The sequence below is a fragment of the Carettochelys insculpta genome, chromosome 1, assembly GCF_033958435.1.
Source record: "Carettochelys insculpta isolate YL-2023 chromosome 1, ASM3395843v1, whole genome shotgun sequence".
In the NCBI taxonomy this organism is placed as follows: Eukaryota; Metazoa; Chordata; order Testudines; family Carettochelyidae; genus Carettochelys; species Carettochelys insculpta.
The window spans coordinates 126,962,567-127,034,089 of NC_134137.1; the positions used below are offsets into that span (position 1 = coordinate 126,962,567).

Genomic DNA, 71,523 nt, shown 5'->3' on the forward strand with positions numbered 1-71,523 from the left:
CACTAGCAAGTTTTGCTGGGAAAACCCCAGTTTTGTCAACAAAATTCGTGGAGCATGCACACACAAAGTGCATTTTGTAGACAGTATCTGGACAAAACACAGCACTTTTGCGGGCAGTGTTATGCCTCAAAGCTTTGAGACACAGGCCACTGTTGACAGAGTCTGTCAACAAAAAAGCTGTGTGGCTGCTCTGGTGGGTCATTTCTTGATAGACAGGGCATATACAACAACGGGCATCCCTGTCTGCTGTGTTTCCAGGTGCCTATTTTGTCAAGAGAGCAGCTGGGCAGTCTGGCTGCTTTGTCGACAGAGCTGAGTGCTCTTTCAATTGGCTTCTGTGTGTGTCTGTGCTCTGTCAACAGAAGTTTTGTTGTGAAAATTCTCCTGATGGTGACTTCTGTCAATAGAGCACTGTAGTGTAACTGTAGCCCCGATCTCTTCCCACAGTAACTTCTGTAGACAGATACTTCTTGTGTAGATGTAGCTCTTAACTGTTGTTTATAGACAGAGGAAACTATGTTGTTTTTGCAACATTCTGATCAATCACAAAAACCCATTCACACAAGAAACCCTTTTTAATCAATACAGAAAAAGAAAATCAACTTTGATTTCCAGGGTCTTCCATGAGAAACCTTACAACATGCACTTTTTCAGTTGCTTGTTAGAATGTATGTTACTTTCTGTATAGTTTTCTCTTTCCTGTGTTCACATGTGCAGATTCACATAAGAGGCCCTTGTCTTTCAAGAAGTGATGAAGTCATTGCTTGCTTTTCAGTTAAGCAAATCCACATATTCTTCTCTGAGTTTTACATCATCTTGCTGGACCTGAATCTGGAATTACACTGGCAAACTCTCAAGAAATTAAAAGAAAAAGATACCTAAAACAAACAATCAATCATGCAAAGTATCCCATTTTACTTCAGAAACTAATATTAAACAGAGCCATCACATGTAACTCCTCCCAACTTTATTGATTATTTTGGAAAATATGGCAATTTTCATTAAAACCAAGTTTCTGTAAATGTAGCTTTAAAATGTTTAATTTTAATAAAGGCGTACAGTGCAATGAAAGTATACTGGAGTGACATTTTAATTTCTTTTTGGACACTTCAGAGAGAAATTCACTCTGTAAATGAAGAATTCATTTATTTTTATTCACATTTCAAACATCTCTACCAAAGATCTATAAGCTTCAGCATCTAAAGCATTTCTTTAGCATTACTAGTACATTGTTATAATTGTATTTGTAAAGCCACCTAAATTTGCAGCATCTCATGATGTTCTAGGAACCTCCCAAAACATCCCAGTCCCTGAGCTGAAGAGTTTACAACCTCAGCCTCTGATCCTGCTATCTGTCAAGTCAGTGGAGCTCTACACAGATGGTAGAATCCAGAATTAGAACCAGTATGATATGTGATGTAGTTGGATAATATAAGAAGGAAAGGTTACAGAACGAAGACTGGGGGATCACCCGTTAGACAACATGACTACTTCACAGGATGACAGAGCAAAGGAGAGGTTTTTGTTTTGTTGCCATCCTTTTAAATGTTACACGGAGTAAGAAGCTGTATATTATTCCCTTGATATCTCTCATATTTACACAGAAAACAAACAAGAGCAGACCCAACAGACAAAGAAAGTATATTTAACAACCAGGCCTGTTAACAAGTTGGGAGAGGGAAAAGAGGGCATATCTTCCCAGGGTCTGGTGATTCAAAAGGGTACTGTAATGGTAGTTGGAGCTCTTGGCCCTTAAAATCGTCACCAGAGCATCGAGTGGCAGGTGGCTCCAGGTGGCTCTGAGGACTGCCTGGTGGAAGAGGGGCACAAAGTGATCCAGGCAGCACTGAGAAAGGGCTGCCACAAGCCCCGCCCTTTCTACTTGAGGCCCCACCCCTTCCAGGAGGACAGAGCCACCTCCCCACTTTGCCCAGGGGCCCAGCAAGTCTGTCAATGTTACCGCCTTGTTAATTTTCTATTTATACAGCATAGTTAAATTGCAAAGGCTTGTGTCTCAGTGGCATATGGTACCTCACATGTTTCCAGAATTTAGAGTTGGGTGCATGTGGCCTTTCTGTGTGCTTCTCTTTCCATTTGATAGTACCTTGCTTCTTGATGATATGCCTGAGTGATTCTTGCAAGCCTTCATAGTCCCCAACTGTCTCAATTTCAAGGAGGATCACCTTTATGTTGCTCTGAATGAGGGCACTGTATAATGCAATCTGATGGTCGTAAGCAAATTCCCCACAGTCAGTTAGCTGTGGTGTTAGAATTATTATCAGTCTCCTGCTCTTCTGTATTCTCATTTCAAATGCACTGGTTACATCTAATAATGTACAAAAAAAAATCAGAAACTTGTAAGATTTCTTTTACACATTCCACTGCATTCAGATCTTTCTGCTGATTATATATGTTCACTGAAAATAACCTTTGTCTCACTTTAACCTGAATTAGTCTTTCTGTAGGAGGAGAAACTGAAAAGCATACTTTAATTAAGGGCTTTATTTCAAAGGATCTCTTTATATGACACATGAATACACAGAGGATTCTTAACTACCGGTGCCACTATTTAGAGGACATTTCTAATTTTGGTGCTCTGCACAATTTTGAAAAGCAAAGGTCAAATTCAATGTTGATGGCTTACACCAGATCTGAGTTTGATCCATGGTTCTTACAATCAGAGCTTCATAAACTGTATCCAAGGGAGAACATGGCTATATGCATCTCTGAACAGCGTCAACAGCCTCTGACTTATTTCCTTTTGGGAATACAGACTTATAGTACAGTCACATTAACAGGCTCAAGCTCCTTTGCTTTTGACTCCTGGGAATGACAGAAGGATATTGCTGCATGGGATATGTTGCTCATATCATAGTCATTTCTGTGCAGAACTCTCTGCTATCTATGGGAAGTTTTGTTTAAAAACAAGTGGAACAATATGCCCAGTATGATGGGGAAAGAAAAAATGGTAAATGGTTCAATACACACACAAAGCCATTCTTTGCTCCTAACCTTTGTGTGCAGCTCCCTAGGTGTGTAATTTCAATGGAAGTTGCGTACAGAGTTCAAGAATACAGTGCAGCCTTTTGTGAACACGATCAGAGTCAGGCTGACAAAATGGACATAGACAAATCCATAGTAATGTCAGAAGCATGCTAGCTAGTCTATAAATGTGCAAACCCCAAGGAGACTTGCAATAGCTGTGACTGTTATTAACAAAAGCACAACTAAATGAGGGGTTATGCCAGTGCATATCCAAGAGCTGTAATTTCATTTAGAACATAGGAGCTGCGTCTACACGTGCACGCTACTTCGAAGTAGCGGCACCAACTTCGAAATAGCGCCCGTCACGTCTACACGCGTCGGGCGCTATTTCGAAGTTAACTTCGACGTTAGGCGGCGAGACGTCGAAGTCGCTAACCCCATGAGCGGATGGGAATAGCGCCCTACTTCGACGTTCAACGTCGAAGTAGGGACAGTGTAGACGATCTGCGTCCTGCAACGTCGAAATTGACGGGTCCTCCATGGCGCCCATCAGCTGGGGGGTTGAGAGACGCTCTCTCCAGCCCCGCAGCTCACTGGTGGCCGCGTGGAGCGGCCCCTTAAAGGGCCCCTCCCCCACCCTGACTGCAGGAGGCTGAGGGAATGTGCAGGCTGCAGGCTGCACACGCGGCGAGGAGCCTGCAGAGACCTCAGCCTCCGACAGCAGCCATGGCAGCCCAGCAGCCCCCCCAGCGCCCCCAGGGGACCCCCCCAAGGGCAGCCAGGGCAGCCAGCCCAGCCAGAGGGCCAAGCAGTCTGGAAAGCGGCAGCGGGGCCCCTCTTGGACGGAGGCCGAGATGCGGGACCTGCTGGGGCTCTGGAGCGAGGAGGAGGTGCTCCAGGTAATGGGGAGCAAGAGACGGAACGCGGATGCGTTCGCTCGGCTGGCCGACGGCCTGGCTGCCCGGGGTCACCCTGCCCGCACTCCTGACCATGTGCGCAGCAAGGTGAAGGAGCTGCGGCAGGGTTACGCCCGGGCCCGGGATGCGGCCAGCCGATCTGGGGCCGCCCCAGTCACTTGCCCCTTTTACAGGGAGCTCAGGGACATCCTGGGCTCCCGGCACACCTCCCCGCCTCCGGCCACCCTTGACACGTCGGCTGACGAGCCCCAGCAGGCCCTGCAGCCGGGCTCCGGCCCGGAGGTAAGCCCCGCACCCCGGGGGTCCCCCCCGGAGGCCATCCCCGGGACATCGCGGCAGGAGGAGGAGGAGGAGGAGGAGGGGGGCTCCTCCTCCACCGATTCCAGCCTGCAGATCCTCCTCCTGCCATCCCGGAGCAGCAGCAGGGCCTCCGACCCCCGGGGATCTCCGGACCATGGGAGCGGACCCACAAGTAGGTACCCCTCTCTGGTGGACACCCCGGGGCTGGAGGGGCGGGGGGAACAGAGATGTGTCCGGGGCCCCCCACACGCTCACATGGCCATGGCCCCAAGGACACCAGGGACAGGGCCCTCACAGCACTGCAGCCAGCAGCCCCTGCCCCCCGCCACCCTGCATGACAGTGCCATGCCCCATCCCCAGGCCAGGGGGGAGCAGAACCTCGAGGGGCCCCCGGGCGGAGGGGGTGGGACACCCCGCAGCAGCAGCATGCGATGGAGTGGGGGGAGTGCCAAAGGGAGACCCAGGCTACAGATGAGCCACCCGAGCCGAGGAGCTCCCAGGGCCAAAGGAGGATCCTGGCGCTACAGCTGGCAGGTGACACCTCTGCCCTGAACAAACAGGAGGGAGGAGCCGAGCTGGCTTGGAATTGGGGGGCGAGGGCGGGGGCCACAGGTAGAGGCTAGGGGAAGGGAGAGCTGGTAGGCAGCCAGCCAGAGGAGAGGGAAAGCTGCATCCCAGAGGGGCCCCCCCTTGGGGTCTTCTCCCCACGACGGGTTGGAAGGACTGTCTCTTCCGACAGCTGGTGCTGTCACTCCTGCCAGAAACTGGCCAGCTGTGGCCTAAGAAACCTCTCCTGCTCTCAGACCCTGCGGGCTGAAGTGAGAGTCGCTCCCACCAGGGGACGGGGTGCAGGGCAGGGGGACCCCTGAACCCCATCCATCACAGCAGCATCTCCCGGGGACAGGGATGGGGAACCTGCAGCACAGGGCGGGGGGGACAAAGGCCACGGCTCGGGGACCACACTAATGCCTGTCTCCATTCTTCTTTCCCCCCTCCTCTCCTGTGTCCTGCACCTGCACCTGCACCATCCGAAGGACCGGAAGAGAGCGCCGGCGAGGCGTCGGTCGTCCCGGAGACTGCTCCGGGACCCTCGCTCCAGGGAAGCCCCTCGGCCGAGGAACCACCGGCCCCGCGAAAGGCAAGACGGCGGACCCCGCGCCTACTACCGGCGGTGGCCACAGACCCCCAGCTGCTGGCCATCTTCCGCCGGCAGCTGGGGGTCTCGGAGCAGCACCTCCGGCTGCAGGAGCAGGCGCTGGCCTGGCACCGAGAGGCATGGGGGGCCCTTCTCCAGACCGTCAATCGGCTGATTGACTTCCTGGGCCCCCATGCCGCGCCGGCCGCGCCACCGCCCGCCATGCCCGCTCCTGCAGCCCCACCACCGGCTGCTCCAGCCGCCGCCGGCCCGTCCGCCGTCGCCCCACCACCTCCCCGCGAGGGCCACCACGCCGAGGGACCCCTGGAGCCACCCGAGACTCGCCGGCGCCGATATCTTCTGGTGGAGCCCGCTCCCACCCAGCCGCAGACCAGACTGCAGGCCCACCGGAGCTCCCGGCCGGGCACGCCCACTGGGGGCCTGTAGGGGGTGAGGGGCCCGGGACGTGGCCCCCCCCCCGATGGACAGACTTTGGGGACTGGGTGGGTGGGTGGTGTGGGTGCTGCCCCTGCTTGCCCCGTCCCCCCTGTAAATAGTTCTCCCCGTTCTCCTCCCTGCTTTTTGGTTTTCTTTTGTTGATGGCGCACCCTGCTTGGAGTTTATTGTTGTACATAGTTTTATTCGTGCCCATCTTGCTTTTGTTACATGTTTGTCCCTCCTTTTTGCTTTCCCTTTCACATGTCTATATTTTTCTATTTAAAAAAAAAAAAGGTTCAGCCAAAGAAAACATTTACGTTCACCCACAAGTTTGTGCTGTCGTTTCTCCTGGACAAGGGGGGGGGGGGGGCCGGTGGGGTGCTCCATGGTGGTGTGGGCGTTGAGGCAGGAGTGTGGGGGAGGAAGGGGCGGGCAGTCGGGGGCCTGGGCAGAGTTCACCCCGCGGCCTGGTCGTCGAAGTGGGCCCACAGGGCCTCCCGGACCCGGGTCCCCTCTGGGTCCACCTGCCGACTGGGGGCAGCAGGTGGCTGGACGTGTGCCCTGCCGGCCTCGGCAGCCCAGCCCTGAAGGAAGGTCTCCCCCTTGCTCTCGACAAGGTTGTGCAGGGCGCAGCAGGCACCCACAATCTGGGGGATGTTGTTGGGGCTGGCATCCAGGCGGGTGAGGAGACATCGCCATCGTCCCTTGAGGCGGCCGAAGGAGCGCTCCACCACCTGGCGCGCACGGTTCAGGCGCTCGTTGAAGCGCTCCTGGCTGGCAGAGAGGTGGCCCGTGTAGGGGCGCATGAGCCACGGCCGGAGGGGGTAGGCCGCATCCGCAATGATGCAGAAGGGCATGGTGGTGTCCCCCAGAGGGATCTCCCGCTGGGGGATGTAGGTCCCCGCCTCCAGCCGGCGGCACAGGCCCGAGTTGCGGAAAACCCGGGCGTCGTGGGTGCTGCCAGGCCAGCCCACGTAAATGTCCTGGAACCGTCCCCGGCTGTCCACCAAGGCCTGCAGGACGACTGAATGGTAGCCCTTCCGGTTCACGTATCGGCCTCCGCTGTGGTCCGGGGCGCGGATGGGGATGTGGGTCCCATCCAGAGCCCCGAAGCAGTTGGGGAAGCCCAGGGTGGCAAAGGCGGCGACAGTGGCACGTGGGTCCCCCAGCCTCACGAGCCTGTGCAGGAGCATGGAGTTGATGGCACGCACGACCTGCAGGGAAAGCACATGGGACAGCCCCAATGAGGGGTGAGCAGGGTGTGCATGGCCCTGCCCTGGCCCCCCTGGCCTGCCCTGGCCCCCCTGGCCTGCCCTGCTCTGCCCTGGCCCCCCTGGCCTGCCCTGCTCTGCCCTGGCCTGCCCTGGCCCCCCTGGCCCCCCTGGCCTGCCCTGGCCCCCCTGGCCTGCCCTGCTCTGCCCTGGCCCCCCTGGCCCCCCTGGCCTGCCCTGGCCCCGCTGCCCTGGCCTGGCCTCCCCCTGTGGGTTCTCTTACCTCCATGAGGACAGCCCCGACGGTGGCCTTTCCGACGCCAAACTGCTGCCCCACGGATCGGTAGCTGTCCGGAGTGGCCAGCTTCCAGACAGCGATGCCGACCCGTTTCTCCACAGGGAGGGCACGCCGCATGGCAGTGTCCCGGTGCCTGAGTGCGGGGCTGAGCCACTGGCACAGCTCCAGGAATGTCTGTCGGGTCATCCTGAAGTTGCGGACCCAGTGCTCGTCGTCCCACTCCCCAAGCACCAGGCGCTCCCACCAGTCGGTGCTGGTGGGGTGGCTCCACAGCCGCCGGCGTGTGAGGCGGGGGGTGGAACGGGGTGCTGCAGGGGGAGGGGCTGAGCCCTGCTGCCCCGGGGGCATCTCCTCCCCTGGGGCAGGAAGGTGCTCAGCTGCCCCCAACATGACAAGAGCCAGGGCAAGCCCTGCTCCTGCCAGGAGGGCTGGCTGGCCCTCTAGCTGCTGCTGCTGCTGCTGGGGGTCCATGACTGCGGCGCTCGGGGTCTGTGTGCCTATCTGGCTCATCAGACCGCGTGCTGTGCAGGCTGAGTGTCTGTGGGAGGGGCCCTTTAAGGGAGCGGCTAGCTGTTGCCCCGGAAGCGCTAGCCTGCCCTGTGACCCTGTGTGCAGCTGTGCCTGGCATCCCTATTTCGATGTGTGGTACTTTCACGTGTAGACGTTCCCTTGCTGCGCCTATTTCGATGTCGGGCTGCGCAACGTCGAAGTTGAACATCGACGTTGCCAGCCCTGGAGGACGTGTAGACGTTATTCATCGAAATAGCCTATTTCGATGTTGCTACATCGAAATAAGCTACTTCGATGTTGGCTGCACGTGTAGACGTAGCCAGGATTTGTCAAACCAGATTTCACCATTGAATCACAGAGTCCAGGATCTTGCTACTGCTGGAGAGCCATACTCAACGTTTCAGAGGAAGACAATGCCAGCTTTCACTGGCTGGGGTCATCCATGCGTGCTCTAAGCTGGCCAAATATGGATCTCCTGGTCCAGTCACAACTATGCTTCTCTTCCAGCATACTTCAATCTCTGCACAGATACTTTTTGCCCTGTTAAATAACCCCACTGCTGGGGGGGGTTTAATTAACATTAGCGATAACTCAACCCATCATCTTTACAGCAAACCTTTATTATCTTCTGCTTTACCACAGCAGGTTCTTCAGACACTCAGTCACCTCTTTTATTCTTTCTGGCCCTGCTTTGGAGTTCATCTATGTATGTAGGCTCCCCACAGCCACACCCAGCTGCCTTTCATCGCTGCAGCTCCTTAACTTATCCTCTGAGTTATGTGTCATCCCGCCTCTTGGCAAGCAAGAATTTGATTAATGACTATAATCAGACTGTACAGCCCTGCTCATGCAAGTTATCCATCAGGAAACAGCAGTGCATGTACAATTATGAGAAAGAGCAGAGGCTGAATCCTAAACTCTTAATTTGTGTTTTGTGCCCCCCTTGCAGTTCCTTGCAAAGATGCTCATGTTGGACTCAGCTGTTATTTTGCTACAAGTTCTGAATAAGAAACAAGGCATAGTTATACCGTCACATAAGCAGACTGAACCAGATTTTGCCTTTGTCTGCACTAGAGTTGGAGTTTACAGTTTGGCAGGTTGAGTTAGCATACCAAATGCAGAAGTATAGCCGTGGTGACATGGACACCAGGACAGATTAGCTGACCTAAATACATTCCAATATGAGACCTAAGTACGTACTCACAGTAGCTCATCTTGTTGCTGTGCACTTCTATTTTTAGCATGGTAGCTCAGTCAGAACTACAGTGGGCATGTCTATCCAAGTTCAAAATTAAAACCACTAGCTCCAGTGTAGACACACCTACAAGAGTCACAATCTACGTCATGACTCCCCATTTCTTCAGAAAGGTGGTAAATAATCTGTGCCACTCATCTGCAGATTACTGTCACACCAGCCAGTCCAAGGTTACCTCCTCTGGCCCTGCTCACATGCTCCTCACCCACCTGCGTGGAAGGAGAATCACAGCTCCACAGAGGCTACGCTCACACACTGCTGCCCAGGATGTGAGTAGTCCGCACAGGAATATAAAGGAACACCTTTCTGCCCCAGAGCCAGGATCACAGCATGCCTCCATCACAAGTCATTCTCTGCAAAGGAGCATTTTATTCTTACCTTCCCCAGGCAACATGTCTCGCCCATAAATGTACAGTTTATATCCATATTTATTCTCTAGAACGTCTGGCAAACTCTGGTGGACAAAATATTCCACAAAATTAGCTTCATTAGTGCAATTTTTGGGATAGATAACATACGCATCGTATATCTTCCCATCTGCAAGTTGAAACAAGGGGAAAGCACATGGCTGTTAGTGTGGATGAAAAAGCAGCTGTTTCAAGAGTTAGAAAAGAAAATGTAATATTTTAAATAGATTTAATTAGACCTTCTTGTTAAGTAGAAATTTGTAAAACAACATGTCATTATTCATCAACTAAAGAGAACGTGCAGCAATATCACTGGTGTTTTCTGATTCTGAGGTGTTAAATCATGTGTGGAAATTTTCAGAGTTAAAAACTGTCATGCTGAGTTCAGTGTCCAAACTGGTCATATGGTAAGAATTAAACAAACCAGTGCATGTCACATGAATCCAACATAATTTTCAGGCTCTGTTGCTTTGGTGGCATCAAGTATCAGAAGGGTAGCCGTGTTAGTCTGGATCTGTAGCAGCAACGAAGGGTCCTGTGGCACCTTATAGACTAACAGAAAAGTTTAGAGCGTGAGCTTTCGTGAGTTAACTCACTTCTTCAGATGCTGGTCCTGGAAATCTGCAAGGCCAGGTATAAATAGGCCAGAGCAAGGCTGGGGATAACGAGGTTAGCTCAGTCAGGAAGGCTGAGTTGTATTGTCATCAGTAGATCTGGAGGTGTGAACTCCAAGAGAGGGGAAGCTGCTTTTGTATTTAGCCAGCCATTCACAGTCTTTGTTTAATCCTGAGCTGAGGGTATTGAATTTGCAGATGAATTGTAGCTCAGCAATTTCTCTTTGGAGTCTGGTCTTGAAATTTCTTTGCTGCAGGATAGGTACTTTTAAATCTGCTACTGTGTGTCCTGGGAGATTGAAGTGCTCTCCTATGGGTTTTTGTATATTGCCATTTCTGATATCTGATTTGTGTGCATTTATTCTTTTACATAGAGACTGTCCAGTTTGTCCGATGTATATGGCAGAGGGGCATTGCTGGCACATGATGGCATAAATTACATTGGTAGATGTGCAGCTGAATGAACCCACGATGGTGTGGCTGATCCGGTTAGGTCCTGTAATGATGTTGCTGGTGTGTATATGTGGGCAGAGCTGGCAACGAGGTTTGTTGCATGGATGGGTCCCTGAGACAGAGTGACTGTGGTGCGGTGTATAGTTGCTTGTTAGGATTTGTTTTAGGTTGGCAGGTTGTCTGTGAGCAATGATAGGTCTGCCTCCCAAGGCCTGTGAAAGTGTGGGATCATTGTCCAGGATGAGTTGTAGATCCCTGATGATGCGTTGTAGAGGTTTTAGTTGAGGACTGTAGGTGATGGCTAGTGGTGTTCTGTTGGTTTCTCTCTTGGGCTTGTCCTGTAGCAGGAGGCTTCGTGGCATACGTCTGGCTCTGTTGATTTGTTTTCTCACTTCCTCAGGTGGGTATTGCAGTCTCAAGAATGCTTGGTGCAGATCCTGTGTGTGTTTGTCTCTGTCGGAGGGGTTGGAACAAATGCGGTTATATCTAAGTGCTTGGCTGTAAACGATGGATCGTGTGGTGTGTCTGGGATGGAAGCTGGAGGCATCAAGGTAGGCGTAGCGGTCAGTGGGTTTATGGTACAGGGTGGTACTGATATGTCCATTGTGTGTAAGCACGGTAGTGTCAAGGAAGTGGATCTCCTGTGTAGATTGGTCCAGGCTGAGCTTGATGTTGGGGTGGAAGTTGTTGAAGTCCCGGTGGAATTCCTCCAGAGTCTCCTTCCCATGGGTCCAGATGATGACGATGTCGTCAATGTAGCGTAAATAGAGCCGGGGTGTTAGTGGACGAGAGTTGAGGAAGCGTTGTTCTAGGTCAGGCATGAAAATATTGGCATATTGAGGGGCCATGCGAGTACCCATAGCTGTGCGGCTGATTTGAAGGTATATATTGTCACCGAATCTGAAATAGTTGTGTGTGAGTATAAAGTTGCAGAGCTCAGCCGCCAGATGTGCTGTAGCATCATCAGGGATACTGTTCCGGACAGCATTTATTCCATCTTTGTGTGGGATGTTGGTATACAGAGCCTCTACATCCATGGTTGCTAGGATAGTGTTTTCTGGTAGGTCACCAAAGTATTGCAGTCTTCTCAGGAAGTCAGTGGTGTCGCGGAGGTAGCTGGGGGTGTTGGTGACATAGGGTCTGAGGAGAGAGTCCACATAACCAGACAGTCTTTCAGTGAGAGTGCCAATACCAGAGATGATGGGGCGTCCAGGATTTCCAGGCTTGTGGATCTTGGGTAGTAAGTAGAATAACCCTGGAAGGGGCTCTAGAGGTGTGTTGGTGTAGATCTGTTCTTGTGCTTGTGTAGGGAGTGTCCTGAGCAGACGGTGTAGTTTTTTAGTGTATTGCTCGGTGGGGTCTGAGGAAAGTAGCCTGTAAAATCTGGTATTGCAGAGTTGTCTGGAAGCCTCCTTCTGGTAGTCAGACCTGTCCATGATGACAGTAGCTCCTCCTTTATCTGCCTCTTTGATTATAATGTCAGGGTTGCTTCTGAGGCTGTGGATGGCATTGTGTTCCGCACGACTGAGGTTGTGAGGCAAACGATGTTGTTTCTCCACAATTTCTGTCTGGGCGCGTCGGCGGAAGCATTCTATGTATAGTTCCAGACTGTTATTTCTGCTCTCGGGAGGAGTCCACGTGGAGTTATTCTGCTTGTGCTGCTGGGAGGTTGTCTGTGTAATGGTGTGTTGGTCAGTGTTGTGTTGAAAGTATTCTTTGAGTCTGAGACGGCGAAAGTAGGCTTCCAGATCACCACAGAACTGTATCATGTTTGTGCGTGTGGTGGGGCAAAAAGAGAGTCCCCGAGAAAGGGCAGACTCTTCTGCTGAGCTGAGTGTGTAGCTGGACAGATTGATGATATTGCTGGCTGAGTTAGTGGTACCACTGCTGTGGCTCTGTATGGCAGGCAGGAGTTTAGAAAGTTTGCAGTCCTTTTTCTTCTGTATAGTAGTGAAGTGTCTAGTGTAAATCTCTTGTCTTATTTTAGTAAAGTTCAGCAGCGTGGAAGTTTGTGTTGAAGGTTGGTTATTGATGAAAGACTCCAGATTGGAGAGCTCTTTTTTGATGTTCTCCTGTTTGTTGTACAGGACGCTGACCAGGTGGTTCGTCAGTTTCTTTGAGAGTGTGTGGCATAATCTCTCACTGTAGTCTGTGCAGTATGTAGATTGCAAAGGATTTTTCACCTTCAGTCCATTCGGTATGATGTCCATTCGTTTGCATTTGAAGAGAAAGATGATGTCTGTCTGAATTTGTGCAAGCTTCCTCGTGAGATTGATAGATTTCCATTCCATATGGCTAAATGCAGTGCCTTGCATGTTGTCAAGTATCAGAGGGGTAGCCGTGTTAGTCTGGATCTGTAGCAGCAACGAAGGGTCCTGTGGCACCTTATAGACTAACAGAAAAGTTTAGAGCGTGAGCTTTCGTGAGTTAACTCACTTCTTCAGATGCTGGTCCTGGAAATCTGCAAGGCCAGGTATAAATAGGCCAGAGCAAGGCTGGGGATAACGAGGTTAGCTCAGTCAGGCAGGCTGAGTTGTATCGTCATCAGTAGATCTGGAGGTGTGAACTCCAAGAGAAGGGAATCTGCTTTTGTATTTAGCCAGCCATTCACAGTCTTTGTTTAATCCTGAGCTGAGGGTATTGAATTTGCAGATGAATTGTAGCTCAGCAATTTCTCTTTGGAGTCCAGTCTTGAAATTTCTTTGCTGCAGGATAGCTACTTTTAAATCTGCTACTGTGTGTCCTGGGAGATTGAAGTGCTCTCCTATGGGTTTTTGTATATTGCCATTTCTGATGTCTGATTTGTGTGCATTTATTCTTTTACGTAGAGACTGTCCATCACATCACACATCAGTACCACCCTGTACCGTAAACCCACTGACCGCTACGCCTACCTTGATGCCTCCAGCTTCCATCCCAGACACACCACACGATCCATCATTTACAGCCAAGCACTTAGATATAACCGCATTTGTTCCAACCCCTCCGACAGAGACAAACACACACAGGATCTGCACCCTTTGATGGCATTGTAAGCCAGTAACATAACATAATAATATAAGACAATTAGGGTTGGTCCTGCTTTGGGCAGGGGGCTGGACTTGATGACCTCCTGAGGTCTCTTCCAGCCCTAGGATTCTATGAACATCCTGTGCCATGCTGAGACAAGACAGTACTTTTCTGTTTGTGGATACCTCATGTAGCTGTGTGATGGGATTATTCACTCACGTTATGATGTGGGAGTCACAGCCACCGCTTAGTTCAAATTCTCTATTATCTCTGTTATGGCTTTCATCTCCTTCAAACATACCTCCCTTCATCTGCACACCCAATCTAATCTTAACCCTGATTGTTTGTTAACACAATCTGACATCTACTTCCTCTCTTGGAGGGGGCTTTCCTCTTCTGATTTCCTCTTAAACTGGGACTTCCTCTGCTTTCTTTTTCCATCTTTGAGTATGTCACTGTGTTTAACTGTAAAAGTACTAATGAACACTGTAAAGTGCTTTGGGATACAATGGAAAGTGCCATGCAAAAGAAAAGTGAATTGTTTGAAGTAAAATAAAGTTAGTTAGAAGAGAAGGCACATGCAAAACATGAAGATTTTCCAGGATTCATTCTGTTCATAGTAGCAGGTTGGTTTTACAGGAATTTGTATTCCTTTTTGCTCTTGAGCAGCAGTGGCTATTTTGAACAGTTCTTTACTTACATTTCCTGTTAAATTAAAAAGTTACCTGCCTTTTATTTGTGCGTGTGTGTAGCTTTGATTTATAAAACATGTTTTTTCTAGTAGCAGGTACACATCAGATGCTTTGGAACCTTACAACAATTAAAATCGATAGCCTTCCATATCATGTCTGCAAATTTGCCCTATCCCTTCAGAGTACCATGCTACAAGCAAGGATCTTCTTTTTGTATACATTAATATCACTTACATGGAGCCCATGGGATTGAAGGCCTTGACTTGCAGACTAGCAGCCTATCTAGATCTAACTCACCTCAAGTTTAGTATTTGTACATCAAAATCTCCTCCTCCATACTAAATTTAGAAAACAGCCTTCATATTTTATAAAGGGCTTGGGTCTCCACTGTGTTGCCAGTTGGGTGGCCATTCACAGTTTTGCAAAGTGAGGGTAAAGTATTGCAAGATCAGAATGCTACCACTTGATACTCATGGTGCCTGGATATAAATGACCTCACATGGTATAGCAGAGTGGAAAATCAGGCCCAAAATGCCTGGTATGCAATAAACAGTTATGCAATTAAGCCATTGCAGAGATTCCACTTACTGTTCCCATCCATCCCCACTCCCCACACCCCACAAACCCTTTTGCATAATTCTTACTCACCGTCCTGGGTTTTGTAGGGTTTAAATATCTCCCGACACAGTAGGACAAGATCAATATGAAAAAACTGGTGCAGTATGACCAAGAGGGCTATTATAACTAACAAAATAAGAATCCCAATTACCAGATAAATGCTGTGCTGATATCCTGCCAAGAAAAAAAAAAGACAACATTAGTATTACAGAAGCTAGGATGTGGGACCCATCCTCAACCTATAACACTGTCCCCACTCCCCCAGATAGCATATTAAGAAGTAAAGGGATTAAAAGAGCCTTCACCTGTGACAGGTATCTGAGGTACCCAGAAGACCCCACCTTCAGGTTCATTCCCAGGGATTTTATCAAGGGGTGTCTGATGGGGGTGTTATAGTCAGTAAATGGGGAAAGGAGTGGATCCCCACACAAGCCTGCCTTCCATACAGCAGTTCAGGATTGGGACAGGTTTATAAGACCATATCTCCAAGGTATAAAGCAGCTATCATGCTAAGAAATCAAAGTAGTTGAAATACTGAAAACACATCTGGTGCTAACTTTTTTATGCTACAAACTCCTCTGCAGTTGCAATTTATTTCAATATATAACTTTGCAATACATGGCTTAAAAGCTTGATTCTTTAGAAAAGTGAATTGGACTCCTTGGTCTAGATCTTCAGTTGATGTATATGGGTGTAGCTCTAGAAACTTCAGTCTCCTGGATTTCAGTGATGTTACACCAGTTCACATCAATGACTCCTTATCTGTTAACATATCTGACTCAGAATATGAATAACTGAAAACATACAATGTTTCTTAGGTTTTATCTAGCAACTGTGGAAACTAGAGAAGGATCATCACTCGTGGGAGGATTAAAGACAATATGTACTACCATACAAAAGCTGATTAATAGATATGAGTTGTGTGAGATTAGTAAAAACGTCTGTTTGGAGAATTGCCCAAGGGACCATAAAGCATGTACACTTCTATGAATAATTTTCAAAATTCTATAACTTCAACCCTTCGAAGCAAATATCTAAACTTATCACTTTCATAAATCCATCACATGCATGAATGATTTTATTTTTACTTCCTGGTAGCCATTAAATGTTATTTTATGTGCGCAACCAAAACTGCAACCAATATACAAAGGAGGACAACTATATACAAGGGGAACAACTGTATACAAATGGGGGCCCAGCAGATGGCTCGGCCCATCAGTCTGGGGTGGGTGTAGAGGGGCGTGACCCCCGGCGGGTACGGGTCACAACCCCTCCTCGTCCGCGGTCCCCAGCTCAGCTGGCTGGGGGCCGAGAGGACCAGCAGGTATGGCCGGGATGCCTCCACCAGACAGTCTTCAGCCCCAGTGGGCTCCAGTCCTGGGGGGCTGGCAGGCAGCGCAGCAGGTGGGGTGGCAGGTGGCACAGCAGGTGGAGTGGCAGACGGTGAGGCAGGTGGGGCGGTGAGGGGGCATCGGGCAGAGCAGTGGGGAGGGCGGCATGGGGGGCAGCGGGGAATGGGAGCTGGGCAACAGCCTCCCAGATCAACCCGGCTATGTCCCAGAATACCCCCATGAATTCCTGCCACACTGCCCAGAGCCGGGTGAACTCCTCCCAGTTGCACCAGAGTCTCTCCTCGGCCACCTCCGTTTGCTGCCGAAGAGCCACCAGGAGCTGGGGGTCCATGGGGGCCATCCCCTGGGTCCGTCGGTGGTGTGACCGTCCCTCTGGCCTTGGAGGTGTCCCCAGGCGCTGGTGGTGGCTGACCTCCAGCGGGCTGGCGGGGACAACAGAGGGTGCCTGGCTGCCTGGGGCGTCGGATGGTGCAGCTGCAGAGAGGGAGAGGACGGCTGTTAGGACTGTGCCCTGCCATGTGGCCCGTTCCCCCCACCCTTGGGTGCTGGGTCTCCATCCCCGTCAGTGGGTGTGATGTCCCTGTTGGGTGTCCCCATTGCATTGTCCCCCCTGCCTCCAGGGTTAGGGCACAGTGCTGTCCATGGGTGTGGGTGCTGATGGGCGCTGATGGCCATGCCGCTATCTTGGGACCATGCTGTGGCTAGGCAGTTGTGGGTTGGGGTCCGCTGGGGTTGCGTGAGGCTCCCAGTTGTGTCTGGTGCCCCTGCCCCATGGCCCGGGGGTGTGTGCCGTGTGGGGTACATACCTGACCGTCCATTGCTGTAGTGGGGGGAACCCCAGTGGGCGGACGCCTTGCTGGTGCTCCTGGAGGGGAGGTCTATGAGGATCCCCCCCTCCTCGCTGCTGGACCCCTCCTCCATCATCCCAAGGGGGGGCTGCTCAGGCAGGCCCCGGGGTATGGGGCTGGCCTCCAGGCTGGACTTCAGCTCCAAGGCCTGCTGGGGCTTGTCAGCCGTGGTGTCAAGGGTGGCTGGGGGGGGAGGAGGTGTCCCGGGGGCCCAGGATGGCCCTGAGCTCCCTGTAATGGGGGCAAATGGCGGGGATGGCCCCAGACCAGCAGGGCTGAGTCCTGGGCCCAGGCATAACCCTGCCGCAGCTCCTTCACCTTGCTCCGGACGTGATCTGGAGTGCGGGCAGGGTGACCCCGGGCGGCCAGGCCCTCAGCCAGTCGGGCAAACGCTTCTGCATTCTGCCACTTGCTCCCCATGACGTGGGTCACCTCCTCTTCACCCCAGAGCCCCAGCAGGTCTCAGAGCTCGGCCTCCAACCAGGAGGGGCCCCACCTCTTTTTGGCTCCCCATTTGGCTGCCGGGGGTGCCTGGGTCCCCTTGGGGGGGGGAGCCCTGGGCGTGCTCTGGGGGCTGGCTGGATGCCATGGTGCTGGGTGGGATGTTTGGGGTTTGTAGAGGGTGTGCAGGGCCAGCACATGCATGTGCTGCTGCCTGCATGCTCTCAGCTCCTGCCACAGGAAATCCAGGTCTGTGGTGCTTTAAGGGCTACTGTGCGCAGGGACCATAGAGCCCCACAGGGGCTGGGCAGAGTGTCTCAACCCCTCAGCTGATTGCTGCCGTGGAGGATCCCGCTATTTCGAAGTAGTGGGACTTGGATCATCTACACACACCCTACTTCGACACGTCGAAGTAGGGTGCTATTCCCATCTTCGGATAGGAATAGCGATTTTGACTAACGTCGATTTCAATGTCAAAATAGCGCACAGCACGTGTAGATGCAATGCATGCTATTTCAAGATTGTGTCAGCTACTTCAAAGTAGTCGGCTAGTGTAGACGCACCCTCAATGTACAGGAAGATTTTCGAAGGCACGAAAGATGTTTAGAAGCACAGGTCTTCTTAAAATATATACCCCCTAAAACAACAACTGTAGTCAGAATTCAGCAATGTGAATCTAGTTCAAGTTTAACTTGATTTCAATCATGAGTTATTTACCCCTATAAGCACAGAATTAATCTTTGTAACTAAAATTGCCATTTCCTGTGTGGAACAGCAACATAGATACTGTATTAAAACATTTTTAACTTTAGGACATGCCAGAATTATCTGTCTAATCATAATTCAGTCCTTTTTTTGCTTAGGTGTTATAAAACAGTCTTTACGCACATGCTTACATCCTATGTTTTCCACATGATCACAGCCTCATTCTGTGCACTGGGCAGATGGTGCTCAGTCAATGAGCAACTATATTTTGTGTTTTCCTCAATGGTTAGTGTGTGGTCATGCGCCCCATTTGCTGCACCCTAGTCAAACCTGCTGTGGAGAAATTATTGGTTTATTCCTGAACTTTTCACTGGGGATCATCATTACTGTACCTGAGTGCATCACAAAACATTAATTAGTCCAACGCCTCTCTGTGATGAGGGAGTATTATTGCCCTTTTAGGCATGGAACTGAGGCAAGGGGACATTAATGTTACAAATATCTACTAATTTCAGGTGCCCAACTTCAGACACCTAGGATTGATTTTTCAGAGTACGTAGCATTATAAAGCAATTTATAGATTCAAAGCACTGCTCCCACTGATTTCCCTTGCAGCTGAGAGTGTTCAGTGCTTCTGCAAATCGGACGTCAAGGTCCAAACAAGTATCCAGAAAATAAGGAAGATAGTTCATGACTACTACCTGTGAAAAGTTTGGTTTCCTGACTTGACTTGGTTGCCGAATTAACTATGGCCAGGTCTACACTAGGCCTTAAAGTCAATGATAGATACACAATTCCAGCTATGGCTATTACGTATCTGGAATTGCCTTATCTGCATTTGACTTACCTGCCTATCCTCAAAGTGGGAAGCTGATGGGGGGAAACTCTCCTGGCAACCTCCCCTTACTCCTCCCTTACTCTTCTCTCCTTGTTCGAGCCATGCTTCTCCAACTACACAGCCATCCTTAGCAGTGTAGTACCTGCTGTCTCCCTGCTTCTGGAGCCCTTCTCCAACCCTGGAAAATACTCCAGAAGTGGGTGAGAGGCCCGGCAGCAGGGAAAAGCTCCACCAGTTCCTCACCACATGGCAGCCTCCAGGCAACAGGGAAAGTCTCTGACAGCATCCCACTGTTAGAGCCTTTGCTCCACGTCAGGAAAAAACTGTCTGGGGAAACACTCTGGAAAAAAGAGGCACCTCACTGGAGTGAAAGGCTCCTGTAGGGCAGAGCTGCTAAAAACTTTTACTGCTGCCTCCCCTCTACCAGAACCTTTCAGTGACACATGTAGCCACACACCAGAGGGTGGATATGGTGCGCTCTGCCGTGTGATGTGTACATTCCGTCAACAGAGATAAGTAATGTAGATGTTGCCTAAAAGGCCACCCAAAGTTCTCGAACTAAGACCATAATTAAAAGCTCTGCTTCCCAGGCAAAACGCCAACATTTCTATTATAACAGTCAAGCTCAAGCATTCAGGAGATGCAGAAATTTCCTGGGAGTGAGAGTCTGAGGATGTGTCTAGACTATGAGTTAAAATGAGATTAGATGATTTATCTCAACCTTAAGACATCACTGTCTTTACTGTCACTGTCATTATCTCAATCTAATCTGCCCTAATATCAATAACAAAATATCCATATTAAGTGATGGGTATAGCTCCAATCTTGATTTTAGAATCTCAAATGCAGGCTAGTGTGTAAGTGCCATGCCTGTAATTTGAATTCATCGGCCTCCAGAGGTGTCCTATATGTATCCCACAAAGCTAGGCAGTGACCTTCTTTGTATGTCCGCTTCCATCTCGGTGCAGAGGAAGAGAGTCACAATTTGATTTGATTTCTGCATTGAGCATTGTTGAAACTATAGAGGATGCACACAACGTAACAATTCCTTTGTCTATGACATTTCACCCCAGTGGTATCACTAGCATCGACACTTATTTTCATACTCTTAAGATTGTTACTTTTTTTGCTGAGATTTTATCCAAATAATTTTCATACAATACAATGTATGATCAAGGTTGGTTTTTTACAAATAATCTTTCTGGCTATATAATTTTTAATTCTGTGATACTTCAGTGATTTCATAATGCGCCTCACCACAGACTCTTCAGGACACTAAGTTCCTCCCCTCTCCTCCCCTCTCTGCACCACGTTGGACCTACGCAGTGCAAGGATCATTCTTGCATAATAATAATGGAAACTTCTTTATGTTTACATTTTCTTCTGCACCCCATACATCCCCTCCCTTCCATCCCCGAGAGGCACACCGCCTCCCAAACCACATGGCAGCTGAGCTGTGGGTGGGGATCGTACTTGCATAACAGTACTAGAAAATTCTTTCTGCTTACATTTTATCCTGTACCTCCACATCCCCTCCTTTCCCTCCCTGAGAGACTCCACCCAGTCTGGAACATTCCATCACATGGCTTCAACCCGAACCCATGAAAGGAGGTGCTGAACCTGCTGCCAGGCAGCTTGTGCATGGTGAGGATGCTTTAGATGACAGTGGGGAATTCTCTCTCAGTGGCTAACCTACTGGGGGGCTTGCAGCCAACTGGGGGAGAGCCAGTGATCTCTAAGTGATCCTTACCTCATTGTCTATAAAATATTGTGGGGGGCTTGCAGCCAGCCTGGGAAGTGATTGCCTAGGCAGTTACACTTCTGGGGTGCCCCCAGTGTTCTCCCGGTCATGGCGTTATCTTCCTCATTGGGAAAAGTACACGGGTTTGGGGCTTGCAGCCGTTCTGGGAAACAAATGTCTGGGTGGCTGCAGTACTGAATTAAATCATGCCAGATTACAGATTTTGCCAGATGAGAGAGTTCTGTGATGAGGGTGACATAAGAACCTGATTAGAACAGAACAGAAGGAAATCCTTTGATCCTACAAGAATGAGCAGCTCAAACTTCACTTTGTTTTAAAAGATAATGTGTTTCCTGTGTTCTGCACTAGCATCCATAGTTGTTGGGGTTTTTTTTTCCAAAAAGAGAGAAAAGGACTATTTGAACATCACTGATAACAAAAACTGAGAATCTAATCAGAGCTATGCCGCAGGCTGATCTGTGACTCAATTAGACCTTGATGACAGGGCTGATTATGGTGCACAGTAGGCTGCACAGGGCTGTTGAGCTTCTGCAGATGGGAAAGGGTTGCTGTGTCTAGATTCAAAGAAAGTTAATCTGGCCACAAGCAAAGGGCAATCGGGCAGCAATCCTCTCATGAATGCAGAAGTACATACCCTGTGTGCCACTCTGAATCTCCCATTCACGCTAAACATGCAACATGCCACACTTACCCTGAGCAGTAACAGAGAGGGAGTCGTGCGAGTCTATCTACTATCAAAACAAAAAAGCAGTCAAGTAGCACTTACCTTGAGCAGAATCTGATACTTCCAACTATGCGAAAATTGCAAGGCACTTTACACTTACTTGGCAACTTGAGCTTTAATGTCACTGTGTGCATTACATATCCCTTTTCATTATATGCTGTACATGTGAAATTTGAGAGAAGATCCTCTTCCTTCACTTCCTCAATATTTAAAATAGCCTCGCCATAATATCCATCAGGGCCCATAAAACTAGTAGAGATAGTTGTCACTGTTAGTTGTTAATGGATCAATTAATGGATTAATTGTTAACAATGTGCAAAACATTAAAATTATTTCACATGATGCTGTGCTTACAATTGACTGTCTTCACAAAACCTTGAAGGATCAATATCTTCAGCTTTGGTTTCATCAACATCCCATGTAACACCAGCTATATCTTGCTCCTCAAACCCTAGAAATGCTCTGCAGCTAATGGTCAGAGAAGAACCTGAACAAAAATCAGTGGGCTTTTGTCAATAAGCCTTGATGCAAGCAAAACTGCATAATAAGAGTTGCACTAACTTGCAACAAAATGATGGACAGTATAATTAAATCAACTTTAATTCACATTTATGCCAGTTTGTGTAAGCAAGGCCTAAAATAACATTAACAAATCTTACAGTTCATAGCATAAACACCTTATCTCCAAGAGAGAGGAATTCCAACACTCCTGCATATAGGGAATAAAAGATCACTATAGGAAAGAGTTTAAAATATTTTATTTCTTCAAGTAAATTCAGCACTTGCAAAGGGTCTACTTGACATCCTGGAAACAGGAGCAGAAGACAACTAAAACTAGAGGTCCATCCCCCTTAATCAAGGGAGCAGCTACAGGAACACTGACTCAGTAAATCCACAAAATAATAATAGTAATAATAATAATAATAATAATAACTGAGGTGGGGGGAGGAGGGAGCAGGAATAGAAGTATAGATCATAGGTTTAAAAGAAGGAGACACTGAGCAGAAAACCCAGACAGAACTTGCTGCTCTGTACCAAACCTGCTAACCTGACGATCCGGGAAAGTGAAATCCTTTAGCACAGAAGGCCATGCAATCTAACCTCACTTTCTGTCCAGTGCACCCATACCATGATTAGGAAGCAATCTGTCTAGTAGTGAGAGGAGAACTCAATGTAAATGATCTTTCTTTGGCCTGATAATGGCCCCACCAGTGCTAAATTAATGCCCGAATAACCCCCTTAATGGAAATAACATTCCATTACTATTGATGTCTAGTTACCACAAAGTGAAGAATTCTCTCGCTAAGGGCAAGTCTACACTACAGCAGAAGGTTGAATTAAGGTGCACAATTCCAGCTATGTTAATTATGTAGCTGGAGTCAAAGTGCCTTAATTTGGGCTTCTGCAACATCTCCACTGATAGGGCTACCATACTTGACCTTTCGAAAAAAAGAAAAGAAGGACACCACCGTGAAGGAGTATCTGTATCAGTATCTACCAACTCATGTCATATTAACTTACTAGATATACTGTAGGATTAATGCAACGAGAGTTGTTGTCCTCTTTTTTATATGGTAACTCTATAGCCCTAAAGGAGGTCAACAGGAGCATTTGCTCCAGTCAACTTCCCTTACTCCTAATGAGGGGCAGGAGTAGTGGTGCTGACACAGGTGCCTGGTAAGCTCGATTTAGCACATCCCTACTAGGTGTGCAAAGTTGAACTCTGGAAGATCAACCACGGTAGGGCCAATCTTCCCTGCAATGAAGAGGTTCTCTGTCATTCTCTTATCAGTCCCGAGCTAGGCAACCCACTGTGGATGTCATTTAAAAATTAAGAAATTGATACGTACCGAGCTCCACTTGTATCACAGAATCATATAACGGATTTTGAATTTTGGGAGGCACAAGTGAGGAGATTTTTTCTGAAATTAAGGCCAAAAGAAAGCCAGCATTAGACTGGTTTGCAACATTCTCATTATAGTTTGCAGCACTAATCTTTTAGCACTGCAGAAGCAGAAATGTCAGCTAACACCAGAGCAGTGCTCCATATGTTTACTAAAGTTATCTGACTTTACTCCAGTAACAAAGTCCTTTGGGGAATCTGCAAATTTGTATGACATGCAAAGGTTGCTTATTAACTTGTGTAGTATTTTACATCAATATTCATAAATAAGGGGAAAGAAAGAAGTATCTTTCTAAGCATGTTGCTTTTGCTACTTGGTAGAGAATCAGAATTGATTATGCACCTTCATATTTTCTCAGCTGCTTGCATCACTCTTCAGTAACATTTTTTGTTTTGTTTTTTTTTAAAAAGGATGGGCTGGGGAATTTGGACAGACATTCGAGCAAGGGGCTGCTGTCCACCATTTCAGACTGGTAGGTTCCTGTTAGCAGGAATGACACTTCTTCCTTGGGGTAGTTGGCAAGTCAGCACTCCAGTCATAATGATACAGACGTATTTATAGGCCCCTATTTTCCAGTTCACAGGCACAACCTGTGCACAGCTACATACTCCTGCCTCTAGCTTTCAGAGTGCAAGGCCAGAGATCATCTAGTCTGATGTCCTATATACCACAGGCTACCAATGGCAGCCCCACATCAAGAGCAATAACCACAATTAGACCAGCACATTAGGCTCTTAAACAGTGGTGTAGCTACAATGATGCATTTGTGCTAGGGACCATAACGTTATGGGGGGGCTTGAGTAGCAGAGATGCTATACTTTAGGCACCAGTGTATTTATACCACAGTCTACACATAGACAGACTAGGTAGTTGCCTACTAGCTGGTGGGGGTTCTGAGGGTAGGAAGCAGCTCTCAGCCAGGCTTCTTCTTGGTAGTCACCAGATAATGAGTAGGATGTCTTCCTATCACCCTCCTATTTGTGTGGGTGTTGATGGCTGACCACCCTGATGTTTTTGTTCTTTCATCGAGCTTTCTCCACTATCAGTCTTAGTGCCAATATCTTCTGTATGGTACTTCTATCTTTTCTGAACCCTGCTTGCTCATCTGCTGTATGTTCTTCTATCTGCGATCTTAATCTCTCAGTCAGTATCATCATCAGCACCTTACCTAGATGACTTGTGAGGGCAATCGTTCTGTAGTTCTTGCACGCCAACATATTAATAATACCGTAAGCCATAGCTCTGTATGATCCTTAGTGGCCACATATATTCAGGAAACAGCAAAGGGGGCAGAATGGAACCTTGTGGCACTCTAGTCAGGAAATCGGACAATACCTTGGATAGGATGATTAAAGTGAAGTTTGTCTTTTCTGAGCAAAGGGTTGGATTTGATGACTTCCTTCAAATCCTGATCTTCTATGATTTTGTGAACGAAGCCAACAAGTTCTCACTTCATGAAAGGAGCACAGCCAGAATAGCCCCAAAGTGCATCATCACATTCAACAGCCAATGTTATCAGACACTACAGCAGGAGATTTTCGTGCGGTCAGAAAGCACAGTTCAGGGCCAACTCAGTGTTGAAAGGCAGATGAATTAGTATGAGATGGAGCTCAGCCTTGCTCTGTATCACAACTTTCTCCACCCACAAAAGGCAGTTATAAGCAGCTGGTCATAAGTTTCATCACCAACGAGCAATGAACTAGTGAAGAACCTTTTCCTCTTTAATATATATACACACGAAATTCACTCTGTTATAGCAAGGCAGGTAGTGATCCTTATCTTATTAAGCAGCAATATGCTCATCTTACCTTCAACTATAAACCGTCTTGTGGCTGATACATTATATACATTTCCACTGTGCATGTAGGTAAAATGGCAAGTATAATGTCCTTCGTCAAGCTTTTTGGGAGATTTAATATAAATGTACTTCTTTCCCATTAAATAATTTTCACTTTGTCTTTGGAGAGGTTTGCAGTCCTAATAAAAATAGAACAGGTTAATCATTTGGCTGCACATAATTTGTCATAATCTGATTTTCACTGATGCAGTTTGTGTTTTTATTTACCTTATACCATTCGACAATAGTAGCATTCTCATAATTGTCAATTGTAGGGCAAACAATTCTTCCAGAAGTTAGTGTTCCAGTATCATTTGGATAACGTATCTGACTTGGGAAACAAATTCCTGGTTTGTATGGATACACCATCACACTTATGGCGGACTGCATTGTACACTTCTGAGTGGCCCCCATGCTTACAAAATAATGAAGAAGAAAAAAACAGATCAGTCACAGAGGACTGTGGCATATTTCTAGCGATTATCTGGAAATAACCTACAATTTCTACTACATGTTATTTTTGCTTTATACACATGCACATCGTACTATATTTCACTTGCTGTTAAAAATGGCCACATAAAAATAGCTGTTGGCGTATAAGAGTTTCAGGAATTCAGACAAAAACGAGAAGTCCTGTGGCACCTTAGACTAACGGATTTTTTTTGGAACATAAGCTTTTGTGGGCAAGGACCCGCTTCGTCAGAGATGGAGAGTGGAGATTCCAGAGGCAGTTCTAAATGTACAGGCTTATGAAAAGAAGGAAGTCCCAATCAAGAGGAAGGCCAGCTGACGAGGTCAATTCAGCCAGGGAGGATGTGCCCCACCTCCAGCAACTGATGTGGAGGTGTGAACATCGAGGGAGGAGCAAATGCTTTTGTAGTTGTCTATCTGTTCTCAATCTCTGTTCAATCCTTGATAGATTATGTCAAATTTGCAAATGAATTGTAGCTCTGCAATTTCTCTTTGGAGTCTGTATTTTAAGGTTTTTGTTGCAGGATGGCTGCTTTTAAATCTGCTACTGAGTGTCCAGAGAGACTGAAGTATTCTCCTACAGGTTTTTGTACGTTACAGTTCCTGATACCAGATTTGTGTCCATTTATTATTTTACATAGAGACTGTCCAGTTTGGCTAATGTATATGACAGAGAGGCATTGCTGGCACATGATGGCATATATTATAATAGCAGACGTGTGGGTGAATAAGCTCCTGATGGTGTGTTTGATGTGATTAGGTCCTGTGATGATGTCACTGGTGTAGATATGTGGGCAGAGCTGGCATCGAGGTTTGTTGCAGGGATTGGTTCCTGAGTTAGAGTTACTGTGGTGTGGTGTATAGTTGCTGGTGAGAATTTGTTTCAGGTTGGCATGCTGGCTGTAGGTGAGGACAGGCCTGCCTCCCAAGGTCTGTGAGAGGGAGGAATCATTGTCTAGGATGGGTTGTAGATCACTGATGCTGCTCTGGACAGGTTTTTGCTGGGGACTATAGGTGATGGCTAGTGATGTTCTATTAATTTCCTTGTTGGGCCTGCCTTGTAGCAGGTGGCTTCTGGGTACACATCTGGTTCTGTCAATCTGTATAGGACAGCCCATCAGAAGAAAAGTTGGCACTATCTTGGGGACTCTCTTTCTGCCCCACCATCCCCACAAACATGACACAATTCTGCGGGGATTGGAAGCCTACATTTAATGTCTCCAACTCAAGGAATACTTTTAACATGACACCCAACAGTGCATTGCTCTACCGAGACCCTCCCACCTACAGTACAAGAAGAAGAATTCTGCATGGACTCCTCCTGACAGTCAAAATGACAGCCCGGACCGATTTATAGAATGCTTCTGCTGACGTGCAGAGGCACAAATTGTGGAAAAGCAACATTGCTTGTCCCATAACCTTAGCCATGCAGAACGCAATGCCATCAACAACCTCAGAAACAATTCTGATATTATCATCAAAGATGCTGACAAAGGATGTGCTGTTGTCATCATGAATAGGATGGACTACCAAATGGAGCTGCCAGGCAATTCTCCAATGCCACATTCTACAAGCCACTGTCCTCTGATCCCACTGAGGAGTACACAAAGAAACTACGCTGTCTTCTGAAGACCCTCCCTACAAAAGCTCAGGAACAAATCTACACAGACACACCCCTAGGCTGCGTCTACACGTGCACGCTACTTCGAAGTAGCGGCAGTAACTTCGAAATAGCGCCCGTCACGTCTACACGTGTTGGGCGCTATTTCGAAGTTGAAATCGACGTTAGGCGGCGAGACGTCGAAGTCGCTAACCCCATGAGCGGATGGGAATAGCGCCCTACTTCGACGTTCAACATCGAAGTAGGGACGTGTAGACGATCCGCGTCCCGCAACATCGAAATAGCGGGGTCCTCCATGGCGGCCATCAGCTGGGGGGTTGAGAGATACTCTCTCTCCAGCCCTTGCGGGGCTCTGTGGTCACCGTGGGCAGCAGCCCTTAGCCCAGGGCTTCTGGCTGCTGCTGCTGCAGCTGGGGGTCCGTGCTGCATATACAGGGTCTGCAACTAGTTGTTGGCTCTGTGTATCTTGCACTGTTTAATGAAAGTGTGTCTGGGAGGGGCCCTTTAAGGGAGCGGCTTGCTGTTGAGTCCGCCCCGTGACCCTGTCTGCAGCTGTGCCTGGCTCCCTTATTTCGATGTGTGCTACTTTGGCGTGTAGACGTTCCCTCGCTGTGCCTATTTCGATGTTGGGCTGAGCAACGTCGAAGTTGAACATCGACATTGCCAGCCCTGGAGGACGTGTAGACGTTATTCATCGAAATAGCCTATTTCGATGTCGCAACATCGAAATAAGCTATTTCGAAGTTGGGTGCACGTGTAGACGTAGCCCTAGAGTCCCAACCAGGTTTATTCTATCCACTACCCAAGATTAACCTGTAAATCCCAGATGCCCCATCATCTCAGGCATTGGCACTCTCACTACAGGACTGTCTGGATATATGGACTCTCTGCACAGACCCTACGCTAACAGCACTCCCCATTATCTTTGAGACACCACCGACTTCCTGAGGAAGCTACAATACATTGGTGACCTTCCTGAAAACACCATCCTGGACACCATGGATGTAGAGGCCCTTTACACTAATATCCCACATGAGGATAGCAAGTCTTGTGGATATGGGAGAAGCAGTGGATGTGGTATACCTACACTTTAGTAAGGCATTTGACATGGTCTCACATGATCTTGTTATCAATAAACTAGGCAAATAAAACTTAGATGAAGCTAATATAATGTGGGTGCGTTACTAGCTGGATAGCTGTTCTCAGAGAGTAGTTTTTAATGGTTTTTAGTCATACTGGAGGAGTTTAACAAGTGAGGTTCTGCAGGGGTCTGTTTTGGGACTAGTTCTATTCAGTATCTTCATCAACAATTTAGATATTGGCATAGAGAGTACACTTATTAAGTCTGCAGATGATACCAAGTTGAGAGGGATTGCAACTGCTTTGGAGGATAGGGTCAGAATTCAAAATGATCTGGACAAACTGGAGAAATGCTCTGAGATAAACAGGATGAAGTTTAATAAGGACAAATGCAAAGTACTCCACTTAGGAAAGACAGTCAGCTTCCTACATACAAAATGGGAAGCAACGGTCTAAGAAGGAGTACTGTGGAAAGGGATTTAGGGGTCGTAGTGAATTGCAAGCTGAATAAGTCAACTTTGTGCTACTGCTACTACTTAGCCCTTGTACTCTGCATGGAACATAGGTCGTCTACAAGCCTTCTCTACTTCACTCTGTGTTGAGACAAAACTTCTAACTGGCTCCAGGAATACCCTAGATTTTGTCCTTCACTCTCAGTAGACCTTCTCCATGTTGTCCAAGGTCTTCCTTTCTTGTGTTTTTCTTGTGGGTTTCATGTGACAGATTGACTGACTATGCTGGATGATGGTTTTTTAAGAATGTGGCCTAGCCATCCCCACTTTCTTCTCTTGATTTCAATATCAATTGTTCTTGTCCTGCTCTGTTCCAAAGCTCCTCATTTGTGACAAAATCTTGCCATTTGATGTGAAAGATATACCTAAGCTATCTGTTTATGAATGTCTGTAGCTTGTGATCTGAAGGATTTTTAATATGCCAGGTCTCACATCCATATGAGAGCAAACTCTTCAAATTAGTATATAAGATCCTCAGTTTCATCTTCACAGATATTACTTGTGAACTCCACATGGGAAGGAGAGTCTTGAATGCAGCTGTTTCTTTCCCTATCCTGGCACTGATACTCTTATCTGTTCCTGCTGTTGCAAAAAAGGCAAATATGATTCTGGGATGCATTAACAGGAGTGTTGAGAGCAAGACACGGGAAGTCATTCTTCTGCTCTACTCACTGCTTATTAGGCCTCAGTTGGAGTACTGTGTCCAGTTCTGGGCACCACATTTCGAGAAAGATGTGGAGAAATTGGAGAAGGTCCAGAGAAGAGCAACAAGAACAATAAAAGGTCTAGATATGGGCTAGGAGGAAAGACTGAAAGAATTGAGCTTGTTTAGTTTCGAAAAGAGGAGACTTAGAGAGGACATGATAGCGGTTTTCAAGTACCTCAAAGAGGGTTACAAGGATGAGAGAGAAAAATTGTTCCCCTTGGCCTCCAAGGACAGGACAAGGAGCTTAAACTGCAGCAAGAGAATTTTAGGTTGGATATTAGGAAAAACTTCTGAACTGTCAAGGTGGTTAAACAATGGAATAAGTTGCCTAGGAAGGTTGTGAGATCTCCATCTCTGAAGATATTTAAGAGCAGGTTAGATAGACATCTATTGGGGATGTTCTAGATGGTGCTTGGTCCTGCTGAGAGGGCAAGGAACTGGACTCAATGACCTCTTGAGGTCCTTTCCAGTCTAGTGTTCTACGATTATACGAAGATGGACTTCAAACTGTTAGAAACAGTATCCCTGATGATGCTAAGGCACAACTGGTAAGAGAGCTTAGCGTCTTTGTCCTCACCTACACCTACACCTATTTCAGATTTGAGGACAATCTATACCTTCAAATCAGTGGCACTGCTATGGGCACCTGCATAGCCCCACAGTATGCCAACATTTTTATGGCTGACCTGGAACAACGCTTCCTCAGTTCTCGTTCCCTAGCTCCCCTCCTCTACTTGCACTAGATTGACAACATCTTCATCATCTGGATCCATGGGAAGGAGGTTTTTGAGAAGTTCCACTGTGAATTCAACAGTTTCCACCCCACCATCAACCTCAGCCTGGACCAGTCCACACAAGAGATTCACTTCCTGGACACTACTGTGCAGATAAGGGATGGTCACATAAACACCACCCTATGCCAGAAACCCACAGACCAGTATGCTTTTCTACATTCCTCCAGTTTCCATCCAGGGCACGCCACAGAATCTATTGTCCACAGCCAAGCACTAAGGTACAGCCGCATTTGCTCCAATCTCTCAGACAAACACCTACAAGATCTTTACCAACATTTCCTAAAACTACAATACCCACCTAAGGAAGTGAAGAAACTTTGACAGAGCCAGATGTGTACCCAGAAGCCACCTACTACAAGACAGGGGCAACAAGGAAATTAATAGAGCACCACTGGCCATCACCTATAGCCCTCAGCTAAAACCTCTCCAGCGCAACATCAGTGATCTGCAACCCATCCTTGACAATGATTCCTCCCTCTCACAGGCCTTGGGAGGCAGGCCACTCCTCACCTACAGACAGCCTGCCAACCTGAAACAAATTCCTACCAGCAACTATAGACCATAACACAGTAACTCTAACTCAGGAACCAATCCCTGCAACAAACCTCAGTGCTAACTCTGCCCACATATCTACACCAGTGACATCATCATGGGACCTAACCACATCAAACACACCATCAGGGGCTTATTCACCTGCACATCTACTAATATAATATTTGCCAACATGTGGCAGCAATGCCCCTTTGCCATATATATATTAGCCAAACTGGACAGTCTCTATGTAAATAATAAATGGACACAAATCAGATATCAGGAACTGTAACATACAAAAACCTGTAGGAGAACACTTCAGTCTTGCTGGATGCTCCATAGCAGATTTAAAAGTAGCCATCCTGCAACAAAAACCTTAAAAAACAGACTCCAAAGAGAAACTGCAGAGCTACAATTCATTTGCAAATCTGACACCATCAATCAAGGATATAACAAAGACTGGGAGTGGCTGGCCAACTACAAAAGCAGTTTCTCCTCTCTTGAGCTGTGTCTACACGGGAACATATCTTCGAAATAGCCATATTTCGAAGATTACTAATGAGGCGCTGAATTGAATATTCAGTGCCTCATTAGCATTAGGACATTCCCGGCCGCAGCGCTTCGAAAGCACCACTTTTGAAAGTGCACAGCTCGGCGTGGCTACATGGGGGTCCTTTTTGAAAGGACCACGCACCTTTCGAAATCCCCTCGGAAGATCAGTGATCGAGATAAGGGGATTTTGAAAGGCGTGGGGTCCTTTTGAAAAGGACCCCCGTCTAGCCGCGCCAAGCCGTGCGCTTTCAAAAGTGGCACTTTCGAAACGCTGCAGCCGGAAGCGTCCTAATGCTAATAAGGCACTGAATATTCAATTCAGCGCCTCATTAGTAATCTTTGAAATACAGCTATTTCGAAGATTTGTGCCCGTGTAGACACAGCCTTGGTGTTCACACCTCCACATCAGTTGCTGGAAGTGGGCCACATCCTCACTGGCTGAACTGACCTCATCAACGCTGGCCTTCTCCTTGATTTAGAACTGCCTCTGGAATCTCCACTACATACATCTGATGAAATTGGTCTTTGCCCACAAAAGCTTACATGCCAAAAAAATCTGTTAGTCTAAGGTGACACAGGACTTCCAATTGTTTTTGCAAATACAGACTAACACAGCTACCCCTCTGTAAGGAATCCAGACATATATAATGAAAATAAGTAAAAAATCGGGCTATGAATATAAGTATGCAAAACTCAGAGATACTTTTGATAAAATGCCCCTTGTAACCTATCATACTTAATGTTTTCGTGTGATGGACCTGCATATCCTTTTTTTGTGCATATATGATTCTTGTATGTGAAGTTAGCAATTATGAGGGTATGTCTGTTTATCGTTTTAAATGTGCTAATGACAGCCATCACTGGTGCCCCAACCCGATCGACTGGGTGATCAACCCTAATGATGATCAGCGTAATGACTGGTGAACAGCCTTATTTGACCTATAAATCTAAAAGGTGGTTGGTGATTGAAGGACATGTGACCATGCCACCTGGTATTGAAAGCCCTTTTAATCCATTATTTTTCCATAAGTGGGGAAGGCAGCACAAAGGTTTCCTGCCCTATGTGGTAGCCTATTTAAGCAATGGGAATCTACCAGTTTTTGTCTTCGGCTTGTCTTGGAAATTTCTTGACACACGCTAGGGAGGGAAAGACCTTTACACAGAATTAGAGACCCAAGTCAGGATAAAATCATTTCTGACTTGAAACTTTCACCTGATGTAAAAACAGCTTTTTAGTGTAAGAACTTACATGTAATTAGATTCTTAGTGGAATGGAACTAGCTATGCATTTTTCACTTTGATCTGTATATTTTTACTTATCACATGAATCCTATTGATTTGCCTAATAAAAATTCTTCTGATTATAATCCAGTCCATTGTAAATAATTATTATGTGTAGGGCTATCAGTGTGTATATCTCCGTTTCAATGATAAAAAAGGACTTACCCGATGAGCCTTCTCTTTGTAAATCTTATGCACAGAAAGCGATGGATTTATTTGGAGGGTTGATCCCTTTTGGGGATTGGTTTCCTGGCTGCTGTGCCCTAGAACTGCTTCTTCCCCCAAATTAAGTAAATCAGTGTCTGCGCTGATCTGCAGGGGGCCAGTAATCCCAGTTCTGTTCCTTAACTGGGAGAGACCAGAGGGATCTGGCCCAACAGTACAGAACAGTGGGAAATCCCAGAGACCAAGAAGGCTGGTGTCCGTACCATGATCAGCACACTGTGGAACATCCCAAGGGGTCTTCTGTGACTGCTCCCCATCACAATACACATAGTAATAATAAGTATACATTTCATTAAAACAGACAACTATACTCATTAATAGCCTTAAAACTTGCATTTTTCAGCATTTTGCTTACTAGCATAATACACAAGTGTAGTTTCCTGAGTCCTCTTTTGTTGTTGGCAGAAACCAAAGAAATCGCCCAGAGGAATGTATTCGTCCTCCTTCTTCTGCAGGAATGAGTTGGTTAGTTTGTGTGTGATACCATTTGATGGTCCTATTTGGACGGTCCCTATTAGGACATTTTACAACCAAAGCCTCAGCTTCCATTGCATCAACTGGAAAAGGAGAAAATAAAAAGTTCCAGAAGCTTTTAAAAACACCAAGGAGGAGGAGAAAGGTTGTGTGTGGGTTTAGAAGGATTAGATATTTCTCAGTAAGTAAGTGTCACTCAGTTTTGATCTTGCCACGTACACAAACCAGCAAAAAAATATTTCCTTTGATAACATCTGAAAAATGATGCTTAAGAGTTTGATTTAAAATATTTACTTTTTATATGTTGATATCTGATGTCGACAGTTTGTACTTTAACAGTAACAAAGCTTTAAGTTTCTCAAACACAACATCCGCTGTCATTAACTAATTATTATGACACCCCTCCTCATAGAATTAGAAGGGACCTTCAGAGATCAGCACATTCAGGTCCTACTGAGGAAGTAGGGGATTATGACTATTGCTGCCAGATTTTCCTCTTTAAATCTATTTGTCCCAGATTCTTAAATTGCTCCTCCAAGGATCGAGCTCACAACCCGAGGCTGAGTAGGCCAATACTCAAACCACCGAGCTATCCCTCCTCACAACTGTGAAAAATTGAATTGAAGATTCATAAAGATTGAGAAAATGCTTAAACATAAACACTGGAATCAATGAAAATCATTTAAGAACAATCAAATTCAACCAAGCCTAGTTATAAAGGGAACTAGGGAGCTGATCTAAACCCATTGAAGTCAAGGCAGTTTATTTTGGTGCACCTTTAAGCAGAATTTAGCTTTTAAATCAATTAAATTCATCTGTAAATTGGTATGTGTTTATAAACCCACAAATGAGGAAAAAATAATCAGAAAAGGGTTTAATAGAGCTTCTTTCATATTCACACTGTCCAAAACAACATGCAGTTCAGTGAGACAGACAGAGGAGATACATAAGATCTAAATCAGAGGTTCTCAAACTGTGGTGTGTGAGCACCATGCAGGTGGACTGCAGACAGTTACTGCCAAAGGTTCCAAGCCTGGGCGGTTTCCTGTCTGAAAAAGAACTGGTTCATGACAAAAATAAAGAAAAACTGACGTTGAAAAATATCTTGTTGCTCTTAAACAACAGTTAGGAGATTACTGTCCAGCAGAAATTGAACCAAACCACTAGATACATAATCTTTACAGAACTGAAATCAGTGAGCTGCCCTTTGATTTGTCCATTTAGGCACCGGAGTGCTTGTTGACATTGTCTTGAGACAAAACATTAAAGTCAGAATTTCAAAGACATTCGCTAATTGAGTTTTGGATTCAAAGAACTGGAGAGTACCCAGAACTTGCAGACACAGCAGTGTGCTTTTGGAATGCATTGGCTACTACGTACGTGTAAAAGACAGGATTTTCACCACTTACTGCCATAAGGTCCAAATACAAAAGCAGGATGAATGCTGAACCTGGCCTAAGGTTAAAGCTGACAAACATTATACTTGACTTCCCTGAACAGTGTTCACAAAAAAGGCACATCCATTGCATTAGAAAGGCAACACTACTGATATTCAAATATGAGTTAAGTGCTTCTACTTGTACAACAAAAATTAATTATTGCATTTTCTATGCAGCATTTTTATTCAAAGCATTTTACAATAGTTACCTCACAGTACAAACAACATTTGGAAAGATCAGTAAGTGAAATCCTCAGCAATTTTCAAGTGGTCCATGAAAAAAAGTTAAAGAACCCCAGCCTAAGTAATTTTACACTAGCAGACAGTGGCTGTAGAGACAAACCAACAGCCCTTGCTGGAGGGGTCATACTGAAGCAGAAGAGCCTACAGGAGGTCCTCCTTATAAGCTGCTTCACTAGAAGTCATTTTGTATATAAGTAATTCAGGAATTCATTATAAGTTGCACTGATCTGCACTTACATCGTTTAGGGGCTGAGGGACCAAAAGCTGGGCACATAGCGGAGCTTTGTGGTGGCCAGTTGGCAGGCACTGTAGTGCAGGGGCCCTGGAAGTGAGCCCACAAGTCATGGGGGAGCGGTGGGGAGCCAGGTGGAGTCAGCAGGGAGCCAGCAGGTAGCCTGATGGGGAACTGTGGGGAGCTGGCAGGGACAGGCAGGGAGCCGGCCAGGAAGGCAGGGAGCCGGCATCGAGCTGCCGGGACAGGCCAGGAGCCGGCAGGAGACCAGCCAGGGACAGTGTGGAGCCAGCTTATCTTTTCCTATTTATTTAATTGTTTATCTTATTGTAATTTATTTATTCTATCCTATCTATTTCTGTAGTTTTTTGTGGGTTATAGGTACATTATGTGTACCACACGTGTATAAATTGTATGTGTTGGGAATGTATCTCAAGCTAATTACATTATTCCTTAGGGATATTAATTCCCCTTTATAAGTTGTTTCACCATAAGTTGCATTACATAGGAGCATAACCTGGACATATAACAAGGACCCCCATACTAACAGAGAGGTGGGTCTAGCTTAGCCAAGCTTGGCAGTCATGCCTGCCCTTAACCAACATCTCTTAAAACAACATGCACTAAAACCATCTTTAATTAGGAGAGGAAATGTTGGCTTGGGCTCTAGAGCAGCAAAGCAGTTAAACATACATTTGGCTTTAGTGAAATTTAAACATGTGCCTAGGTAATTTCGCTGAGCTGGGGCTTAGAATACCAGGACCCCTCTGCAAAGCTACCAGAAGCGGAAAAGCGAAGCTTAGTTTAATATCTCAGAGATGGAAAATGGTTGAAGTATTTTAACAACCTTATCTTACACTATCCGGGACTAATTTTAAGCTGATTAGCGGCTTGAGCTAAGCCAGCTAGTTTTATATAAAATGTCCATTATTTGGAGACATTCAAGCTACTTCTGTAAAGCAGACAAGTACGTATTTGTAACATGAGACTCACATGATTCCAATGTCACAGAAACTGAGAAGAGATTAGATAACAGGATCAAGTGCAGAAGGCCCATCATGTCTCTAAATCGAGAAATAAAAAGAAAAGAGTGGATACTTCTGCGTATCCTCCTACTTCTTCTGCAGTCTCTCTGGAGTACTGACAAAGATGAGCATCAATAAAGAGATAACAGCATAGCGAGATAACAAACTGCGTCATATAGCCTGCTGCCTGCTTACCATGCTGTTTTTTCAGTTTGATTTATAGCATTTGCCCCATAAGCAAATATAATAGATTAAGCTGATGCAGCTGTTATAGTGTTAGTTGCTCACAACAGCATTCCTAGCCTCTGTTGGACAGCAGCTGGGACTGGACAATGAGGGATGGGTCACTGGATGATTGCATGTTCTGTTCGTTCCCTCTGAGACACCTGGTACCATCAAATGAAGGAGACTAGGCTAGACAGCCCATTGGTCTAACCCAGTATGGACCTTTTTATAGTTATGAAAAACTCTTTTTGTTGATACTTCCCAAGCTCAGGCTCTGCTAACAGGTGAATTTGTTCCAAAAAAATGTTGAGCAAAACCCATTTAAACAATTCTTGGCTTCTCCAAGCGGGAAAAATATCTTTGTATTTCAGCGAAGGCCAAGATTGCCACGAATCCCTTGTGCGGATGCATAATAGCAGGTAAGGCATAAGGAGCCTCCAATTCTTGCGTTCCTCATGCTGGGTGATATCAGCCTCAGCCCTGGCAATCACCTAAGCACAAGAATGGGGCAAAGTTAGTGCCTTTTATGGCACTGAGGAATCCAAATGGAGGGGAAGACATGACCCAGACAGCTGTACAAGGAAGGCACTGAACTCTGCACCTTCTTAGAGGTTGTAGCAACAGACATGTCTCCATTACATGTATTACTAGTAAGTTCCAGAGACTCCACAGAGCCTCCTAGAATTTAGACTGTGCAACTTGACTCAGCACTTCTCCAACAAAATACTTTATAGGGGGATAAAATGTCATGTATATATATTTGTGGAGAGTTGCAAACACAGCCGTGCCCTAAATTGATCTAGACGAGGGGCACATGAATTATGGGTCATGGGCCAGGGAAGCTAATGACCGCATCAGTGGGCCAAATTCAGGGATGAATCCTGCTTACTTGCCAAGTGACGCATTATTGCCCATACACTAGGAAGAAGAATCCAAACAACTCAAAAGAGAGATTAGGTACAATTCAGCTAAACTAACGTATTGTTAGAGCTGATCAAAATTCAGCATACTTGTTTTGTAAAAACAAAATTATACATCTCAATACTTTCATGTTTCCTGATACAAAAATGCTAAAAACTCACTGTTGTGGACAATTTAAAGAAATATATATATATATTTCAAAACAAAATTTCTCTTTCAACATTTATTTTACTTTTTATTTTCATTTTGTAACTTTTACATGTTTTTTTGTGACAGAGCAGTAATAATACTGACATGTCACAACAACTTCTAGAGCTGTCATCATTTCATAGAACCATAGGACTGGAAGATACCCCAGGAGGAAGCTACCGCTTGCCTCTGTTGCTGTTGCAGGGCAGTTTTCAGACGATGCTGAATTAGGAGTGAATTATGACAATCGAGCCTGGAAGTAAGACAAGCATGAATCAGGTTGGAACATACGTAAGTAGCATCCTACACATGTTAAGTACCGTCTCCTCATACCTCCCATGTGGCCTTTTTATTTATGCATCAAATATCTTCAAATTGAGCTACTGCATTTTTCCTTCACGTAGGCGTATGCATGTGCCAAGCCTGAAGTGTAAAACAAAGCTGGTTTTGGTTTTTTTGATGTGTTCTGAAAGTTCTGTTTTTATATTTAACTGCCTTGCTGCAAGTCACACCTTTTGGTTTGGCACCCTTGGGACCTCAGTGGTCCTGAATGAGAGATTTTGCTGGACCAGAGATGGTTAATGCCCTCTGGTCCCTGGCCGCCCCTTTTGGCCAGCTGCAGCTCACTGGAGCAGCGGGTTCTCCTTCCCAGCACAGAGCTCCGTGTGGGGCAGCCCGGGAAGCGAGCTCTCTGGCCCTGGCTCCGCACACGGACACCTGCTCTCTGACTACAGCTCCACCCCAGCACTGTGGGGCTGCCAGCAGATGCCAGCACCCCATCCCTGGCCCCTGACAGGGCAGCCAGGGATGCTTATCTTGCCTTCCTTCCCCAGCCCTCAGGTCCAGGAGTATCCCTCATCCAGTCACCAGACCAGAGAATGATGGTTTTGGGAGGTGCAACCTGTAGATCTTCTTTCTTCTTCTTCCAAATTTAATATGCACAGTAGAAAACTATTTTGTTTCAGGAAGAAGGGTTCTTTTGAAAACGGGGTTAATTTTGAAAGAACCCCATCTACACTGTTTTATTTTCCCTTTTGAAAGAATCTCTTCTAAAAAGAGATTATTCATATGATGCATGGGATTGTAAATCAGTGCCTCATTTGCATTGTTGATTTCCCTCATTTACATTCCTCTTTTGAAAGAGGTATGCAAGTGTAGACGTACCCATAGTCTTCAGGAAAAGAAGAGATACAAATATTCTACCCATTAGTCATTGCCCAGATTTTTAAAGCTATTTGGGCACGGCTATGTTCATTGTTGCAACACCTAACTGATTTAGGACCCTCAGTCTCGTTTCCAGAAAGGTATGTCATGGAATTTAAACTACTGAACACTTAAATCCCTTTGACAAATGAGTCAGGTTTTGTGACATTGAGTACAACAGAGTAGTTTTAAAAATTTGTCTCTGTTTTTCTTTTTGAGAGACTTAGTCTGATAAATAAGAAAAAAAAAAGTCCCTTGGAATAGAAAGGCTATCAAGAATACTGGACATTCTGGTTCAGAACAGCTTGCTTTCTTCTTCAAATCATGGAAATATTTTTGTGGTATGGCTGGTTCTGTGGCCACAATATATTTATCTCCATGAAAATGTTAATTGATGTACTTCTTATCTTAGAGCTATTTTGTTAAGAAAGTGTAAGCTCCATCAGTATGACAGAAAAATAAAAGTAGCAATTTGATTTCAAAGAATTGCAGGTTACCTGGATTAAGAGATTGAATTTGGACATACTCTTTCCAATTTTGGAGTGAGTGTGAGTGACAAGAGGGTGATATGGCAGCAGGTAGAAGGTAGGACTTGAAGCTCAATAGTAAATCATGAACACTCTTAACTCTCTCAGTTGTTGAGAGGTAGCATTGAGCATTATTAAAAAAAATCTAAGCTTTTATCCCTAGAGAATGAAGTTTATGCTCCTTAACATATATTCTTCCCTATGTAAATTACAGAAGATTTGCCTTGCAAAAGTACTGTCTTTAGACACATAATACCATCACAGAAAAGGGTTAACTAGGACTTGGTCTATACTTCAAAGCTTTGCTGCCATAACTGTATTGGATAGGAGCTGAAGGAAACAAAATATCATCATTCACCCCAGCCAACACAGCTTTTCCAGCAAAACTCCCAAAGGAGATGCAGCTGTACTGATAGAATAGTGTTTTGCGAGCATAGCTAAAGTCATTTAGCAGGAGGTGAAATTCTGCCACCAAAAGATCTCCTTTTGCCAGCCTATTCTGCGCCTAGACGAGGGTGCTTTGATGACTCTACTGTACTGCCAAAGACTGTAGCATAGAAAAATCCATAGGCTTCCTGAATTTCCTTGTTCATATTAAGAGTTTAACTTGAAAGCCTGCATCACACTTCTTGAATACAGGCTGAACCTCTCTAATCAGTCGTTCTCTTGTCTGGCACCATCTGTAATCCAGTACTATTTTAGTGAGCTGGACGACCACTCATCGTGGGTGTGGCCAAGTTTCCCATGGTCCCATAAAGTTTGTTTACAGCCACGAGTCCTGGCTCTCAGTGTTCTGTGCTGTTATTTAGCTGTAATTTACCCCTTTATGGCTGTGTCTACACGTGCCCCAAACTTCGAAATGGCCATGCAAATGGCCATTTCGAAGTTTACTAATGAAGCGCTGAAATGCATATTCAGCGCTTCATTAGCATGTGGGCGGCAGCGGCGCTTCGAAATTGACGAGCCTTGCCACTGCGCGGCGCGTCCAGACGGGGCTCCTTTTCGAAAGGACGCCACCTTCTTCGAAGTCCCCTTATTCCCATGAGCTTTCGAAAAGGAGCCCAGTCTGGACGCGCCGCACGGCAGCAAGGCTCGTCAATTTCGAAGCGCCGCTGCCGCCCGCATGCTAATGAAGCGCTGAATATGCATTTCAGCGCTTCATTAGTAAACTTCGAAATGGCCATTTGCATGGCCATTTCGAAGTTTGGGGCACGTGTAGACACAGCCTATGTCTTCTAAGAGCACATTAAGCAGTGGAAGTGTTAGTAATGCTGCTAGAAAATATTGACTTCTGTGATCTGGCAAATTCTCTCATCTGGCACTGTCAGGTCCCAGGGGTGCCAGACAGGAGAGGTCCAACCTGAACTAACATTATCCAAATAAAGGATAAGCAAACTAGAATCAACAGGAGAGAGAGGAGAGATTGCACAACCAGCGGTTACCCTAATTTGCGCTCTGGCCATGACTTGGAAACTATGTCAGGTATAATGCGGAACTAGGTGTGTCAACTCTATTGCAAAGGAGGCTCCTTGGAACAAGAGTATTCTCTTTTGGGTTTGTGATCAGTGTGCACGATCAGAGTGGGTGCAAAATAGTACCTTACTCGGGCAAATTCTCCCCAAATAACCTTAGCCACAGTGTTGCTCCTTCACTGCACCATATTGCTACATTTTGGCACTAGTTTTCAGTAGGATGTTGAATCATGTGCTGTGTATGTTGAGTTGTAATTAGAGAAATGTGTTCTTCAAACACACTTTGTTAGAAATTTAACAAAAAAACTCCTTGATTCTTCTTCCATTTTCCATTGAAGCCAAACGCAAACCTATAAATGACCTCAGTAGAAGTTACATCAGGGATTACCACTGTCTAGACACGTAGATGCAATATCACGTGCACATTAGAACTGGTTACACCTCAGGCAAAATGTGAGTACAAAGCAGATTTAACGTGCTACCATTTTGTAGCACGTTACACTCACTGGGCACAAGTGAATAGGATTGTACTGTGTGTCAGAACTGCAAGAATGGGCAAATGGCTCCTGTACCTTGACTGAGAAACAGAGACAGCCTGACTTTATACCCTTAAACTGTATTGAATACCTTAAAATAGTGTGAGGTACCATTCAAGCAGTGTGTAAATTTAACAGGAGAACACGATCTTCTCCCCACTCTTGCAAATATATTTGGAATTCACAGTATACAAATACAGGAACTATCTAAGAGTTTCCTGGAAAACCACTTCTGCAATAGATGTATTTCCGTAATATCGTGCCAAAATGGCAATTCTCTAAAAACAAAGCTTTGCCTGTAATTCTCCAAGAGCTTTGCTGCAAATTCCCTGATAATAAATTCCATGGTCTGAGGGAAGGCATACACCCTTACAGTCTCAACTCTCCAAACTTCTACCCCTGTGAAGGAAACTTTATCCAATGTCTGAAAATACAAGAGTGCTTGCCAATGTAGCACATTTCTCTGAACAGACATGTTAAGTGTCTGACCTTGTAAGGCACCAAGTGGCGTCAGCTGCCTTTTATTTTAAAGGCAACGAGGTTGCTCAGGATCTGGTTATTGTATTGTAGAAGAGATGTCATCTAGGCAAGTTAATTTTGAAATAAAAGTCATGCTGATAGACCCAGGTTGCTAACACCAAGGATAGAACCTGCAAGCATAGAGGCTAAAGCGCTGCACTCTACCACATGAGCTAAAGGCCAGCTGGTTCTCAGCTGAGGCTGTAGAGCAGGGACTTCACTCACCCCAGATGATGTCTCAGTTCCTCTGGGTACTACATGGACACAGTGCCAGCTGTTGAAATACTGCACTATTTGGGGCATCCCTTACTCCTCCCGCAACGAGGTGTACATGGATGGTGAAATAGCATGTCCAGTATTTTGAAATATTTTTTTGAAATATGGTGTGCATTCCACAGATGCAGAGTAGCTATTTCGGGATACCATGTTGTCCTGAAATAGCTCTGTGGTGTAAGCATAGCCCTATAGTCCTACTGAAGTAATACTGCTCCCCCAAATACAGCTGTGTTGTTAATACACACAGCTGTTAGCTGTTTTCCAAATTTGCATATTGGCCATGCATACAGAAATGTAAAATACTGTTTACAAAATGACTAGCTATTATAACATGTATACACTTTATACAAGGAAAAGGAAAACTTAATACTACAATAATTTACTCATTCACAATATTTTATGAGTCTTGGATATCAAATACCAGATGATACCCATAATGTGAAGAAATCTTAGAAGCCTGCATAATGATCACCCGTTCACCTGTCAGAGGTTATTGTCAGCCATACACAGAGCTTTCAGTCTGACAGAAAATGATGCTTTAAAATAATAAGCATAGCATTAGATTGATGGGTTAGCTCTGAAGGAAACTGCATAGTTCAGCAAACCCAACATTCAAATACAACCATGCAATATTTTGAAACAGGCAGGTACCTCAGTATGCAAAATACTGTGCTACAAACAAAAAAAAACAGTTGCACACAAGAAACATCTTTCACATATTTGAATTGTAAGTAAATGTTTAAGTCAGGAAACAGACAAGGGTTAGTTGTAAACTTTACTTTGTTTCAAGGGATGTCTTTCATTTTTGTTCCAAAGTTACCTGTATTCCACACAAACTTGGGAGTCCCTCACTTTCTTTTCTTCAGCATTGTTTACCTCACAAATAAAGACTCAAGTAAATGATATTATAAAGTTATTTATGCCAAAAGAATGGATCTCACAGCATGCTCAGTTTCCAACATGAATTATTTTTGCGTGATCTTTATTTTGGCTCTCCACCACACATGGAATTATGTTTGAATGATAATATAGACATTGAACTTACCTGTTGGAGAATTCAGAACAGAGACACAGCTGGGTCTGTGCATCTGGTCCTCTTCATTGATTCTCCTGTTACAGAACATACCAGAGATTCGTGGAAACTCATATAAACTTGCTTCTGCAACTTGTGTCTGTAGGAACAAGATATGTAACCTCAGTTAGAGGCACCTCCCACTTCATAAGACTTATCAGCTAAATGACATCAAAATGCATTGATACTAAAATGTTTTGGTAATCAGTGCTTATCAGATGTGGTCTCTGGTAACTAGAAATAAATGTCTTAGGCAAATAGCACTATGTTCATGATTAATCACTCCATGCCACACCTAAACCAAATTTGTAAAGAATTTTACAATAGAGTAATAAGGCTGATGACTAATTACAGTGCATTCTTTCCCACAAACATTTGGCAGAAAAAGCTAGAGCTGCCCTTGGCCAATAAAAGTAGGGTGACCATCCATCCCATTTTCACCAGGACAGTCCTGTATTTTAGGCAGGTGCCCTGCCCCTTTTTTAAACAGAAAAGCTACCTGTCCCATATATTCAATCCCCCTGCTGAGCTGTCCTTTCCCCAAGTCAGCACAGCTGCAGGTAAAATCAATCAGGAGCTGGCTGGACAGTATGTACTGATCGGCCAGTACATGCAGCTACATCAGAGGGAACTGGGGGCTCGGCCATGGAGGTAAAGTAGGGTATGTTGGAAGGATAGGGCATTGTGTTTTGTCCCCCACCCCTAATGTTTTAAGGGGAACCTGATGCCCCAACAGTGCTGGGCAGCTCCTCCATGGGACAGCTGCTCCCACAGCCAGGGAGACCACTGCAGGCAGGTAGCCCAGTCCCTGCTGCAGGACAGCCTCTTGTATAGCTGCCCCATTCCCCCACACCTCCCACTGCCTCCACAGCTAGGGAGCACCTAGTCTGGGGAGCTCTCCTGTGGGACAGCAAGACCATTCCTGTGTCCAGAGGTATGGGGCAGCTGGGAACAGCAGCCACCTGCTCCCCCCAAAGCACACCCCTCCCCCACAGGACACCCCTCCCCCAGGTGGCAAACCCCACAGGGCAGCCATCACTGGAGCCAGGGAGCATACCTGTAGGATTCCCGGAGCCTAGCAGTATGGGGCAGCCAGCTAAGCCCTGCCCCCTTCCACAAGGCAATCACCCTGGCACCGGGGAGCTCCTCCATGGGGAAGCAGCCCTGTTCCAGCACCCCATGGCATAGGGCACCCAGGGAGCTGCATCTGCTTGGTAGCCACAGCCAGGGAGACACCCCCACCCCGGGGGTGTCCAGTATTTGGCCTAGGGAAATACGGTCACTCTAAATAAAAGGCATTGTTTAATTCATTTGAATTAACAACCAAAAAAGAAATGACAGATAAAAGAACACTGGTGATGAAAAACATGAACCGAAAGAGGGTGAAAGGAGCACAGGAGGGGAACTGGAGAACGGCTGGCCAGGCAGCAAGGAACAAGAAATGACCAGAGGAAGAGCTGGAATAGCAGGAGCAGCTTTTTGCAAGGGAAGCAGACAGGAGATCACCTACAGCAAAGAGGAAAAAGGAGGGCAGCCGCACAGCCAGAAAGGCAGAGGGAGGAGGGGGCCTGGAAGATACCAAAAGAAGCCTCTAAGTAGCAGTTTCTGTTCTGGGTAAAAGAGTCTGGGATATTGCTTGTCCAGCTCCCCAGGCTATCATTGAGAGCAGAGGTGAAGGTTTGTGGGGATAGTTTTCTAGGGGGACGGTCTGTCATCTTGAAAGGAGTAAATGTTGAACAAAAGAAATCAAAAAGTCACTGATGCCTACATTCCATGCAGTTTTCAGGCACACCTGAACTATGTAACTCTAGGAGGTGTCAGGAGTAAATAGGAACACAGCAATTCCATCTGCTAAGATTAATACAAGTGTAAGGAATGTGGCAGCAGGAACGCAACGTTGCTGAAGGCTGGGAAAAATGTGTCTCCCACATATCATCTGCATGAGAACGCAAAGGTGTGCATGTGTGATACCATTCAGGCTAAGCCGAATGGGTAGCAAGTAAGCCATGAGATTTTTGTCTGTTGTAAACACGTTGTAAAATCACAATTTATGCTGACACTCAGTGTGGGAGTCGTGGGCTGTCACCAATGCTATGGGTTGTTGTGGGTGACAGGGCAGTCACCATAGTTGCATAAGACATTGATTACACAGGGCTCCCTGGTTTAAAACATTGTAAAACAGGAGAGGAGAAGTGTTAATTGAATAAGCTTGTCTTGACTCTGTAGTTATAAGCATAGTTTGACTAGCTCTCTCCAGCTGTGTCTACATGTGCCCCAATCTTTGAAATGCGTTTTGAAGTTTACTAATGAAGTGCTGAAATGCATATTCAGTGCTTCATTAGCATGTGGGTGATAGCAGCACTTCAAAATTGATACGGCTTGCTGCTGTGTGTCTCGTCCAGACGGGCCTCCTTTTTGAAAGGACCCCACCTACTTTGAAGTCCCCTTATTCCCATCAGCTCATGGGCGTAAGGGGACTTCGAAGTAGGTGGGGTCCTTTTGAAAAGGAGCCCTGTCTGGACGAGACGTGCGGCGGTGAGGCGCGTCAATTTCAAAGTGCCGCTGCCGCCCACATGCTAATGAAGTGCTGAATATGCATTTCAGCGCTTCATTAGTAAACTTCGAAATGGCCATTTGCGTGGCCATTTCGAAGTTTGGGGCCGTGTAGACGTAGCCTCCACCTGTTGAAAGATAGAGCTGGATACTAGGGGTTTTCATGAAACACCACACTCAAGATATTGAGAGCTGAAATCACAAAGTGGCAGCTGAAGCCCCACAGAGCTGAAATCACAGGTTTCTGCCTTGGGGCAATCCCCCAGCCGCATGACAGATAAGGGAGCAACCGTGGCAGGCAGCTGGTAGGAGGAGTGGTGGATGATGGTAACTGGCGGGCAGCAGCCAGCAGGTGGCAGTCAGTGGGATGCTGCAGACAAGTGGACAGCTAGTACTGCTCTGGTACTGTATCTGTGGGTCCTGGGTCCGGGACTGCACCACGAGAGGTACACCCTGTAACTGTGTGGGGAAAGGGCAAAGAGCCCCAGCAAGAGACTTGGTTCTATAGTGTCTGGGGATGGTATCTTGTTAAAAGGGTTTGTCTCTCCTTTGCTTAGATACACGGCATCTGTCACCATAAACTTGGGGTAGGTTATTGTCATTAAATAAGCTGTTTCTATCTTAGACTCTGTGCTTGCGGGGGGAGGGGGAGGGGAGAGAACTGCCTTACAGGCACCCAGCAAGTGGGGTGAGATTGTCCCACGCCACTGGGTGGGGGCACACCCTCCTCAGGCAGCGGCGGCTCCGCTGGCTTGGCCACCCACAGGATGAATGATGGAAGAATCCCAAAAGACATCCTGTATGGTGAGCTAGCCTCTGGCAAAAGACCTCCTGGACGCCCCCAGCTGCGCTACAACGATGTTTGCAAGAGAGACCTCAGGGAACTAGACATCAAGCCAGACAGCTGGGAGGAGCTGGCAGATGATCGCAGCAGATGGAGGCAGGAACTATACAAGAGCCTTCAGAAGGGTGAGTTGAGGATCACACAGCTAGCAAAGGAGAACTGAGCCCACAGAAAGCACAGCAAGGACCTGCCAGCCACCCATTACACATGCAACAGATGCAGCAAGGACTGTCACACTTCTGTGGGCCTTCACAGTCACAGCCGACGCTGCAAATGAGGATGCCAAACGGAACTATGAAGGGCGCGATCCATAGTCTACATAGACTGAAGGATGCTAGTACTACTGGGTGGAGGCTCGAGCCGGTTGATTGTATCCTTGACAGGAACCCCCTTGGAGCTGAACCTGGCCCTTCTGGCAGGCACCTGGCATTAATAGAAGGGTTACATAAGTAAGTGTGCTCTATTTAAAACTTCAGTTTTAAAGGATCGCTAACAGCAGGTGGGAACACCTAACAATCTGTCCACCTCGTATTTAGCTCAGACACTATGGTTACCTAAACCTTACTCTCTCCAGCCCGGAAGAAAAGCGCTACTAAGCTCAAAAGCTTGTTTGTCCCTTCCACCAGCAGAAGCTGGTCCAATAACAGATATCACCTCACCCACCCTGTCTCATTATTTTTCAAACTGATGCTTTTCAAATGCCCAGCCTTAAGTCTAGTTGTCCACTTATTCTTGTACGAGTAACACATTACAGACTTACACCCCTGCCTCTAGGAGCCATCTTAATGCAGCCTGCACTTTTGAGAGACCCAGTGAGGAACTGGGTTCATGCACTGTAGGTGGGTTTGTGTGGTAGTTCACTGTGGAGCTCTGAGGTCTGTCTGGATGCTAATATTGCTTTCCTTAGGGATTGGCTGTTAACATTAATGCTGCTACTGAAAAGAAACACATTTGTGCAACTGGAACTCTAGGGTAGCAATTTTTTTGTGGGTGGGAATAACATTTTAAATACGATTTTTAATGTTATCATTGAAAAAAACACAAATCAGTATCTAGAAGAGGAAATAAATAGTCTTACAGCAAAAGGAGTGAGTGTGCGGAAAGGGATGTGGCAAATCTCATGAGACATATAAAGGGCACTGTTATAACTTTCATTTTAGAGGGTATTTTTTTTTGTGAGCATAAATTTTTTCTGTAAATCAAAGTTAGTCAGTCTCATATATGTTGTCTGCCTTTGCTAGTGGCTTTTTATTGTAAAATGGCTTTTAGCTAGTCATAATCCACAGTCTGACCTGTCATTAGTCTCACTTTCCTTTGAATGCTTGGTCCAAATAATGTCATGAATTTGGAATGTAGCTGCGGTGTGGTTTCGTGATTATGAAGCAAATAAATCCCCAAATAGATATTATATAAGCTACCCAACAATTGAAGTTTTTTTTTCTATTAATTTTTAATTTGCTGTCTCTGGTTCAAAGAGTAAGAACAGAACAGAAAGAGATCTGTTAGTGGGCCTCTTTCCCACCCCTGCTCAAGAAACCAAAACACACAACTATTCTTAGCTGCCACTATTTCTTAAGAATCCTGTGACTGCACTTAAAGCAGTGGTCACTGCAATAGACACACTCATCTAGAGCAGTTCAAGTCTTGCCAGGAGTTTCCTCCCACTCCCTATTCCCACAATACTCACTAATCTGAAAGTGGTTTTCTGTTGGCAATGTTGAAATGGCCATAGGGGATTCAACCTCCCCTTTGCTCCAATGGCTCACAAAGCCATACCCCGGCTGCATCTTCCAAGGAAAGATTCTACCACCAGCTCAGCAGGTGCAAAATGCCAGTCGAATGTGCCTTTGGTAGACTGAAGGGACATGTTGTTGGTAACTCTCAAGAGCTGCGTCTACACGTGCACGCTACTTCGAAGTAGTGGCACCAACTTCGATGTTAGGCGGCGAGACGTCGAAGTCGCTAACCTCATGAGGAGATAGGAATAGCGCCCTACTTCGACGTTCAACGTCGAACTAGGGACCGTGTAGACGATCTGCGTCCCGCAACGTCGAAATTGCTGGGTCCTCCATGGCGGCCATCAGCTGGGGGGTTGAGAGTTGCTCTCTCTCCAGCCCCTGCAGGGCTCTATGGTCACCGTGGGCAGCAGCCCTTAGCCCAGGGCTTCTGGCTGCTTCTGTGGCAGCTGGGGATCTATGCTGCAGGCACAGGGTCTGCAACCAGTTGTCAGCTCTGTGGATCTTGTGTTGTTTAGTGCAACTGTGTCTGGGAGGGGCCCTTTAAGGGAGCGGCTGGCTGTTGAGTCCGCCCTGTGACCCTGTCTGCAGCTGTGCCTGGCATCCCTATTTCGATGTGTGCTGCTTTGATGTGTAGACGTTCCCTCGCTGCGCCTATTTCGATGTTGGGCTGAGCAACGTTGAAGTTGAACATCGACGTTGCCGGCCCTGGAGGACGTGTAGACGTTATTCATCGAAATAGACTATTTCGATGTCGCAACATCGAAATAAGCTATTTCGATGTTGGCTGCACGTGTAGACGTAGCCAAGGTGTGATTGCAGTGAGGAAAAATAGGGTTACAGCTGCCTGCTGTGTCTGGCAAAATATCCATGAAGCAAAAGGGGAAAGGCTGGGGTATAGAGTGGAAGTGGAGCAGCTGCCTGCTGATTTGCACCAGCCAGACCCAAGGGCTATCAGAGGAACTCAAGATGTAGCTATGGGAGGCATTGAAAGAGCACTGTAACAGTAAGTCAAAGTGGTGTGTTGCAGAGGGCTATACTCTGGCTGGCTCTGTGGTTTGAGGGGCTCTTAGCAATTGTGTAGTATTTGGTGTACATTTAGGGTTAAACTGTGTGCTCCTATAAACTCCATCACACTGCCCAATATCAAGTATGTGGGTGATATCAGTACTACGAGGCGTTCTGCAACATGTGCTGCAAACGAAGATGGATGAATTATTTCCAAAAAAGGTGTTGCATAATAAAATCAGTGCAACAGGTTTAATTTGAAAGCAAATGCATTAAAAACAATAAATGGATAAATCAGAGCTGATGGGGAAACAAACCCTCGTGTTTAATTTTGGCTACTCATATAGCAGCCATGACTCTCCCACATGGCAGTGGTTATAAACAGCAAGGGAAGTCAATGCCTGGTCTGGGGCTTAGTGCTCATCCATTCCCTTCTTCCTATTGGTATTCTGAAAGTTCCTGGAGGCTCGCCTGGCAGGCTGCTGCAGCCTTGTGAGTCTTCCCCTGCCCCACCTCCACCCATAGCAGAGCTATTAACAGAAAAGTGGAAAGCCTTCCAGGTTGCCACACCTTTAAGCATACCAGTGAACTTGTGAAAGAGTCACTGCGCGGTAATGAAACAAAGTAACAGACAGGTGCCAATCCAGAGATGCATACGCTCAGTCTCGGAACTTACTGACAAAACAAGTGGCATGTTACTGTAACAGTTTAAGATTCCTTTCGTGGTTTGAGCAGTGGCCTGCTGAACCTAGGGTTGTGAGCTCAATCCTTGAGGGGACCATTTAGGGTTCTGGGGCAAACAGATTTGAGGAAAAAAAGGATGGTGCTTGGTCCTGCCAAGAGGGCACGGGACTGGACTCAGTGACCTCATGAGGGCCTTTCCAGTTCTATGAGATGTGTGTGTGTCCATATATTTCATTAGTGTGTTGCTGAAGATTATAAGATCACTAAAATAAAATCCTTGCATAGATTTTTAGATGCACAGGCTGAATATTCACCTTTAGCCTTAAACGCTTGGCCCTCCAGGCATACCTTTTTTAAAATACATTCTTCCAAAATACACCCTGAGCAAAAATACACCTTTTAATTACTATGGTGCAAAAACTTGCTTTCAAAGTCTTCCTGTCCATTCCTGCTTTCCTCTCACTTCCCCTTCCCTCCCCTCCTGTGCCCCCCCCCCCGACCTTGAACAGAGCCTTTAAAGGAACAACACAAAATAAATGTGTTCCTTTTTTCTAAAGGCAGTGAGCTTTGTTATGAACATACATAATCATTTAACTGATTAATTTAAAAGAATGTCCTTATTAAGTATTTAACAAACAATCTGGAATGATTACTGTATGAAGGCTTAAGAATACATTTAAAATATAAAATCAGTTTAGGGATAGAGGAAGAAAATGTAAAACAGAGAAGGGCTGCATCCTGTATTGTCTCGTATTTAATGTATTCCGCACGATAGCTGATTTGCCCTTGCTTCAAAGTGTTTGTACATAAATTTCTTACTAACTTCAGGATATAGCAAAAAACCCTGTGACTGACATGGGTTGTATAAGCTTACATGGCTGCACCCTGCCACCTCTTCCAACTGTACTCACTAGGAAACCTAGAGACTTTTAGCAGCATGAATCTGGACAGCTTTTCTGTTTGACTAGTTTATGTACCTCACACCTTTTAAACAGAGTAGTGGTTAGAAAAATAGGTAAGACAGAGTTTATTCTGCCTTGGACGCCTACAGGAACAACAACAAGTGGATTCTAGTCTCTCATTGGCAGTTAGGGGGGAGGAAATTTACCTCGCCTAGATCTGGGGAATTTGATATTAGTACCAAAATTGCAGGTTGGAGGAAGCATAACTTAGTCCAATTACGATATGTGAGTGCATATCTTGGGCATCTGTTGTGCAGTATTCAGTTGCCAAACTTAAACTTTAAAACCTTCATTAAACAAAATCCATAGAAACCCTACTCTGAAACACTCATTTCAACCCCAGTTGTTTGTAAACAGACAGGGCTCCTGCCAAATGTGCTCAGATACCCTGGCAATGGGAGAAGCATGAGAAATTAAATAACCCAATGAGGAGTCCAATAGTTGCAGGTCCTTTGTCACTTTGGTCTCCCCGAGTTTTAGCGTTCCTCTTGAGACCGCTTTCTGACATGAGGCTCAGATGGAGACCACAATTTTCAAAAGGGGTGCCTCCATACTGATGCAGTAGTTAGCTCCTAAAGAAGTGGCCTAGTTTTCAGATATTTGAGCCATTTAGGTGTCTTAATATGGATGTAAGTGCCTAGGTTTGGGCTCCCAAGAATGAAAGTTTGGTACTAATTTCCAAGAGAGTTGAGGACATGAATGGACAGCTCCAAATAATGGGTGGGGCGCATGAGTGACCTTCCTTCATGTAATTGGGCTCCAGCAGCCCATGAACCCTTGGGCACCACCTGCAGCCTCACCCCCACAGCTGCCTCTTCCGTGCTCTCCTCTAGTGTACCAGGGCACCAGAGCCCTGACGTGTCTGCACACATCACTTGATTCACACTCCATCCCCCTCCCTGCCACTTCCACCCCAAGCTGGAATGCCATAGACAGCTAATCTGCAGAATTCCAGCTCTGCAAGGGAGGGGAATGTTTATGTACTGCAATCGGTCTCAATTGGAATATAGGAATGGAGTGTGACTCAGGCTGTTTTTGACTCCCAAAGCCCTAGTAGGGAGGGAGAGGCATAGGAAATGCGGGGCTCTGGTGCCCCACATGTGAGAAGCACTTGGGGGAGGGGGACAGCCAGAGGAACCACAGACCACAAGTGGAGCCCAGTGGTCCATATGCAGCCATGTGCTGCAGGTTGCCCACCACTAGCTTAGGATCTAGCCCAGCTAATGCTTTAAATAAAGATTCAGTAGAATAGGACTGTTCCCAATCGTCATGTATTAAAGAGGGGTGTCTCATAAGGGTAGTTCTGATGACGTACCATCCCTCTAGTATTAACTAGTTTATTCAAATTAAATTAATATGGATAACCAAAAGTTCTTATAAATGAAAATGTCTCAGGACCTTTTATTATTAATTATTTTATTTTATATTATTATTATAGACAGATTTTATCCTCTCTGCTGACTTAAAATATTCAGCACAATTCTTTCTACTACCATAGCTCCTCCCCTGAAGTCAAGCCTCAGGTGTCATATGTGACTTTTGATAACCATCCATCTCCCCAAGTTCACAGAACTGACTGCAATAAAAAAAACTCTGTAAAACAATTTAATCTCTCTGTGCAGCACTATTAGAAACATGGTTTTTATTCTGTAACTTCCTGTGCCAGAAGATGGAAAGGGCAGATTTAGATGTAAGACTGTAACTCCCATCAAAAGAAACAGATATTTTAAATGTCTGGTTTGCTTCATACTCTTTTCAAAGAGCTAATGGGAAGGTCAGAATACAGAGTCAGACAATGGAATTGTTGTCATCTAAAGTACTCTGTTCAGCCTGGATCATCTTTTCACTGGAAAAACATGAGCCTTGAAAGAATGTCACTAAGGCAACAGGAATGAGTTCTAAGAAAAGTTGAAAAAGGGCAGGATTTATGTTTATCTTTGAATATTTTATGTGTTTTTTCAGTTCTGTGGGCAAACAAGCCAAAGAGAGAAGAAAAAAAAGAAAAACTAGAACACACGCACACACACACACAGAGTTAAATGGGAGAATTAGGCAATAAAACAGAAAAAGGAAAGACTGTGATAAGCTCAGAGGTTTGGGCATTAGCCTTGTATACCCAGGCTTGCAAGCTCAATTCTTGAAGAGGCCATTTAGGGATCTGGGGCAAATAGATTTAAAAAAAAAAATTCTGTCAAGGATGGTGCTTGGTCCTACTGAGAGGGTAGGGGACTGGCCTTGATAATTCCTCAAGGTCCCTTCCAACTCTATGAGATATGTATATCTCCATATGCAACTCGTCCAGTACACCTCACCAGCCCAACACAAGCACGTGTCCTAACTAAGGAATGAGTGGGAACCAGTGATGCAGAGCCTCAAGCATGTTTTTTGGAAAAAAGCAATACCAAAAGTGTGGAGACATCTCTGGCACAGAGGGTCCAGAAGCTGAATCACTCAGAAATTCTTGCAATAAGTCATACAAACACCCCCACCTTCTCTGAGCCAGTGGTGGACTGTATGGCGGAAAGTGATGGTATGCCAAAAAAAAAAAAAAAAAGGAGATGGCGTGCTCCAAAGGTCCCACTCTAACCTCCCTTTTCAATTATGTTTCCTTTTATGTCAGCAACTCACCTCCACTTCCTTCCGCTTCCATTACCCGCCACTCTTAGATAGTTGCAGGAAATGTTGGCAACCACAGACACCAGAAAATGTTTTAATTTTCTTCTCTAGTGTAAATCCCTGAGGCTGACCCACTCTTAACTTTGCGCAGGTGGATGTACTGAGATGCAAACGTTATGTCCTAGCACCAAACGACTGCTGCGTTGTCTCGTATTTCAGACTTGTGCCGGTGCTTTGTAACCCTCCTGAAGGCTCCTCAGAGCCAGGTGGCACTCACTCCAGTGGCAGCCTGCTGGGAGGAAGCCCTGCTGAGCTAGCCAAACACCTGGGGACTCAGGGGTTAATTCCCAGCCACAATTCATTTGTTCAGCCAACAGAGAGCTAAATAAATACAGCTGAGCCTATTTAGGAGCACTCCCTTAAAGTAAGCGAAGACCATGTTGAACTGGAGCAGGGATACTGCACTGTCAGTAAGCATCTTAAAAAAAATGCATTCCATGCATCTAGTGAAGTGGACCTTTGCCCACGAAAAGCTTATGCTCCAATAAATCCGTGAGTCTATTTTATTATCAAAGACACTAGTTAAGAATTTAGTTTTTAACTTCAAATATCTAAATATGTGATTTCATTTAGTTTGTACGTCAAAAAACACCAATTGCAATACATGGAAAAACTGAGTGAAACATGGATTTTAATGCATCTGAGATGATGTGCCCTGTTTATAATAGTGGCAGAAAATAGTAACAAAGGGTCAGGCTGCATCAAACGTATAGAATCAGCCCACTCCTGCCTGGCTTTATCTGAACAATAGAGGTGCGGCAAATAATCTAGTGTGTGGCAATGGTGACTACTCATATCTCACTATTTTCCTTCTTGTGAACTTATCTGCATACATACCTTCAAAACTTTATAAAATAACCAAAAGACACAAGCAGAACGGGAGAAACAAACTGTGCAGAGCCATTCTGTAGCTGAAGGGGCATAAGAAGCAAAGCATAATGAAACAGCGTAGTTTAAACATTCAGAGTGAAATCCTGACTTTATTGAAGTGAATGGAAAACTTTCACTCGCTTTCATGGACCCAGAACGTCATGTTAAATGCTAGTAATGGCATCAGTTCCTTAAGTTAACATTCCACACATAAAGAACTGAACTGCTATAAAAGATTTGGATCGGGGCGTTCACATTTGGAAAAAGACTTAGTCTGAAGAATGCCTGAAAGCACAACACTATCTTACAATACAACTTTCCATAAGCTTGGCAAAAAGACTTCATTAGCTTCTGCAGGAATATGTTTTCTGCCCCGTCACAATAGTCAAGTTGAGATTTTCAAAGCAGGTCACAGACCTAAGCTGTGCATTTTCTAAGGCTAGCTGGCTTATACTCTTTTGAAAATCACATCCATATTGGTGTTAGTCTTACAAATGTGCTCTGTAAGTGGTTAAAATTTATACAGCATAAAAATATCAAACTCCTTTTTTTTGACTAACAATACCACTGAAGCGTTTTATTATGATGTGCACAACTTTGGGAAAGTGTCCCTTTTGCATTAGAACCAAGGTTAGTTTCATGTCCTAGGTCTTGATCCATTAGGCAACCTTATTGCTGAAACAGGAAGGGTGTGTCTACACTTGCATTCTTCTTTCAAAAGAAGTATGCAAATAAGGAAATTGAAAGTGCAAATGAGGTATAAATTTGTGTATTGACACCTCATTTGCATATTCTAATTTCAAAAGAACGCCAGTGTAGACATTGCTTTTTTGAAAGTAAACCCCATCTTTGAAAGAATACTTCTTCCCTTGATTTAATGGGAAGAAGGATTCTTTCAAAGATGGGGTTTACTTTCAAAAGAGCAGCGTCTACACTGGCTTTCTTCTTTCGAAAGAAGCTCTTTTGAAATTAGTATATGCAAATGAGGTGCCAAATATGCAAATTTATACCTCATTTGCATTTTCAATTTCCTCATTTGCAGACCTCTTTCGAAAGAGGAATGCAAGTGTAAGCACACCCAAAGAGACTTGACATGTTTTAACATGAGAAACTGGGAGCAAAAGAAACATACCTGTTGTGACAGAGCACAGTCACCAAAGACTCCTTGGGATTCCCCAGTGTGCTGACCATGCCACTGACACCCTCTTTTCTCCTCTTTGGTGCGCTCCATCATCCTGTCCTGCTAAGCCAGATCCACTGGTCTCCCCCAGATAAGGCATGGAGTTGGGGCTACCACACCCTTGAAGAGCAATGAAGATACTTGTCGTCACAGCTCTGGGAGGATGCAGTTCTAAGGTTCAGTACCTGGGAAATCAAATTCCCCAAACCCCAAAAGACTTGGGAGGCTCATTAGATAAGCCCCCTATATCAAAAAGGAGAGACATGCACTGTGGTAGCCTTCCCCATGTCATAACAATTTACACTGGATTTGATTATAAACAAGAGTATTATTAAGCAACACAGTATGATTTAAGTGGTCAGACAGATCAAACTGAGTTTCAAAATAAAATAAAATGCCTAGCTAGTTCTATTCCACTAAGAGTCTCTATTAGGTGCATCAGATGTACAATAGTAACAGAGAGAAAGCCGTGCTAGTCTATATGCTATCAAAAAAAAAAGCAGTAAAGTAGCATTTTAAAGAATAACAAAATAGTTTATTAGGTGATGAGCTTTTGTAGGACAGACCCACTTCTTCAGACCATAGCCATACCAGAAGAGATGCAATATTTAAGGCACAGAGATTACTGTTTTTGGTTCTCTGTGCCTTGAGTCTATTCTGGTCTGGCTATGGTCTGAAGAAGTGGGTCTGTCCCACGAAAGCTCATCACCTAATAAATTATTTTGTTAGGTTTTAAAGTGCTATTTTACTGCTTTTTTGTTTTGATCAGATGTACAATAACTCATATTTTCTCTGAACTGCAACCTGCCCTCACACCAATTAAAGGCATAATTGGAAGTCCACTGAACCTGCTAAAAAGACTCTCATTGACTTCACAAGACACTGGACCAAGCATTGACAACGTTAATGCTAAATGCTAAATTTTCTTCTTCAGATATACCCATTGTATATGTTTTCTACACCAAACTGTTGAAAGCTTTAAGGGACAGTGGTAACAAGACATTTTGGCTATGTCTACGCAGCGCTGTGCCCAGTGCCACTGCCAGCAGAGCTATGTAAAATGAGCTTCTCTGCCACTTGCATACTCCTGAAGCTCATTACCATAGTCCCACGAGAGTTTGGCGTCAATGGAAGGGGGTGCTGGCGCTGCAGAGGCCATGTGGATGTGCCTCTGTTGCCTAAACCACCCTCTGTCACTAGTCCCTTATGCCTCAAATGTTTGAGACATAAGAGACCGGCGACGGAGGAAAGTTTAGCCAGCAGAGGCATTTCTACATGGCTTCTGCAGTGCCAGCACCCACTTCTGTTGACACTGATCTCTCACGGGGCTATGGTAATGAGCTTTGGGAGTGTTCCATTTGCAATCTGGAGAAGCTCATTTTGCATAGCTGTGCCGGCAGCGGCGCTGGGTTGGGGGTGGGGGGGGAGTGCCATGTAGACCCAGCCTTTGAGTAATGGCACACATAGAGACTTCAGAAACGAGTAAACATTATAAAGCCTAGCAATATTGTAACGGGCTGTTAGTAACTCAAAATAATCTGTTTATTCTGACTATACAGAAAGTTTAGACTGAGCTTCACAGTAACCTTTATCATCATCATGCCAAAGTTAGAGAGGGCTAAATATGCAGCTTCCATTGCTCATCGGTGAGGGTGATCCAATCCCCCAAGGAAGAATACTGCCAGTGCAGCAGTCAGATTCAGCGTTTCTGTGATGACGTCACAGGGCTGAATGCATTTCATATTACTTGTGTGAGTGTCGCTAGACCGTGAAGCTAATGGGCATGACACTCTGCAGCTGAGTAACACGAGGGGAGGCTGGTTGCTCAACATGCTTTTGGATGAGTTCCACATTTTGTATTGGCCCCATTTTTGGATCTCATATTTTCAGCTACTTAACATGTTCTCTGAATGTCAGCATTTGCTCTCCTCTGCACACCCCCCGCCACCGCCCAATGCTCAGGGACTGTACAGGCTGAACCTCTCTAATCCAAAACTCTCTCATCTGGCAAGATCTGTAATCCAGAATGATTTTAATTAGCCAGATGACCCCTCATCAGAGATGTGGCCAAGTTTCCTGTGGCCCTATAAATTTTGTTTACAGTCACCAGTCCTGGCTCTCAGTGTCCTGTGCTGTTATTTAGCTCTAATTTACTCCAAATGTCCTCTAAGAACCCGGTAAGCAGTGGAAGTGTTGGTAATATGCTAAAACAATATCAATTTCCCATTATCAGGCAAATTCTCTTCTCTGGCACCAGTCAGATCCTAAGGTACCAAATGAGAGAGCTTCAACCTGTACTATACACCATCTGGAGTTTTCGCTTGGCCTGATGGAGTTTCAAGTGAAAGGAACAAACTTGTATTTTGGCAGAGTTTGCTTTATGGAACCATGTGTGGTAATATTTTTCCATTAGTCATGGAAACATCTTCAAATCTTTCTGTGTAGATGCAATTCAAAGATCAACTTAATAAACTAATCGTTGTATGTTGGGCAGATCTCATTGATCATTGGCGTTGCCATTAGCAACAAAGATCTCACTGAAACTTAGAGCAATCCATTCTGCTGAGAACAGCATTAATGTCTTGACCATCCATTGTGATGAAGAAATGTTGATTGTCAAGCAAGGTGATAACCTGGGCCAACTTGCCATTTCTCAGGATTATTGCCAATTTCAATAGAAATGCAGAATGGTGCAGTGTTGTAATCCGTCACCATCAAGAAGCACAGACATCATAACAGCGCAAGTTTCAATATTCTTCTGCTCGATGTTGATATATTTAGGTTTGCAGCTTTGCCACAACATGAATGTCCGGGATAGAAACCAGGCTGGTCATCAGTCAACTGCACTTCCATCATTGGCACTACTCTACCCGTTATCATCTATCCCTATAGATTGCAGGCTGAGCACAGTAAGGGTACGGATGGTAATGTCTTTTCCAAGGGTCGGGTTTTTTTTCTGTGATTTGAGTAGTGTAACCACTTTGGACTGTCTACACAGCCTGAATATCTGCATTGTGTCCATGCAAGAGCTGAACCCAAGACCTCTGTCCTCTAGTTCCAAAAATGTATAATAAAATACCATTCACCCTAGTTGTCTTCTCACATTTTGAGGTTTTCATGGCTTTTGTCAGTTTATCAAAGTTGAGTTGCTCATTGTGGACTTCCTGTCTCCTAAGGAGCAAGTGAAGTTCCTGCTTGAGTTGTTTCATTTTCCACTTTACTTTGTGGCTGGTTTAACATTTAGAATGACAGTGTGTGATTGGGCTGGGGAGACTGCAGGAATGCTGTGTATAGTGGCGATTTGCTAGGCAACACTAAATCTCACACACAGACACACACACAGGAGCTGAGCAGGACAAATTCAAAAATTAGAGAAGTACTCAAACAGTGCGGTCAAAATGAGATTATTTTAAAATTTAAAGATATATTTATATTACACACACACACACATCTGACCCATGATTTTTGACCATTTAAAGTTGACATAATGGTAATGGAATCTGGTTTTAACCATAACTAAACAAACTCTATCACTTCTAAATTTTAGGAGCCATAGTTGATCTGCTACATAGTTAAAATCCTCACTAGATGGTGGTAGTGTACCACCCAAATAATTATATTTTTTCCATTTGAAACAGCATTTTTTCTAAAAACACAGTTTAGTTTGTCAATTTTTCCACAGATTTTTTGGTACAATTTTGTCATCTTTGTCATAGAAAAAAAGAAAGAAAAAAAATGTTAACCTCCTAAAATCTATATTGAAGCACTTGAATTAGTAACCTAACTTTCAAAAGCACTAAACCCCAGCTTATATTTCAGTGGGAGTGAAAAGATGCTTAGCATCTTTTGAAAACCAAGCCACTTACCAAAATATAGACTCAGGAGACCAAGTCTTTTAAAAAAATCTTGATCTTGTTATTCTCATGAATTGACCTATGATCTGTTGTCTTTAGTCTCTAAGAAAAATAAAGTCATACGTATTTTGGAAATATGGGGATCAGAACCAAATATCTAGCAAAAACAGATGTTATGCCCCATAACAGAGAATACGCAGGTTAGTGGGGATGGAGCATATAGCAAACACTTTCTTCTCTAGTCTGATTGTCAGCATTAAGATTGCTGTTTGGATTTAGTTAGTTAGTTAGTTAGTTAGTTAGTTATTATTAATGATTATTATTCCTGACCTTTCTATCCACCCAGGCTACATCTACATCACAGCAATCTTTCAAAAACAAAAAAGCTCTTCTGGAAGAGATCTTCCAGAAAAATCTTCTTTTGAAAGATCGCATCCACACATCAAAAGCAGATCAAAAGAGCGATTTGCTCTTTCGAAAGAGCTTGGCCAGCCACAGTTCCAGCCACCATTTCAAAAGACAGGGGCAGGAAATGCTGTGGACGGGGTTGCATGGCCACCAAGCCCTTTTGGGAGCACTGGCCAACCACTCCCTTAAAAGGCCCCTCCCAAACACCCTCTCCCTGCCCGCAGTGCTGAGGCCTGCCTTGCTGCACACAGCACAGCAGACCGGGGCAAGGACCAGAAGCCCGTACTGGAGCGACATGGACCTGCAGAAGCTCCCAGATCTGGATGCCATCAACACTGTGTGGCCACAGTCGTCATGCCCACCATCCGTCTCATCCGGTGGGTGAACCCTCCCCACCCTGCTGGGGCCATGGAGTCCTACTCCCCAGGGCCCTGGTCGCATGCCACCCTAGGTGCTCTGGTGTGTCTGGAGCTACCCCAGCAGCTCTGAGTGGTGGGACTGGTTCACGATGGGTGAGTGGGATGAGGCCTGCTGGCTGCAGACCTTCAGGATAAAAGCAGACATTCCTGGAGCTCTGCAACTGGCTCACCCCTGCCCTCCAACACCAGGACACCCGCATGTGGCCAGTTCTCCCCATTAAGAAGCTGGTTGCCATTGCAGTGTGGAAGCTGGCCACCCCAGACAGCTACTGGTCCATGGGACAGAAGTTTGGGGTTGGTAAAGTGGCCGTTGGGGCCATCCTCATGGAGGTAAGGCACGGTTGAGTAGCACACCCGCCACAAGGAGGGGGAAAAGGGGCTCCTGGGCAATAGGTAGGCTCAGGCAGTGGGAGTGAGGGGGCAGGGCTGGGGAGAGGCAGGGAAGCCCATCCCCAGGGGACCATGCCACCCCACTCCCACACAGGCCTCATGGTGGCGGGGAGAAGCGGAAGGCTTGAGGCAGGGGAAGGGGGAGCTGAGAGAGGGAAGAGAATGCCACTGCTGCTGAATTCCCCACCCTTGGATTCCCCCCACCGCTTTGGTGCCCTGGATGGGTCCCACATTGTCACCCATACCCTTGACCACAGCGCAGGCCACTGCATAAATCAGAAGGGCTACCACTAGGTGGTACTGCAGGCCTGCGGGGACAATAAGGGACGTTTTATGGACATCTGCATGGGCTAGCCAGACTGGGTTCATGACACGCGGGTCTTCTGTAATTCCAGCCTCTGCCGAACGCGGGGACCCATATCCCCCACCAGAAGCTCCCAGTCGGGGACATCACCATGTCTGGTGCACGGTTGCAAACGCGGTCCTGTAGCCATGGCTCATGCAGCCTTGCACTGGCCACACGGACCACACCCAGGAGCTGGTCAACAGCTGCCTCAGCCAGGCATTCTACCCGGTGCAGCGTGCCTTTGACCACCTGAATGTGTGAGTCCACTTCCTCATGTACCTGGATGTTAGGCTGCATAATGTCCCCCAGGCCATGGGGGAGTGCAGTGCCCTCCACAACACCATGAAGGGCAAGGAGGAGACCTTTCTCACAGGGGGGATGGGTGAGTCAGGCCGTGGGTGTGAACAGCCGGCTGCAGCCCCAAGCCACCAGGCCCACCATGACAGGGTGCAATCAGGGTGGCCATCTGGGAGAGCTTCACCCAGAGGCCCCAGCAACCTTCCTCCAGGGACCTTCCACAGACCCCTGCCACCCATCCACCTCTCACTGCTCCCACCTCCAATAACAAGGGACATGGGGGTACTGCCCAAATAAACATTTACTCAAACATAGAAACTTCATGGTAAATTAAAACTGTGCAAATAACTATGTACTTTGATGAATGGGGAGGGTGTATCAATATAGATTGTGGGGGCTTGAGATGGGGTTGGGGGCATCTGAACTTGGAGGAGGGCTTTGGGGAGGCCTCAGTCCTCTGAGGGGGTGGGGGGGGCCATGAACCCTGTCAGCCTCAGGATCCCTTACTGGCCCAGATTCAGGGTCCCTGTCAGAGCTGGGATGAGGCCAGGATCATGGGGAGGTACAGCCATGGGAGGGCTTCTCCAGAGTCAGACTTGGCAGTGGGAAAAAGGTGGGCTGGGATCAATGGGGGAGGGGCAATCACCCTGGAGGGAACAGGGGCAGTGGGAGGGGGCAGCAGGGGGAGCAGGAGCAGAGGGGGCTGCAGGGGAGGGAGGTTAGGACACGTGCTCCCTCAGGATGCCGATGGTGTCCCTGAAGCTGCCCATGAGCTTGGGCCAGGCCTCCTGATGTCATGCCAGCTCCGCCTCCTCCACCAACAGCCTCCCCTCTACCACCTCAGTCTGGCAGCAGATGGTGGCCATGTAAGCAGCAACATTGTCTGCAGCATGCCTCCCAGCCCTCTAGGCGCGGGCCTGCCAGGGTCCCTGTGGTGGTGGGGCCCCGGTCCTCTCTTCCATCACTGATGGACTCCCTGGTTCCTTGCCATGGACAGGACTCATCCAGCCCTCGGACAGCACAGCTGTAAGGATGGAAGGGACTCCTGCACCACAGCCCCAAGGGCTGTGCCCTCCACATGGGCAGAAGCCTCCTCTGTCCCCCTGTCTGATGGCCCAGTGGCCCCTGGGATCCCAGGCACGGAGGGGTTCCTGCAGGTGGGGAGGCACATGCCAAGTGCAGTCCAGCCCTGCCCCTCCACACATGTGCAGCTCATGGTGCTATCCACAGGAAAGGGTGCTGAGTGTTGCCTGAGGCTGTTTCCATGAGCTGGGAAGCACGGTCTTCCAGGATGTGTTTGGACTGGGGCCAGAGGTAATGTGGCTGGCCTGCTTCCAGCTGTGGTGGAGGTGGATGCCATGCCCCCACAGCCAGGGGTATGTATCATGCCGGGTACTTACCGTAGGGTCCCTTGAGAAGGTCCAGTGATGCTCTGCTGGCTGTCACCTGGCTGGATGACCTTGAGCTCATGGTCATGACCACTTGATACACAGTGATGCACTTGCATCATCTGAGGGCCCCTCCAGCTCCGTGTCTGGCAGGGTGGTCCGGCTGGAGGGTTGCAGCTGCTCCTCCACCTCTGCCTCAGGGTTTGGCTCACCCGCCATGGTGTCCAGGACTGTGGTTGGTGGGGAGATGTCCTTGGCCCCAAGGAAGATGTGTAGCTCCTGGTAGATGGAGCAGGTAGAAGGTCCTGCCCCTGAATGCTCAGCCACATCCCTGGCCTGGACATGTCACTGCCTCAGTTCTTTCACCTTGGAGTGGACCTGCTCCTGGCTCTGGGTGGGATGTCCCCGGGCAGCCAAGCCAGCAGCCATCTGGGCAAAGGCAGGGGCATTCTGCCTCTTGCCCGTCTTCTCCAAAGGATCTCCTCATCCTGCTATAGTCGGAGAAGGTCCCAGAGCTCTGTCTTGGTCCAGGATGGGGCCCTTTTTTTGATGGCCTGGGTAGGCTCCTGAGACCCCTCGTCTGGCTCCCTGGGAGGCTCCTCGGTGTCACAGGGCTGCTGGCTGCTGGCCATTGTGGAGTGTAACTGATAATGTCCATTCCAGGGGTTGCTGTGAGGGTGTGGTGGTTGACAGCTTGTGTCCCTGCTCCAGCCACACTCTCAGCTTCCTGCCATGGGGTTTCTGGGTCCCTGTGCCTTTAAAAGCAGCCAGACACAGGAAGCATAGAGCTCCAATAGCACTAGCCAGCCCATCTCAGCTCTCCAGCTGGCCGATGCCGTGGGGGACCGCTCTTGACAAAAGAACCCCCAAAGCATCCGCACACACTTTTTTTTGAAAGATTCTTTTGAAAAAAAGGTGCTCTTCCTGATCCAGGACCAGAAGAGTGCCTCCAAAAGAAGCGCCACGTTCTTTCAATTTACTTTCAAATAAATGCATTTTTTTTAGTGTGGATGCTCCAGGGGTTCTTTTGAAAAAGGCCTATTTTTTTGCTTTTTTGTTTTGAAAGAACTTGCTAGCATAGACACCGCCTCAAAGAAAGATCCAGCTACTCACATACTTTATGGGTGAATTAATATTTTTGGAAAGCTTTTTACCCAAACATCAAGGGATGTATTTTCTAGTTAACTTATTTATAGACAAGATGTAATTGTATCATGTTTGCAAAAGTCTCATCAGATGGGAAGAAAGCCCATTCCCATCTTAGGAATTTAAAACAAACAAACAAGGGAAAAAATTGTCTCCAAGCACAAAAGCTTGATATTAGATTTCTGCAAGAGACACACCTTTTTGTAAAAAGAACCACAAGCATCACTTCATACACAATTGTTGTAGTCTATAGATATTTTAAAAAAACCAAGAGAGGTAGCCATGAAGAATTGTACACATGGAAAAAATGGAAGTCCAATTTAATGGAAAAAAAGTGCATATGGTTTTTCCACCCACTCAGAGAATTCACATCTTTTCACATTATGATCCAAGTGAAAAAAAGGAAGAAAGATGAGACCACAGACAGGAACAACAGCCATGCAGCCTGCAGGAGAGAGGAGCTAGCATGTGGCTACATTGTACATGTTGTAAGGGGTCCCCCCTTGGCAAAGAGCTCTGGTGAACTGATGGGAAAGGGCATGTTCCCACAAAGAGAGAGGCACTAAGAAAAGAAGAGAAACTCGAATAATATTCGGAGACAATTTGAAAAATCCTAAGCCTTAGTCACCAGGATAGCCTTCATTCTATAAGCACAGGTCAGTGTGCAACTTGGGGGCAAATGTGAAATCAGACAATAAATGGCATGTCCATGTCATCCGGGCATTGGGAGAAATGCAAGACAAAAAAAATAATAATAATTGCACCTTTTGAAGCAAAAGTCCTGGAGAAAAAGTCTAGACACTGCCAACTGAATCATTTAGACTGGGCTTGATACCTTTCTCCAGTCTTACCTCCTCTAAAAATCATCTAATTCCTAGTAACCACAGCTATTGTCAAATGGAACATTAATTCTCCTAGCCCCTACGAACTAGCTCCACAAGTAGAAATCAACCTTTCTCTAGATTGTCAATCAGTAGTTACCTGGCCCACTTGACTCAGCAAATCTACTCAGGAATTTCTCAAGAGCAGGACATTCAATATGGAATCCATTTCTAGGGGGAGTTGGGGACACAGTTAGTCACCATTGTCGTTGTTTGACTGCGTTACTAGTTTGCTTGGTTTTAGCAACCAGTATTCAGTTTGCCCCTATACATCCATCAGTACCTCAGCAATTAAAACTACATCTGAAGGAGGTATGCATGCATGCATGTCAATATATGTATATGTTGGCAGCAGACGAACAAAGATATTCATGGGGGAATTCTGCACCAAATACCTAAAAATCCTGTGCCAAAAAATTAAAAATTCTGCACGCATTTTAAAATTCTGCTTTTAAAGTTGTGTGTGTCAGTAAATAAATGCAGAGGCTCCAGCATAGCAGTCAAATACATAGGACACTAGCTTCACAAAGGCAAGAGTATGGAAAGAAGGGGGAAAACAGGATGGTGTTTGCAGGTGTCATGTTGATTTATCACTGTATAATGTCACAGTGAGGTAGCCGTGTTCATTTGTATCGTCACAAAATAGAAAACCAGACGTGTAGCACTTTAAAGACCAACAAAATAATTATTTTTTTATTTATTAGCTTTCATGGGACAGACCCACTTCTGATCTGGAAAATTCAGCTAAGGGATGTGTCAACCCCTCTTGCCCTATCCCCATGTCCCTCAATCCAGCACCTGTGCTCTGGGAGTTACAATTCCCACAAAGGGATGAGAAGGATATGGAGTCAGATCCTTGACCTCTTTCTGCGTTGACCCACAATGGAGCAGAACAATGAAGTGTAAGTGGATAGAAAGCTGGCTAGACGGTAAGGCCCAACAGGCTCCATGTCTGGTTGATGGGTGGTTTCAAGTGGACTGCCCCAAGGATCAGTTCTAGGGACGGTATTGTTCAACATCTTTATTAATAACCTGGATGAGGGGATGGATTGCACCCTCAGCAAATTTGCAGATGACACTAAGCTAAGGGGACAGGTAGATAAGTTGGAGGGTAGAAATAGGGTCCAGCGTGACCTAAATTGGAGTATTGGGCCAAAGGTAATTTGATGAGGTTCAACAAAGACAAGTGCAGAGTCCTGCAATTGGGACAGAAGAATCCCAAGCATAGTTACAGGCTGGGGACTGACTGGCTACGCAGCAGTGCAGCAGAAAATGACCTGGGGATTACAGCGGAAAAGAGGCTGAATATAAGTCAGCAGTGAGCCCCTGTAGCCAAGAAGGCTAATAGCATGTTGGGGTGTATTAGGAGGAGCATTTCAAGCAGATCTAGAGAAGTTATATTCTCCTCTAATCAGCGCTAGTAAGGCCACATCGGGAGTATTGCATCTGGTTCTGGGTGCCCCCCTCCCCAAGTATAGAAAGGATGTGGATGCATTGGAGCGGGTCCAGCAGAGGACAACAAAAAGGATTAGGGGGCTGGAGCACATGACCTATGAGGAGAAGCTGAGGTATTTGGAGTTATTTTGTTTGGAGAACAGTGAGGGGTGATTTGATAGCAGCCTTCAACTTCCTGAAAGGGAGCTCTAAATAGGATGGACAGAGGCTATTCTCAGTGGTGACAGATGGCAGAACAAGGAGCAATGGTCTCAAGTTCTGAGGGAGAGGTGTAGGTTGGATATTAGGAAAAACTACTTCACCAGGCAGGTGAAGCATTGGAATGAGTTGCCTAGAGAGGTGGTGGATTCTCCATCCCTAGAGGTTTTTAAGTCCCGGCTTGACAAAGTCCTGACTGGGATGACTTAGTGGGGGTTGATCCTGCTTGAAGCAGAGGACTGGACTCGATGACCTCCTGAGGTCCCTTCCAGCCCTAGGTTTCTGTGATTCTATGAATGGCACATTCCAGTTGCACTGAGGAACTCCCCCTGGGGCAGCACAGCTTGGTCCATGCCACCTCCAACTGGAGAGCTGTGCTTTAAATTTATGATTTAGCCCTTTGTGCATAAAACACAATCAAACCAATAAGATACCTTCATTAAAAATGCAGTGTTATCTTGAAAAATACCGTCAGGCAACAGATGACACCACAGTCATAGATAGAATGTTAACTGAAACTAGGTCAGAGTATGGTGGGAGGAGAATGACTGTATGAAAGAAAAATCCCCTGAACAGAATCTGACCACATTCAGGCACCAGGATGGAGAACAGAATTTAGAAAACTGAACTGATGTTAGCACTATCCAGTCAAACCAATCTCAGAGCAAAGAGAAAGGTAAGAAAGGAGGAAGCCAGAAATGCAAGATAAATGGTTACGGTGACAAGCCAATAAAAGGAATACTCTTTCCACACACCGAATCAAGTGCATAAGGACAAAACAAAAGGAAGGACAGTTAGTACCAGTTCTGTATAGTTCTGGTGCCTAAATTTCCAGAAATGGTCCATTAACTTTGGATCCCCAACTTGGATTACCATGTAGATCATTTTCTTACACACATCAAAAAAGTAAATGTACTACATGTAATAAAAGCAAAGAGGGAAGGTCTGAAGTTAACCAGTGCCCACTCCCAGGCAATCATGGGAAACTGGAGCACTGAATACTTGTGAATAGGTGGGATTAGCCCACGTAACAAAAATATGTGAAAATTAACAGGCAAAGTCCTCGCTAATATGACCTCCCCATCATTCACTGATCAGCTTAATCCTTACATAAACATAATCCTTATGCTTACATAAACAATTACACAATTGGGAATCCACTTAGACCTCGTGATTTTATGACTGTACAGGTAATTGTCTATTTTCTCCACTGAATTCTAGCAATCTGCATTCCCATCTAAGAAAAATAATTCCAAATTGGGATTATCCTGTGAAGAACAAAAAGTCCTCCCATTTATTTAATTTACATTCAAACACTCCCATGTTTTCATTACACGCTTGAGCTACATTTTATTTCTACTTCCAACCCTAGAATAATTCCAGAAACAAAGTTCTACCTTCCTTTCTAAAGGCAAATGTGCCGATTAGCTAATTGAATCTCTGATACATCTGTGTGTGTTGCTTTCACTGTACTGTGGTTCCACTGTACATAATTTTTCTGTGGTTTTTTAGCAAAACCAGAGTAAAGGAAAGCCAGGAAATAAGACTGCATAAATATGAGTTAAGACTGTTACTAAAAATTCCCAAGATTAAAAAGAGGAATAAGTTCAGCTTCAAAATAAGATCCCCCAACAAGAAGCATAAACTATTTGCTCACTCATATAAGTCCTTCATGTAATTAGCTGAGAATTAACCATGATAACCTAACCTTCCTCCAGCATCCATTTCTCCATGCAAAAAACTTTAGAAAGGGTTTAAAACCAACAGATTGTCATTTATATTAATAATGCTGATATATACTGCAAAACTATCTCCTCCTGAATTTTAACAGAGGTAACCGTGTTAGTCTGTATTGTAACAAAAGAAACCAGCAGTCATGTAGCAATTTAAAGGCTAACAGAATCATTTATTGGGTGATGATCTGTTGTGGGGCAGACCCATTTCTTCAGATCTGGAGATAGTGCTGTACCAGAAATGGCATGACCTTTTTATATTCACTCATATATTTTGACATGTAATGCTGACAATTTCTCTTTTAACAATTTTAGTGCTTTAACTTTTGAATCTTAAGTATATTCTTGTAAATCATCTGCTCCTCCATAATTTCCAACAAATCTGAACATTTAAAATGAAAAAAATTAAAAATAAGCAGTGATATCCATTGAAATTATTTTTGTTTAAAAATCTAATTTTGTCAACCCTACTTACTAAGACTGAGTCCAGATTTTCATCATATTTCCAAAGACACTTCCAACAGGAAAAAAGCCACCGAAAGTTAAAAATTTAACAGAACTTCCACGCAAAAAAGCAGTACTAACCACTCTACACATATATGTCATAGAAATAAAGCTCTTACAACTGATTAAATATTTTGAATGGTGGCATGGATGAAACTGCAAAATTTGAAACAAGTTAGTAAAAATTTTTGAAAAATAATTTTCAAAATATTCCTGAAAAATAATTTTTGAAAAATAATTTTCTCTCATTTTCCTATATACCATCAAACTGATTTTTTTTCCTCCAAGATTTCAAAAACAAACCTTATTCACCCTTTGTGACCATCCTTAGATGTTTTTGGCATGATGAAAAAAAAGTGGGCAAAAATCAATATTTGAATTTTACACAGTGCTAAACTCATTTGAAGAAGCAACCAGCCTAAAAGTTACCTGTTTCTTAAGCAAATTAACCAAGATCTAGGAGAACAGTAATAAACCACCAGGCCTAAATTTATAAGAGGATCAAGAGAGCGCAAAGGGTAGTTTTACTCCTCAACCCTTCTTCAGCTGCCCCAAGCCCTCTTCAGCCATTGCTGATCCAATTAACCAGAGTATCTGAAGGCTGATGACAAAGGGTTTCCCTCACAAGCATCACTTTTAAGATGAGAGAAAGAAAACTCATGAGTCAACTCCAAGCTTCTTGTTAGAAGCTATCTGAGAATTACACCATTCTCCAGAGACTCAGCCAAGGAGATGCCTCTGAGCCCTGCGGACCGTCAGGTGACAAGACCGAACGTGACAAAAATTCCAAAAGTCAAAGGTTAAATTGACCACACACACACACACTCTCTCTCTCTCTCTCTCTCGCTCTCTCTGCATTGGACATATTTTTCCCATAGGGAAAGACTGAGAGAACAAACAACGCATGACAGACATTAGTCACCTTGTTTAATGTGCTACTGGAAGATGTTCTGGTATTACATTGATGAGACTCTTGCCATTTTGTATCATCTGAAAAATATGGTGAACAAAGCAAAGCTGGCTCCTCCACATGTATGTTCTTAATTTAAATATTTCTTTTTGTGGCCATAACATAATTGAAACACCAGCGAGCCTGCTTTTTCAGATATTCAGCATCTAGTTCTACAGCTGAAATGTGTTGGCATTTTCTATGCATACAGATTACCTTCAAAAAGCAAGGAAGAGATGCTGCTGATCAGTAGACCACAGAGCTTGCATAATGCAAGTTATTGTGTGAAAAGGAAGTTAGCTTGTCACTAAGGAAGATAAAGCAGGAAGTGGACATAACAGAACAAGTAGGGAAGTACAGATTTTGTCAAGACTTTTTCTCTCTACCAAATGCAATGTTTCTGCAAAACTGAGTAAGTGTCCTTGTTCTTTCTTCAGAGGATATGATGTATGCAGCCCTCAAAGTACTACAGTTTGTATTATGTGAGAACTAAGACTTAGCTAGAACTGCACAGAGCCCCAGCAACAACATAGACATGCCTATGCAAGCAACTTATTACAGGTACAATTATTCATACCCCACATCTTTCCGTGCCTATACCTTAGCATTGTCCTCACAAACACATCGGGACCTGACTCTCAGTGAAATGAAAGGTGTGTCACAGCCTGGCTTATGAGCTGCATATGACATCTACTCCATAGCATACCTATGTTATAGCAATATCATTATAGGCCTTTCTTTGTATTTGAGAGGTCTGCCACAGTATGACATAGTTATCTTTGCATTTACTAGATACAAAACAAAAGCCTCATCATAAATTGAACCTGATTCTGTGCTTTATGCCCACAAAACCGGCTATCCTATGTGTTGTAACTTGGGCCTCAGGAGCATCTCCAGTGGAGAGTGGTAATCCGTGAGGAGGTGGCACAATGTCAGAGGTCCTGCCTCAGTGCAGACAAGGAGAGGCGGAGACGAAGAAAAGAGCGTCAAAAACTGCCCCGTGTCCTTTCAACAGCTACCAACTCCTGTCCCTTCTATGGTAAGACCTGCGGCCCCACAATCAAGCTGATCTGCTATCAACAGACTCACAAATAGGAGGATGACATGAAGACATCCTACTCATTTTCAAGTGACGGCTGAGAGAGAGAGAGAGAACTTGGGCATAGTTCTAAGACAAGCATGTCAAACATAGAGCCAGATCGAATTGTTTTGTGGCCCTGGTGCTCGGAACTAGTCAGGGCGCAGAACCCTGCTGGCAGCTCCAGCCTTGGGGACCTGGCTGAGGTCACTCCGGCAGCCCAGGGGCTGACAGCCAGCTGGGGTGTGGAGCCCCATCAGTAGCTCCAGTCCTGAGAACCTGTTTGGGGCTGGGGGAAACCCTGGCAGCCCCAGAGCTGGGAGCCCCTCCAGCAGCTCCAGCATAGGGCATCTGGCCAGACCCAGAATACCTGCAGCCCCAGGGCTGGGAGCTGGCCAGTGTGTGTAGAGTGCCTTACATTTATATTTAAAATTAAAAGTTATTATATATGAGCAAATAACAATTTTACACATAAACTGTTATGAACTATTAATAAAATTATAAAACAATAACCTTCATATTAGGCATTAAATTCTCAGTTAAAATTATTGCATTATATTCAAACAAGAGCTGAAAAAATATAAAA

General features: G+C 45.6%; 1 protein-coding gene across 1 annotated transcript; it reads right to left on the reverse strand.

Annotated features, from left to right (window-relative positions):
• Window positions 1-1,979: 1,979 nt before the first annotated feature.
• On the reverse strand, window positions 1,980-36,470 carry IL1RL1 (interleukin 1 receptor like 1). The gene is made up of 12 exons (XM_074983265.1): window positions 36,407-36,470; window positions 33,393-33,583; window positions 30,315-30,329; window positions 25,482-25,652; window positions 25,225-25,393; window positions 23,363-23,434; window positions 21,867-21,999; window positions 21,609-21,761; window positions 16,795-16,804; window positions 14,873-15,008; window positions 9,428-9,586; window positions 1,980-2,326 (listed from the first exon to the last, which is right to left on the reverse strand). The coding sequence occupies exons 1-12, from the start codon at window positions 36,468-36,470 to the stop codon at window positions 1,980-1,982; spliced, it is 1,620 nt and encodes a 539-aa protein (XP_074839366.1).
• Between the last annotated feature and the right edge of the window lie 35,053 nt (window positions 36,471-71,523).

Excerpts from the sequence above, each read along its gene's own strand:
- IL1RL1 (XM_074983265.1), bottom strand. The coding sequence starts at position 36,470 with ATGGGCCTTCTGCACTTGATCCTGTTATCTAATCTCTTCTCAGTTTCT. Across the intron at positions 33,584-36,406 it reads TTCTGTGACATTGGAATCAT|TTGATGCAATGGAAGCTGAG; the intron begins GTGAGTCTCATG and ends CTCCTTTTCCAG. Across the intron at positions 2,327-9,427 it reads AGACATGTTGCCTGGGGAAG|ATGTAACCAGTGCATTTGAA; the intron begins GTAAGAATAAAA and ends GTACATTATTAG.